General features: G+C 35.7%; 7 protein-coding genes across 12 annotated transcripts; 6 read left to right on the forward strand and 1 right to left on the reverse strand.

Moving 5' to 3' along the window:
* Positions 1-1,326: 1,326 nt before the first annotated feature.
* On the reverse strand, positions 1,327-5,942 carry LOC131013166 (protein HEADING DATE 3B-like). Of its 5 annotated transcripts, none has more exons than XM_057941213.1 (5): positions 5,742-5,942; positions 4,937-5,239; positions 3,104-3,900; positions 2,971-3,022; positions 1,327-2,548 (listed from the first exon to the last, which is right to left on the reverse strand). In XM_057941213.1, exons 1-5 carry the CDS (start codon positions 5,814-5,816, stop codon positions 1,634-1,636), a joined length of 2,142 nt encoding a protein of 713 aa, XP_057797196.1. In that variant the 5' UTR covers positions 5,817-5,942; the 3' UTR covers positions 1,327-1,633. The 5 variants fall into 5 exon arrangements, with proteins under 5 accessions (XP_057797196.1, XP_057797195.1, XP_057797198.1 ...); XM_057941212.1 differs by having other exon boundaries at positions 1,327-2,554; positions 5,742-5,941; XM_057941215.1 differs by having other exon boundaries at positions 1,327-2,554; positions 4,041-5,941.
* A 4,457-nt stretch (positions 5,943-10,399) lies between these two features.
* LOC131013168 (glycosyltransferase BC10-like) lies at positions 10,400-13,121 on the forward strand. The gene is made up of 2 exons (XM_057941217.1): positions 10,400-11,871; positions 12,302-13,121. Exons 1-2 carry the CDS (start codon positions 11,338-11,340, stop codon positions 12,947-12,949), a joined length of 1,182 nt encoding a protein of 393 aa, XP_057797200.1. The 5' UTR covers positions 10,400-11,337; the 3' UTR covers positions 12,950-13,121.
* A 4,647-nt stretch (positions 13,122-17,768) lies between these two features.
* LOC131013169 (putative F-box/LRR-repeat protein At3g18150) lies at positions 17,769-20,575 on the forward strand. The gene is made up of 3 exons (XM_057941219.1): positions 17,769-19,213; positions 19,305-19,478; positions 20,186-20,575. Exons 1-3 carry the CDS (start codon positions 17,876-17,878, stop codon positions 20,390-20,392), a joined length of 1,719 nt encoding a protein of 572 aa, XP_057797202.1. The 5' UTR covers positions 17,769-17,875; the 3' UTR covers positions 20,393-20,575.
* A 139-nt stretch (positions 20,576-20,714) lies between these two features.
* LOC131013170 (jacalin-related lectin 19-like) lies at positions 20,715-21,756 on the forward strand. Its single transcript, XM_057941220.1, has 3 exons — positions 20,715-20,938; positions 21,016-21,237; positions 21,304-21,756. The coding sequence occupies exons 1-3, from the start codon at positions 20,867-20,869 to the stop codon at positions 21,649-21,651; spliced, it is 642 nt and encodes a 213-aa protein (XP_057797203.1). The 5' UTR covers positions 20,715-20,866; the 3' UTR covers positions 21,652-21,756.
* Positions 21,757-26,974: 5,218 nt separating this feature from the next.
* Positions 26,975-28,918, forward strand: LOC131013171 (60S ribosomal protein L28-1-like). Its single transcript, XM_057941221.1, has 4 exons — positions 26,975-27,125; positions 27,359-27,524; positions 27,983-28,143; positions 28,562-28,918. Exons 2-4 carry the CDS (start codon positions 27,377-27,379, stop codon positions 28,682-28,684), a joined length of 432 nt encoding a protein of 143 aa, XP_057797204.1. The 5' UTR covers positions 26,975-27,125; positions 27,359-27,376; the 3' UTR covers positions 28,685-28,918.
* Positions 28,919-30,768: 1,850 nt separating this feature from the next.
* LOC131013172 (serine/threonine protein phosphatase 2A 55 kDa regulatory subunit B beta isoform-like) lies at positions 30,769-37,848 on the forward strand. Of its 2 annotated transcripts, none has more exons than XM_057941222.1 (14): positions 30,769-31,296; positions 32,930-33,033; positions 33,121-33,219; positions 33,432-33,551; positions 33,965-34,174; positions 34,535-34,626; positions 35,172-35,290; positions 35,584-35,707; positions 35,922-36,045; positions 36,479-36,547; positions 36,630-36,721; positions 36,800-36,877; positions 36,960-37,030; positions 37,117-37,848. In XM_057941222.1, the coding sequence occupies exons 1-14, from the start codon at positions 31,179-31,181 to the stop codon at positions 37,251-37,253; spliced, it is 1,557 nt and encodes a 518-aa protein (XP_057797205.1). In that variant the 5' UTR covers positions 30,769-31,178; the 3' UTR covers positions 37,254-37,848. The 2 variants fall into 2 exon arrangements, with proteins under 2 accessions (XP_057797205.1, XP_057797206.1); XM_057941223.1 differs by having other exon boundaries at positions 30,788-31,296; positions 33,965-34,171.
* Positions 37,849-52,721: 14,873 nt separating this feature from the next.
* LOC131013173 (dof zinc finger protein DOF3.1-like) lies at positions 52,722-54,394 on the forward strand. The gene has a single exon (XM_057941224.1). It carries the CDS (start codon positions 53,368-53,370, stop codon positions 54,085-54,087), a length of 720 nt encoding a protein of 239 aa, XP_057797207.1. The 5' UTR covers positions 52,722-53,367; the 3' UTR covers positions 54,088-54,394.
* Positions 54,395-59,323: the final 4,929 nt, after the last annotated feature.

Here is a 59,323-nt window from a genome sequence, read left to right on the forward strand (position 1 = left end):
ATAATTTTACGACAATAACGTTTCTCGTATAAATAAAATGATAAAATCACTTTTTATTGCTTGGTAAATCAAATTATCGAACGAAATTTGGGCCATCAATTACCTATCAATCAATGGTATTGATTTAATCTTTATTCTTACTCTAAGGGCTCTTTTTTGTAGAATCCAACCCTATATATATATATATATATATATATATATATATAGGGAATGGTTCAATGGAGACCACTCCCCTATATACAGAATGAAGACCAAATAAAGTCATTGATCTCACCAAAATCAATGAATCAGATTCATCCGAATTCTTCAAGTTTAGGAAATCCCGTAAATTTCTCATTTTCCAATTCTGGGAACCAACGAACATTATTATGAACTTACGAACATAATATGTTTATTTGTATGTTCATTTGTTTTTATACGAACATATCGACGAACATTAGTATGTTCATTTGTTTTTTATACGAATACATCGACGAACATTAGTATGTTCGTAAGTTCATAATAATGTTCGTTGGTTCCCAGAATTGGAAAATGAGGAATTTACGGGATTTCCTAAATTTGACGAATTCGGATTAATCTGATTCATTGATTTTGGTGAGATCAATGGCTCTGATTTGGTCTCTATTCTCCATATAGGGAAGTGGTCTCCATTGAAGCTGACCATATATATATATATCAGTAGTTTTGAAAATAAATTGGCAGTACGCGAGCGGGACCTCAACACCACACCATACAACTGTGGGAAAACTACACCGCATGCAGGCGGGATTACACCACCTAAAGTAGGAAAACATCATTGCAGTGAGATTGAACCCAAGACTTCTCACACAAAGGAGAGTCTTTGGGGCCTCAACTTGCCACTAAAGCAATGCCTCATTGACAAAATATAATGATTATTACTCTCTCCCTTCACAATTTAAAGCCTTACTTGCTTTTAAATTTTTGTCCACAAATTAAAGTCCGGCCCTATTATACTTTTTGTACTTTTTTATTCTTCTTATTTTCCTATATTTACTACCCTTTAGTTTTCTTAATCTCCGTGTCCACATCAAAATAGGGCATTAAATTATGGTCGGAGAGAGTATATGGTTGGTTTGTAAACGGAAGTTCGTTTTAATAGAAAAGGACTATCTTTTGTTAATCTCAATTATGGCTCATGAATATTCGCCAACCAGCTATCTTTTGTAATTCCACAATTCTTTTCTCCTACTCTTACTACAGCTCCAACAAAACCCTGTCAATGACAATATTTAACCAAAAAAAAAAACAAAAAAACACTTCAAAAACAACATTATATAATTGCATGAATAAAATAGAGAGAATTAATAACGTTACAATCTGAAATTTCTCATGCATTAATACATTTGATTTCTGTACGATCAAAATTGTATGAGGAAAATTATTGAAACCTCAAAAAGATACAAAAAAAAAATCATATTAGTTTGAATGAATGCTTCATCCATCTCCTATTCTACTCTCTCTCTCTCTCTCTCTCTCTCTCTCTCTGCATGTATATATACAGTTAAATAAACCAATTCGATCAAAACTAATGATTAAAAAGAAAAGTATTGACCAAAACTGAAGATCAACAAGATCATTTATGAATTGTGTATGCAGAAAAGGTGATGAGTAGTTACTCTTGTTTTCTCCTCTCTTCTTGTATCGACTGGAAAATCCGTGCTGCTGATGCCGATGCTGACATACGATTGTGCGGGACGGCCTTGATCGCCTGCACCCTCTGCTCGTTCCTCTGCAGCGAAGGCGTGATGGGGAAGAGTGAGAGCGCGTCTCCTTCCAATCTCTCGGGCGGACTACTCTCTGTGCTGCCCTGCATTTCACTTCCACTCGATCTATGCAGATTTCCACCACACTCCGAAACTATCGCGCTCTGGCTCGACACTTTGCACGGGATCTGATGTGGCATGAAGAAGTTGGAAGACGAGCTTTTATCAAGTTCGCCCGCCTGAGCTCCAGCTGATGGGATCAGAGGCATTGGATAGGGTTGCAAGTAGCTCTGGCTGAGCTCGGTGCTGCAAAAGCCTCCAGTTCCTTGCTCGTTGGGAGGGGGGACACCGCCATAAGTTGCCCCTCCCAATGAGCTTAAGCTTATTGGGGGGCAGTTTCCATAGACGGGAGCCATGAAACCAACGGATGGGAAACACGGACCAGGATATGGTTTGTATATCAGTCCCTCCGAGGGAGATCTCACCGGGACTAGCCATTGATTTCCCGTTGGAACCGGCAAGCACCACGGTGCTAGTTTAGGATCAATGGGGATGGATGTGGGATTTGGGAGAGGTTTCTGCTGAGCAAGAAGCCCTTTCTCGACATCGGTTGTAGGCAATGGAAGCAGTCCACATATGGCCTCAGATCCACAATCTGTGCCAAGATTGGACTTCGGAGGGTCGACTTTTGCTTTAGCAACAGCCGGGGATGGATCCAGTGGAGAGACGTAGAGCAACTTGTTGATCGGAGGAAACTTGATGGATGGCTTGCTGGGGTCGAAGGTGGTATCGTGAAAGATTTCTGGCGACCTCGCTATATGTCTCTGCACCTATCACACAGCAACGAAAGAAGATTATGATATATATAGTGTATTCTAATGGGTAAATATCACTTTTTAGCCCAAAGTATGCACGTTTCATCATAAATGTTTGACACTTTTGACAATGACAGATTAGTACCCAATAGATGGGTACTGAAAAGTCGTGTTGGCAACTGGAAATCTGCAGAAAACCATTATTTATTCGAGGACAATTTTCATGCAGATTTTTAGTTGCCATCATGATTTTTCAGTTCTGGAAAAGTGGGCACGACATCAATTTATTGGGTACTAACTAATGGAGTATGTCATTATCAAAAGAACCAGATGTTTCTTTAAAAACGCGCATACTCTCGGCTACAAAGAGATATTTACCCATTCTAACACGGCCTCCATAAGAAGCCAGCTTCAAAGGCCTACGAGCTTACAGTTATCAATCTATGCAGTTCAAACATCTGCAAAGAAAATATTTTCTGTTGACTGCGCGCAAAAATGATCTAAATTAGTATCCAGATCATCAGACGATAAAAGACCGATTTTTAAACAAGTTGAAATGCTTACTGGACCATTGTTTTCCTTGCTTTCAAGAACAGCCTCTGGCCAATAACTCTCACAACTTCATCAGTAGCTAAATCTAGACCTAGGAGAGAGTCCTCGGTGCAAGTATCCGAGGTTTCTTCCCTTTTGATGGCATCTCCTATTTTCAATGACAGAGGATCGTTGTCAATGTTTGCCCGTTGGTTGCAGTCTTCAGCTCGTGGAGAGGAATGAGCTGTATCATCCACCGCAGAGGTGCTTTTTCTCGAGGCAACGCCACATAATGCAGACATATCATCAGCAACAGTCTTGCTCTTGTGCAGATTCTTGAATGCTTGAGGGAAATCTAATCTGCTCGTCTCATCATCTCCCATGCTGGTTTTCTTTAGGTGATCACGTTGAAGGGCTGCAATGCTCGGGTGGGATATTCTATTCCCAACGTTATTCAGAGTTAATTTACTGTTTTCTTGATCTCCAGTTTTCGTTACCTTCGACAGTTTTGAACTAAAGGCATCGAGCTTCTCTTTTTTCACATGCAGCTGAGGATTGCCATAGTTGAGGATCTTCCCGGACTGAAGAAAAGACGAAACTCCAAAATCATTTTCATCAGTGCAACAGTTACTATAGCTGGAAAAGCCACATGGTGGTTGAACCGAGATACACTTGGCTTTCATCATTAGGCCGGACGAGGAACCTGGATTCTGATAATTTGATGTTCCTGACACCCCACCAGAACAATGAGAGTAGTACCACTCTGGAGAGTGAGGATATTCGTTCATTGCAGCTAATACAGGCCGTACTTTCCGTTTTACACCAGCAACCTACAACGATTCAAGAATTCAAGAATTTGAGAGGGCATATGAACTCTAATTTTAAAGTAACAAGACATTTCAGAGCCTATTTATTACACAAAATAGCAAGTATGCATAAAACGTGTGAAACAAACATCAAGAATACTCACACAAATTTTCATTTCTTTGTCACGATTGAGAAAACGGATCACTAGATACTCCCATCTTCGTGTTCCTAAGTTATATACTAGGAGCTTCTCGTTGCAGCTACTTAGAAAATGCCAAGGAAAAGCCTTCTGCGTGCTATTCTATTAAAAGTGGCCGAGAAATTCGACTAGTAGAAACAACATAAACTATCATGTTGATTTATCAAAGGTCTCGTACTTAACTATATACTCATCACCTCCATGTTTCTAGTTCACACGACAGAGATAACTAGTTAAAACGAACTCAACCTAATCTGAGAATGGATGGATAAATAAAATCATATTTATGTAGTCATGTGCAAGTGCAACTAGCTCAATGGGAGAGACCCAAACACAAAGAGCAAGAATTGAAACTCCAACTAATGACTCTTCCACACATGATTCATGACTGAGTCTTCTTGCCACAGCTAGTTAGGATGAACTCAACCTAATCTGAGAACAGATGGATCAAAAAATCCTTTTTCATGTAGTCATGTGCAGGTGAAACTAGCTCAGTGAGAGAAGCCCAAATATCTCAACACAACGAGCAACAATTAAAAAATCCAACTAATGACCGTCCTACACGTGATTCAAGTACAACATTGTCTAGCAAGTTAGCAACACAAGCTCTACTCCACACATAAATGCAAGCTCATAATTCGTGATAAAAATGCATTAACAAATATTTCCCCAACTCACATTGCACATTGCTCGAAGATGCTTGTGAAACGAAAGAGCAAGAATTGAAAATCCAACTAATGACTCTCCTTCAAACAATTCAAGCACAGCGTGGTCTAGCAACTCAAGGTCTCACACATAAACAACTCAAGGTCTCACACATAAAGGCTAGCTCACGCTTCAAATAAAAATGCACAACTCACATTGCTCGAAGATGCTTGTGAGACGAAGTTAGTACAGCCACTGCCAAGTGGAACAGGCAGCAACGGCCTAGGTCCGGACCTGAGCTCCGGACCTTGGGAATTCACACTATACTCTTCGAAAAGAGCCATCTTGTTCCTAGGAGGCGCCCTAGGCCCTCCTTTATCTCCATCACTAATATGAAGGCCAGGAAACAGAGGAACCATTTGCTTCCCTTCATCTTTTTCACCTTTCATTCCACTCTCCCTCAAACTAAATAACAAAATCCCACTTATTCCACACCATTGCAGATAAATTAACCTAAGCTGAAACCAAAAGTTCCATAAAAATTCCTCCAAAAAAAAACAAGAAAGCACAAATAAAATACTGAACCTACTCCAAGCAGCAGCAGCCCACCTCAAAACAACAATATATGAGTTCTTGAAATCAATAAAATTAAATGTATTCCACCCAAAAAAAAAAGAGAAAAATAATCCTTACATTACATAAAGATCGAACCTTTAGACAGACAGAGAGTGTTAACCTAAACACATCAAACTATGCATGAAAATGCAGCACACTCACTGCACGAAGAGAAAAAATCCAACTGATACAATAAACGACAAATTCCCACAAAATGCACGTGAATTAGATAATCAAATCAGCCAAATCAAATATAAAAAACACTGTGACTGAAATCCAGGTGCAAGAAACACAGGAAAAAGGGTATATAAGACGGAACATGATCTCATGAGAGGAGGAGGAGAGAGAGGTAAGGCACAGGTGGTGAGGATAGATAGATTAGAATCAGCGAAAGGAGAGGGTCACCTCATGACCTGAAAAAAAGATCGCATCACCTAAAAATTGGAAAGAGAGAGAGATAGATATCAATTGAAAGAACATATTTTTTGGGGTCAAATTTTCGATCTTTGAATGTTAAAAAAAAAAAAAAAAATCGATCTTTGGGCTGCAAAATAGAGTAAGAAATGGGAGGTGAGCTTGGTTTTATTTTTCGGACAACATTCTTTTTCCCTTTTTATCTACGTAAGTAATTATATTGAAGATATTTTGTCTGAACAACTCATCAATCCAAATATCTGTTGACCGTTTCACTCGGAAATCATACGAAATTAGTTTTTATTTTTCAAGAATACTTTCTTCATTCCAGCTATTTTGAGACTTTTTTTTAAACATTAAAATTAAAAAAAGTATTTTATGTGTATGTAAAAAAGTGAAAAGGTGAATAAGTTTGACAAATAAAAAAATATATCAAGATAAATGAAATGCCCAAAAAGAAAAATGTCTCAAGATAATTAGGATGGAGTGAGAATTTCGTAAACTTGTATTCAAGAATGGAACCATTGAGAAGTAGCCTCTATCTAATTCTATGATGCTATAGTTTTGTACTCCCTCCGTCCCACGAATCTTGACACGTTTTCCTTTTAGGGTCGTCCCACGAATTTTGACACGTTTCCTTTTGAGAGTACATTTTTCTCTCCAACTTTATCACCTTTATTATATTCTCTCTCCTACTTTATCACTTTTATTACCTTCTCTCTCATACTTTATCAATTTTATACTTTATTAATTACACACTTAAAACACTAATTTACAACTCCTTAATTCCCGTGTCGAACCCAAACGTGTCAAGACTCGCGGGACGGAGGGAGTAGTAAATTATTGTTACATTTTCATTTTGTGTAACTAATGCATATCGCATATCGATAAATATTGATAGTTTTGTTGTATATACGTGAAATATCACGTTGTTGGATAAGAGTCTCGAGCCTTAATATATTACTTGTTTCATTCACAAAAAAATTGTTATAATTTTCTTTTTATTTCGTCCATAAAAATTTGTTACTTTTATTTATAATAATAGAGTTCATACAATTTTACTCATATTTAGAGTGAAACCCTTACTTCATTAACAATTTAACTATTTTATTAAAATTTGTGTCATCAACAATGTGACAGTTCTTTTTGTGGGGAAAATAGTATGTTTTTTTACTTTTATACTCCTTAATTCTTAAGAGTATATGTTAATTATGACATTTTGACTAGATTAATTTATACTCCATCCGTCCCACATGGATAGGCTGATTGGGATTTTCACAAAGATTAAGAAAAATCATTGAAAATGAAAATATATAAGTAAATTTCTTAGTATGCCCATATTTATTATTTAATGATGTATTAAAGTGATAGTAAATTAAAGAATTAAATAGGGATATAATAGTAAATGAGTAAAAAAACATTACTTTTTATGGAAACAAGCCTATATAAATGAGACATTCAAAAAAAGGAAAACAAGCCTAAGCATATGAGACAGAGGGAGTATGTAGAGTTTATCATGAAAAACATATATAAGGGCATTTACTTTGCATTATTGATAAAAGGGGTAATAGTCGGAAAATTCATGAGAAATTTTCATTTTCTGGTTTATATCATGATCCATTAATTTGACTTTTAAATACATAAATTTATAATTGACTCGCAATTCTCCCACGGCAAGAACCTCCGGCCAAATTAAAGCTCATGTATCTCCTACATGGCAAATTCGAAACTGACGTGTCACTCTCTTAGACGAAACGACGTCGTTTTATTAAGGATTAAAAATAGGTTATATTTAATTAAGAATAAAATATAAATTAAAAAAAATCCAAAATCTAGAAACCTACACGTCACCTTTCCCCTTCCCCCTTTTCCTATTCCCCCACCGATCGTCCCCCTCCCCTTCGGCCATCCCGCCGCCGCCACTTCCCACATCGCCGTTGTAGGCACTTCTCCAGCACGATGGACCTTCCTCCTTCCCCCACCCTGCCTTCACCCAAAGTCGAGCCCTAGTCCCCTCTCGATCTCTGCCACCAACATGGTCAATTGTCGCCATCGGAAACCTCCCAAAACACGAGCTCGACAATTAATTAGCGAGAGAGAGATGCGGAGGTTCTCTGTAAGTGGTGGAGGGCGGCGGAGGGGGAGGTCGCCGGTGGGGAGGAGAGGGAGGCGGAGGAGATGAGCGAGAGAGAGAGGCGGAGGCTGCGGATTCAGTTTCGTCACCACCATCAACCAAAACAAAGCATAAATTTCGATAAATCCACAACCCAGACCCACCCTCCCACCTCGTGCAAAATAGTCTACGCCTCTCGCCTTGATTTCCACTGCCTAGATCTTCCGTCGCCTTCGTTGTTGAGCCCTAGATTCGCCGCCTTGATTTCCACCACCTAGATCTGCCGCCGCCTTTGTTGCTAAGCCCTCGACTTTGGGAGGGGAAAATGGAGGGTCTGCGGCGCTGCGGATTTAGGGCTCGACTTTGGGTGGGAAAAATAGAGGGTCCACAGAGGAGATGAGCGAGATAGAGAGAAGAGGCGGAGGCTCTGGGGCGGCGAAGCTACCGGCCGGAGCTGTGGCGGCGATCAAGGGAAGGGCGGCGGAGCCGAGAGATGAGAGAGAGTTGTGAATCTGTGAGAGATAGAGTGGTGACGTGTGAGAGAGAGAAAGTGGGTGTGTGAGAGAGATAGAGTGTGGAGTGTGTGTGACGTGTGATTCCGACTATCACATTAGCATTCCGGCATCCACGTCAGTATCAATTTGGGGGACTTGTAAATTATGGGAAAAATCATATTAAATTATGAATTGATAGATTTAGAAGTGAAATTAAGGGGTCATGATAAATATCAGAAAATGAAAATTTCTGATGTATTTTCTGGCTATTACCCCTTGATAAAATGAAACAAATTTTTAAGCATATTTGCGATCCTTTTTGACGTATTATTTCTCTAATATATATACCTCAATATGTTACTACTACATCTCATAGTTTTTTTAGAAGTACTATATCCCAATAACGTATAAAAATTAGATAATCAAATGTAATATATAGTATAGAACCGGGTACATGAAAGAATTATCATCAACATTTATAATGACAACTATAAAATTAAGCAATCAACATACATTATAAATAATAATACTAGTATTTGGTATATAAATCATACATTAATTACCAGCATATATAAAATGAGTGTACATCCCTTAAAAAAATGAGTGTACATTGAGATCATTTGATCATTATATATTAATTTATATCGTCAGTAATAGTTTCTTTTTTTTTTTTTGACTTGGGGGAGTTGGGGAGGGGGAACAGTGGAGTTTGAATCCGGGACATCACTGTTCACACATAGGAGATCGCACCCCTTGGTGTCGCCTTGGGGACATCATCAATAATAGTTGGTAATAGAAATAAACTCTTTCTGTCTCTCAAAAGTATAGGTATCCTTCCATTTTTCTCGCATACTAATATATGGGCAAAATACACATATTGGGTCAAATCAAATGTGTCATGGAAAATTAGAATCACAAAGAATCTACTACTATACTCTTATTTACTCATTTAAAGTCAAAAGATTGTTAATGTCAAGGAATATTATGTGGATCTAACTTAAAAATAAGTATGTTTAGTAGGGGTTTATTGAGGAAGCAAATTTTAATGCACAACTATTAAGGAAAATCAACTATAATTTTGGAGATGACAGACACATAACATGATTCTATTAATTTGGAAGGGATGAAATATTGTAGTAAGTCGAAAAAATATTTAAAAGGATTCACATATTACTTTACATACAAAGTAAGTGGATTTGGACACGAGAAATATGATATTTCCATTTTTCTTAAATTTTATTTGCTACTATCATTTAAACACACACACACAGAAATTGGTTGAGAATGTTAACTGTATTGGAAATTGAGAATACATGTGAATAAGTCAATAATTTTTACGAATAAATCAATGTAACGCATGAATAAGTATTTTTGTTTGAGTTTGAAATTTGAAGGAGACAAAATTTTCATATATATATATATATATAGGGTGTGGTTCTAGAGAGAACTACATTATTTGTGAGAACGGGAGAACCATCAAATCTAATGCAACCACTGTAAAAATTAATGCATTCGCTGTTAAAATTAATGCACTAAAAAAATTATAAAAAAAATGCTCCCTTCAGGATTCGAACCCAGGATCTGCATTCATTCAACAAGATGATGCATCCACCGTAGATCTTGATGATCGAATGACTGAAAATGATTCTCCGGTCTTCTTTTATTTATGGTTCTTTCTTGAACCTCTCCCTATATATATATATATATATATATATATATATATAAGGAGAGATTTAAGTACAAATTACTAAATAAAATAAGAGTGAAATCAATTTCAACCATTCTATCATTATTAGGATGTCATGAGTTCAAAGTTCAAACTTGTGTGCATTCAAGCCACATTATTGCAGTTTTGGTTTTTAATAGATATTTTATATTTTATACTCCTAGTCATCAATTAATACCTCTCTGAAAATATATCAAATTCATTAATGTCGATATTGATATAAAATATTACATAAAATCTCGATACGAGTGATTTGACCAGCCCGCGACAAAAATTCGGTTACAAGAAAAGTTGGTGAAATTACATAGCACACGATCTCCAGTTCCCTTAAATTAATTCGCCCATATTTTTCTCATTTTATTTTTCCCGACTTCCCTAAAATCAGCATATTATATTTTCCAAACCCAATCATGAATCTCCCTCTCACATCATCACTGCACCATCTCTCATCAATGTTGATTTTAATGCCCCAAGACTGCAGCATCATCGATCACAAGTGCTTCCAACGTTTTCTAAAGAATAAATTTAAAGCATTCATAAAACTCAGAATCAGTTTCATTCTTCTAACCCAAACGCTTTTTCTCATTTCTTGATTCTTGATGCATCAATAAATTTCAATTTTCTTCTTGTTTGTTTATGCACATTTATTCCATGATGGCGAATAAAACACCCCATTTGCCACCTTAATTCTCAATCATCCATTTTTTTTTTGTCTCTCTTTTTACCTCATTTTTTCTCGTACCCCAAATGCCTTCTGTTCTTGCATTTTTGGCAAGAAAATCAGCTGCAAGATCTTAGGTTTTGAATTCATTCCACCCCTCATGACATGTTTGATTGCAGCATTTTCCGAGGTTTTCCCATTTGGTAAGGAACTGGCCCATGTTCTTGGTTGTGATTATTCAATTATTGTTGTAAAGATTAAATTTTTACTGGTTTTCTTGAATGCCCATGTCCTGAAAAGTTACAATTCCTCTTTATTCTTGCCACATTCTTGTCTAGTGAATCATTCTTGGAGTTGTTAGCACACAAGAATTCTTGATTTTTTATTTTCTCCCACTCACACACATATATATACATACATGGTGATGTGAGACGCTGAAATGCTGCATCTTTTAACCTAGGAGTCCACAAATCTTCTTTATGTATATCTATTGCTGCTCTGTTCATGTCTGAATTGGGATCAAGGATACTGAAATAAACAACACTTTCCTAGATAGTTTGGGGATTTGAAGGGTTGTAGATTGAGTTAGAGAGATGCAATCTAGAGTGGGAAGTTTTAGCTCATTAGAGGAAGGCCAAATTCCTCTAAGGATTATGCACCAATACAGCAAACATCTGCCTCTTAGGCTGCTGCTTCTCTTCCTCTTGTTAGGGGTAGGCCTAGTGTTTCTGTATATCAGTATGTATACGTACCGGTATATCAGCATCCACAGCGTTGCTTCCTCGACTGCTGCCTCGAGGATTCAGACACACCACGGCTGTGTCCAAGGATCGAAGGGTTTGGAGAGCTGGATTAGGCCTCCCTCGAGCCTCTTGCACGAGATGAATGACACGGAGCTCTTTTGGCGGGCGACGTTGGTGCCTATGATCGAGAAGTACCCTTTCAAGAGGACTCCCAAGATTGCATTCATGTTCTTGACGAGGGGGCCTCTACCCCTTGCACCTCTGTGGGACAGGTTTTTCAAAGGGAACGAGAGGCTTTACTCGATCTACATTCACTCCTCGCCTTCCTATGAGCCCGAATTTGAGCCTTCTTCGGCCTTCTATGGCAGGCAGATACCAAGCCAGGTATTTAAATCACCATCTCTCTCTCTCTCTCTCATGAGGTTTCTGTTGGATGATATATGACTGTGTTTTCTTGTTTGTTTCAACTTCAAATGTTTGTGCATCTTTATTTACATTAAATTTTCCTTGATATTCATAGACTTCTAACGTGGAAATGAATTGTTTTGGGATCTCTCTTACATTGATTTACCTAGAATATCATGGATATTTTACCTTATTGCAAAATGGAGAGATGAGGCTCTTCTCTCACTTGTTTCTCTCTGTCTACATGCTATGTGTCCTTACAAACTGATCCACACAACTTCTCAATTTTGTAGCCAATTCCTCATATGTATGAATGAACCAGTTTGGATACAATGTTTTCTAAAATGTTACAAAACTTTTTCCATAAGCACAACAATGGCCTATGGTTTATGACTCTTGTTCTTGTAAGGTTGCTGAGTGGGGGAGGATGAACATGTGCGACGCGGAGAGGCGCCTCCTCGCTAATGCGCTGCTCGACATCTCCAACGAGTGGTTCGTGCTCGTCTCTGAGGCCTGCATCCCGCTTCAAAACTTCACCACCATCTACACCTACATCTCCCAATCCCACTTCAGCTTCCTTGGCGCATTCGATGAGGACGGTCCCTATGGCCGGGGGCGCTACAATGAGGGCATGGCCCCCGAGGTGAACCTCTCCGACTGGCGCAAGGGGTCCCAGTGGTTCGAGATCAGCAGGAAGCTGGCGGTCGAAGTCGTCCAGGACACCCTGTACTACCCCAAGTTTGAGCAGTTCTGCAGGCCTCACGGCTGTTATGGTGATGAGCACTACCTGCCCACCATGCTGACCCTCCGGTCGCCCCACCTCCTGGCCAACCGGACCCTCACGTGGGTCGACTGGTCGAGGGGCGGACCCCACCCGGCCTCGTTCGATGAGGGCGAGCTGACGGAGAGGTTCTTTAAGGAGGCTGTTGCTGGTGCTGAGGGATCATGCCTGTACAATAACCAGCCTACCAGTGTGTGTTTTCTGTTTGCAAGGAAGATTGCTCCTGCTGCCTTGGATCATTTGTTGGGGAATTCTTTGGAGTTTCTGGGATTTTGATGAAGGTTTTTTGTTTTTTGTTTTTTGAGAATTCATGAAACATGAGATGATTTTTGGATGTGTTCTTGATGTCAAGATTCCTTTGATGATGAAATTGGGGAGAATATAGCAGCGGCATTAATACCATGTTGGTTTAGATGTTGGTTTGTTAATGAAAGTTGAGCTTTGTTCATACTATTTTAAACTAAAATGATGGCATAAGTGTGCGTGTGTTGGCTAAGCCTAAGGCCATTTCCAACCATTTACACCAAACTCAAACTCATTTTACAGTATATGTCACATCCAATAGTATTTTTTCTCCAACCATTTACACCAAACTCAAACCCAAAAGAATATTCTTTTAATATTCTCTTTCCACTTTCTTTTTATACTTCTTCAATCATACCTATGTATTTTTTTTAATTATACATTTGCCCCAATTTTTTATTAATAATTTCATATTAAAATGAATACTATATGAAAATTAATTTTGTTATTATTATTATTACTATTAAATAAGCAAAAAAAGCTAAACTTTAAAATAAAATTAACATATTAAAATAATTTAGATACACAATAAATAAATTAACTACGAAATTAACATTTAAAGCTACGAAATTAACACAATAAATAAATTAACTACGAAAATTTAGATACACAACCAAACTCTATTATTATTGTTAATCATTTAAAGCTATGAAATTAACAAAACAAAATAAATTAACTTTCATTCCTCAAAACAAAAAGCTACGGTATTAACAAAACAAGTTAATTATTGAGAGCCCATTGTAGGAGCCCAATAAATTCAGATACACAATCCTAAATTATAATTAAATGCACGAAACTACAGAATTTAAAAAAAGTCGTCTTCATCGTTTCGAGAAAACACAGAGCGTCTTCGTCTTCTTCAATATTGCCTGCAACACTCGCAATTCGACGGATTCTCAATATCTAGCAAGAAGAGGAGTTAGTTTGCAATTCTTAAAATTCTATAAAGTGTTTTGGTGTAGTGAATAGTGTCACACCAAATTTGATGTAATACTATTCAAATGGTGGCCCCAAACCCATTTTGGGTTTGAGTTTAGTGTATCATTGGAGAAGTTTTGGTACACCAAAATGGGATTTGGTGTACCATTGGAGATGGTCTAAGACCAAAGATCTTGGTTTGAGTCCCATGTGGCGCAGCCTTTAAATTTATTTATTTAATACTGTTAAATTATATAAAAAAATGATGGTATAAGTTTATTGATTTAGTGATAGAATGGTTAATACCTAAAATTAAAAGTTTTAAAATTGTATTAATGTCACGGCGTTTAATTTAGAGGATTAGCCTTGATAGATAAAAATAGTAAGGTTAATCCCTTGTTTACTTTGATGGATTGCAATTAATTATTTCTATCATTCAAACTAGTTTTGCCTTATTTTTATTCCATGGAGAGGGTGTGATTAAATATATCCTATTCTTGAGGATAAAATACTCAATATCCTACATATAATCAATCATGGAAAGTATAAATTTATGCAGCCATATTGTGGACACCTACAAACTAGTATAATAAGGAAAATCTTGATTTATTTAATTTATTTTTTAATAAAAATAGAATTTAATTATTTTATTATATTCACTACATTGTATTTATTTTTATTTTTTTGTATTTTTTTATTTTAAATTTATTTTTAATAAAATAAAAAAGTTACCAAAAAATTGCAAAAAAAAAATAATTACAATATAGAGAATACGATAAAATAACTAAATTTTATTTTATTTTATTTTAAAAAATAAGTTAAATTATTTTTTATTTAAGTAAATTATGAGTGGTCATACTTTTTAGCATCACTCAATTTAGAATCCAAAACCAAAACATTGCTTTCATCATCTTTCGATAAATCCCCGCGATTTGTCAACAAGTTTTTAAAACATTGCTTTCATCGTCTCGTATAATTTATAGGGATGTCAATCGGGCCAGCCCATCGGGTTTTCGGGCTAGCCCTATCGGGTTCCGGGTTAATCGGGTGCGGGCTAATCGGGTTGGAGGTTTTTTCGGGTTGTAAATCTTCAACCCTAACCCTAAACATTCGGGTTTCGGGCTAGCCCATCGGGTTGGAGGTTTTAAAGGTGTAAAAATAAAATTATCATTTGTATTTTATTATTTTTCCTGTATCTATATATCTATGTATAAAATATATATAAATTATATAACAAAGCATGAAATACAAAAATATAAAATACTCCCTCCGTCCCGCCCAAGATGCTACATATTCCTTTTTGAACCGTCCCAATGAAGATGCTACATTTCTATATTTGGCAAAAATAAGGAATTTTAAACACTTAATTAACACTAATTAAGTATTTTTTTATTACCTTCTCTCTCCTACTTTATCACTTTATTACTTTCTCTCTCTCCTACTTTATCACTTTATTATTACACACCTAAAACATTAATCTACAACTCCTTAAATCCCGTGCCAAAAAGCAAATGTAGCGTCTTGGCGCGGGGTCGGAGGTAGAAGAATGGAAGAGTGGAGGCGCGGCTGAACTGATGTCTGAAGCAATTCAATTTCAAACCCTAAAATTTTAGTATTTTTAATTTTTTTTTTAAATCGAGTAACCCGACGGGCTGGCCCGCTTCAACCCGCCAGCCCGAACGGGCTAGCCCGATTAGCCCGATTTGTTATCCGGTTGTGATTTTTCAGCCCTAACCCTCTAATTTTGTCGGGTTATTCGGATCGGCCCACGGGTTTCGGGTTGGATTGACATCCCTAAATTTATGCTTCTTAAGACAATCTATACCCTTTTTACGAGCTACGACAAGAAATTCACTATTTTTCGTAGAGCTTTTGAATAAATACGAGATGAAGAACTAATCATAAATGCTTCGACCTTCAATTCAATATTCACATAAAATCTTTTACCACAGTTTTGAGTGCATATATGTGAATCACTATTACTCCCTCCGTCGCGATTAACTCAAGACAAAAAATTTGGGCATGAAATTTTAAAAATTAGTGTTTAATGTGTAAAATATGGTCGGTACGTGAAAAGATGAAAATATGAATAAAGTGAAAAACTTTTGTCATGTAAAAAAATACGAATCAAGTTAGTTGAGATGGAGGGGGTAATTTATTTTTGTTTATCTTCAATTTATTTTTTTAGTAATTTTAGTTTTAGGTGTTTAGCTAATGTTACCATATAATAATAATAATAATAATAATAATAATAATAATAATAATAATAATAATAATAATAATAATAATGAATTTAAATATTTTTTCAATATTTATTTATGATTCGAAAATTGCGATTGGCTATTTGATAGCCAGAGTTTCTTTTTTCAGTTTCAATTCAAGTCAATAAGTGTTCTTTAGAATAACAAATTGATTGTCGTATATGCAGAGAGGAGAGGACAAATTAATATTTATTCATTTACTATTGGTGCATTTTACTATATTTTTTATAGGGAAAATATAAAAAATTATTATACTATATTTATTGCGTAATATTTAGTATCTAAAATTTAAGTTTAAATATGTCATAAAAATATTATGAAGCATTTTTTTTCCTAGAAAAATTTACGGTGTTTAATAACAGTTGGAGTTGAGGCGGACAAAACCTAATGCTGTAATGCACTATAAGAAGATGTTAAATCGTAACATCAATCTTACCTTACGAAAGAAAAAATGTATTCAGAAATATTTTTGTGACAATCTCAAAATATTACTTCATATGTCCCATCATTTATGATTTTTTTTGGACTGTCTCATTATTTATGGTCTATTTCTATTTTTTGTAATGATTTTACATTACAAAGGTTCCACACACATTTACGCACTTTTATATTATAATTTTATTATACTAAATATTCGTGTCCAAAAAAGATAGACGTGAATAGCGGGAAGGAGAGAGTACTAATTATTAGTATTACTATTTCTTTATTATAATAACTTAGACTAACTTGTATTCAGAAATAGGTGCGGCCGGCCGCATAGCATGCTCCCGGGTCGCCCACGCTCCAAATCCGCACCCCTAACTCGCGCCCAAAATTATTATATTTGTTTATAATAATTGTTACTTTTAATAAGCATAAGATATGTATTTGTTCGCACAAATGTATACTTATGTTAATATAAGTAGTTAATATTAATATTGTGAATAAATGTAATATTTCAAAAACATTACCTTTCTTTATAATAAGCATAATTACAATAAATATATTATTTTTAAAACATTACATTTCTCCATATCAATTATTACATTTGTTTATAATAATTGTTACTTTTAATAAGCATAAGATATACATTTGTTTATAATAATTGTTACTTTTAATAAGCACAATGTATATTTTTTTTAGAATCGCACAAATGTATACTTATGTTAATATAAGTAGTTAACATCAATATTGTGAAGCAATATAATGTTTCAAAAACATTACTTTTTTTATAATAATAATTAGTAGTAGTTTTTATAATAATAATTACTTTTGATCATTACAACAATAATTATGATAAATAATATTTTTGAAACATTACCTTTCTCCATATCAATTACTACTTTTTATTGTAATAATGATTACTTTTAATAAACATAAACAATTATATTATTATTTGATCAAATAATTATTATCGTAAGGAAAATTAATTATTGATATGTATAATGCTTTATATTGAATGAAAGTAATACTTAAATTTACATAAGTATATATTTGTGCGAACAAATATATATTTTATACTTATTAAAAATAACAAATACTGTACATATTAAATAAATGTAATAATGTGGGCGGGCGACCCGGCCGCACCCAATACTCCAAACTCCAAAGTATGTTTATACTCGTCTTTAAATAAATAAATAAATAAATAAATAAAAAAGAAAAAGCCATCTCAGAGTTAGTTTGGTACTGCTCCCAAATTATCGGTGGAAATAAAAATTGAATCTTCAGAAAATCGACGATGTGGCGGCGTAGAATGCTTTTTCAATCGCGTCTTCCTAGGGTTCCCGACGCCATTACTCCACCAGAGCCCGGTCGTAGCGACGATCGCGAGTTGGGGAAGAAGAAGACGAGGAAGAAGCGAAGAAATACGGATTTGAATACTGATAAAATCAGAAAGATGCGAAAGATCGCCGGAGAAGACGAAGTATTGGATCGGATATCGGAGCTGCCGGACTCGATCATCCACCACATCCTCAATTTCCTCCGCTGCACCAAAGACGTGGCTCGAACCACGGTTCTCTCGAAGAATTGGAAGCGCGTGTTCGATTCGTACCAGTCATTTCACTTCGATCAGCGGTGGTTTCGGATGCGGAAAGAGGTAGGGTTTTTCGATTTAGAAACGGCGGGGAAGAAGAGATACGAGGAGTGGGATAATTTCAAGGGATATGTGGGGAATTCGCTGGCTACGAGGCTCGATCGCCTCCAATGCGTGGACAAGTTCAGATTGTTCGCGTATGGTGTCGATATTCAGTGCATCGCGGGATGGATTCGTGCCGCCATTGCTAAGAATGTGAAGGAGCTTGATGTTCATGTGGAGACTTGTAGGAATGATGCGCTACCCATTAATTTGACTCAGTCGAGTTCGATTACTTTCTTGAAGCTGACGGGCCATGCAATGTATAGTTTAGCTTCGATGAAGATGTGTAATTTGAGAGGGATTTCGATCAAAGAGGCCAGGTATTTTGATGTGAATTTGATGAAGAAACTCGAAGACAACTGCCCCTTGCTGGAGGATTTAAGGATCGTTGGCTGCCCACAGTTGTCACATTTACAGATTTCCTCCCTCGTTAAGCTTAAAAGGGTTGAGGTGCACGACTGCGAATGGGCCAAACGCATTGAAATCGCGGCCCTAAATCTTGAAACGTTTTGGTTTCATGCCAAGGAGAATCAGAAGTGCAGAATCGATCTCAAATGCACGCAAAATCTGAGGAATTTGACATTGAAGGGCAGTGGCATGAGGGACTTTGCCTTCGAAGAATGCATTTCTATGTCTCCGTTGCTCGAGAAATTGGAGCTTCGCAAATGCACCAGAATAGAGAAGCTTAGGATTTGCAGCCATACATTGAAGAGCTTGGCCTTGATCCAGTGTTCCAAGTTAAAGGAAGTTGATGTTAATGCTCCTTATCTCCACTTTTTCGAATATGATGGCCCTGTGATGTTTTTCCCCTTCCTCAATGCTCCGCGTTTATCTCAAGTGAAGTTCTCTTACAGGCCGCCATATAAGAAGAGGTGGGAGCACTTCTTTTGGAACTTGGATGGATCCAAATGGTTTAAATTGATGGTATACACGAAGGAGGTACCGCATTTTCTTGATTGTTTTAAGCACAAGGAGTTCTTGAGTAATGCCTTGTTTGTCATGAAATTATGTGTTACATTTGTGTTTGCAGACTATGAAGATTTTTGAAGAACCAAGTGAGGCGAATCTTATTCAAGTTAATGCTCGCAGGATAGAATTGATTGCATCAACGTCAAAAGTTGTGAAGAATGTTGATAATTGGTTGAGGGAAAACCATGGAAAGAGTCTTGTTGTAGTATCCTCGTCCGAGGGTGAGCTACTAGAGGTAAACAATTAAATTACGCAATACATTATAGTTAGTTGTATGTGTAGTTTATAGATATGTAGTTTTATAGTATCAAGCAACCGAGCCCTTAGTTTTTTCTTTGATTCGTGTATATGAGCAAATGATAATCTTCTCTAGGTGCATGTCTCCTTTTACTTTTGTTGGTTTTCTTATTTTTAGTTAATATGCAAATGAATGATCTTTTCAAGTGTATATAATAGAAAGATAAGAGAGAGAAAATAGTATATACTATAATATACCAAGATACAACATTGAAATTAAATGTATGATTGGTAGTTGAAGTTAATAAGGAGAGCTACCCCTCAAGTTGGTGCATAGATGTATTGGAATTTGGAATGGCTGCTAGTTGAACTGTTGAATTATGGAGCCTGAAAAGTACTAAACCTCCCCTTTTGTTAGTAAGGGTGTTGTAGTCATTTTGAGCAGATTCATGGTTTAAGGCTATTGTTTCTTAGAAATAGCAGTCTTATTTCTTGTAATTGTATCCGGATATAACAGTGTGAAATCCCTTAGCATGACGTAGTCTTGTAGAGATGAATTGGGCAACCAATGCTCGTGTGTTTTTCTTGCTTTCGTAACATGATAAAGGAAAGGGGATCGTGGAATTACCTTTCCTATAGAACTGTGCTCCTGCAAACGATGATCTTCTGTAGTATGCGAGCTCATTGTTTTGCTCGTTGTTGCAGTTGATAAACACGCTGATAATCGACAGAGAAGATAACCCGAGCTGCTGCAGATTCTACTCGAACAAATGTTGGAGACATTACATTGAAGATGTTAAAGTTACAACCATGGATGCTGTAGAGAAGACATCTTATGACTTCACATGGACGCCTAAGATAAAGAAGCCGAGTGCTACAATGATTGATATTTTTGGCTGTGCTGATGAATAAGACACAAGAATTGTGTTCGTCAGTAGAAAAATAGAATTTGGAGTCTGATTTTATTCTCTACTTTTTTCTTATACTAAAAGTATTCCTGGCTGTGTCACGGTCACTGCACATAAATTTACCCGGTTCCCCAATTTTTACCATGAAGTTTCATGGTAACTCTGAATCAGTTACTCATGCAGAAAATAGGTGTTGTGATACTGCATTTTTAGGTGCCAAAATCAAAATGTAAACACGAGCATAAGACGATAAATAGAAGGAATATATCCTTATTAGCTCGACACAGTATGTTATCGTAAAATTGATGCTCATCCAATCATCTCGGCACATATTCAAAGCAATGAGATGGAATTTAAACCGCTAATATTTGAACCTCTAAACTAGAAAAGGCAAACTTTATTCCTCTTGCTTGTAATGGAATTAGATACTAGAGCAAAAGTAAAACATTCTTCTTGTATATATATATAGTGATTAGTGATGATGTGTTTCAGCATTGCAATCAGCAAATTTGCTCTCACTTTTCTTGCAGGCCCTCCTAGGTTAAACATGGTACGCTATTTTCATGCTTGTCCTACTAATCCTTGACGAAACATATGGGAATTTATGGTGTGATCTTGATGTTGTAGCAAGGGGAAAAGGACGAGACGGGGGAGGGGAAGGAGATCGTCGTGGGCCCGTGGGGAGGAAATGGAGGGAGTAACTGGGATGACGGGAGCTTCAAAGGAGTGAGGGAGATCAAGCTCATGTACGGCCGTTGCATCGATTCAATACGCATGGTGTACGACAGGAACGGAAGGCCAGTTCCCGCTGAGAAGCGTGGAGGTGGCGGAGGCAGCAAAACTGCAGAGGTAAACCAGCAAAGTTTAAAATGTGATGTAATTGCAACATAGTATTAAATTGGATTGGATGGACAGGTGAAGCTGCAGTTTCCAGAGGAGTATCTGACGGGCGTATCGGGGCACTATGCCCCGGTGGTGCACGGTGGCAGCCCGGTGATCCGGTCCCTGACGTTGAGGAGCAACCGGAGAACATTTGGGCCGTTCGGAGTGGAAGAAGGAACGCCGTTCTCTCTCTCGATGGAAGGAGGACAGATTGTGGGATTCAAAGGGAAGTGTGGGTGGTATGTTGATGCAATTGGTTTCCACATAGCTAAGGTGAAGCCCACCAACAAAGGCGTGCAGAAAGCGCAGCCTAGTTTCTTCAAAAGGCTCACCAGCTCGGTCACCTTCGCAGATCAGACCAGGGCTAAACCTTCCGCTTAGTTATTATGTTCCGCATTCACTCTACTTACCTGCCATCTATTCAAACTATGTAATGCTAATGGACTTTGCATAAACGATCTAAACAAACACCTATGGATTCACAAACATGATTATCTATTTTTTTTTTTAATTGTTACTATTACCCAAAGAAAGAAAAAACACACTCACACTCAAACCCTCTAGATGCCCCCGAGTCCCGACTTATTGGTTGGAGGAGAAGCGTCTTACCAACAGAATTAAAATCATTACAATCATCCATCCATAGGCTTAAATTTACATGTTTGATGCAATCTAGATTTGTAGAACCTGTGCAAAGATTAATATGATTTAAAACATAAGACTATTGTCCAATGAAATCCGATTTCAGACCATAAGACTACTGTCCAAAACAAACGATTTCAGACATAAACATTAGGCATTCAAATCTGATAAAGAAATTTGTCATTGAACCTGCATAGAAGCTCAACTTTTTCAGATTTTGCACCTTTCTAATCGTCAACATATTCATCAAATATGGAAAGATAAAACATTGTTTTCACAAAAATTCAACTAAATTTTCAATGACTCCTTTTCCATGTATTCCATGTGAACATGCTCCAAATATTTTTAATTTTCATATTATACACTTAGAAGCAGTATTTAATTTTCTTTCATGTTTCATTTTCAAGAGAATTCATTAGTTCCAATTTTCCTTTTACATCTTCGTTTTATGAATATGGGATAGCATTTGTAACCACCTGAACCCAGACTTGACGGTTGTTTTCACAGACCAACACATGCATATCTTTTCTAGTATGCGTATATTGGCAAAGCGGTAGTTTGTGGTTAATATCTAAGTCCAAATATCTAGGGTTCAAACGCCCTTTTTTAGCTTCTGGGAAATTTTTGGTAAAATTAGGCAGCTAAATTCTGTGCTGAACCCATGATTTACCTACGTGTACAGTGGTAGAGAGAGATTCTTGTTTCTTTTTATCTTTAAATAATGGTTGCATTTGTTTTGCCAAATGAACTACAGGAAGGTTGTAGAGGTACTTTTTACCCCCTTTAAATTAGACTGTATTTGGCAGTGTATATATTTTTAGAATTAGTTTAGCCTTTGATTAGTCATCCGATGATTGATTGTTTGTAGACTGGTTTTGAGATTATGGAAGAGATTATCTTGAAAATTATTTAGTCAAATTTCAAGTTTTGTTTGTTTTGTAATCATTTTATTTTATTTTACTTGGTCACATATTTTGCTGAATTGTTGTTTTAGTACTCTCTTTGTTGGCCATAATTTCACTAGAGATGGGAAAATATAGGGCCTTTTGGTATTATTTCGTACTAATACATTATGTTTGCAACATTTTGAGAATGAAAAATGTTTTTCAAAAGTTCTTGAAGAGGTATATGTTAAGATTGGTTTTGTACTTGTACTTACAGGCCATGGATTGAAGGGCAAAAAAGAAACATTCAACAATAATTTTGACGATTTTTATTTTGGTCTAAAAAGTTTAGATATGTTTTTAAGATTTTGGTATAAAATAGCCATTGGTGTTTAAATCATACGAAAATAAAATCTTACTAGTATTATTTTATTTTAAAAAATATAGCAAGTTGTTTTTTTTATTGAAAACTACTCCACAAAGTAGATGGATAATAGAGATCTCAACTAATTAAAGACTGAAAATTTCAGTCTTCAAACTATCCAAAACCGTTTGGACAAGTATAATTTTTTTTGAGGGAAAATAAGAGCATATTATAAACTCATATCCGAAGCAACAATATCAAGAAGCCAACTTGAAAAGTCGGCCTTCCAGATAATTACATCAGAAGCAGACAAAGAAAAACGGGCAAGCTCGTGAACTGCACGATTAGCTTCACGACGAGCGTGAAAGAAATCAAGAACAAAGGACTGACGTGCATGAGTAAATGCCTCATAGAGATCATCAGAAAGTGAGTCCGACCCGTGATAGTTATCTTGAAGAACATGTAGAGCGAGAAGAGAATCTGAAAACATAACCACCGGCCCCGAGTCGATCTCCAAGCAGAAACCCGCCGCCAACAACAAAGCATGAAGTTCACCCATTAACACCGTAGCTGAGAAACCGATTCTCTGACACCCCGTGGCAACGATAGAACCTCCACAATTTCGAAGGATGAAGCCCACTCTGACACGGCTGCCCGCCTCCTGAAACGCGACATCCACATTGATGAGGAGTAATATATGTAAAGTAGGGAAATGATGCGAACCAGAGGAATCACCCTCACCAGAGAAGTCATCAGAGTCAGAGAAGTCACCCTCGCCAGAGATGTCACCCACGCCAGAGAATTCATTAGAAAACGCAGGAGAGCCCCGCGTAAAGACGAAATTACTATTTTATCCTTCGATCATGCAAGGCGCATGCGTTACAGGCGAATTTACCATTTTGCCCCTCTATGTAGTTTATAAATAGGCTCTGCACTCGTGCATTGTAACTACGCTACCTCTTGTTTTTGAATACAACAGCTATTTTCTCTCTCGCACCAAGTTCTCCGATCGTTTATTTTACTCTTTCCGATCATCTCTACTAGGTATAGTTTACGATTTCAGCTTTGTAGTTTAGGTGTTGGTTTCGTGAAACACCAACTGCCGCCGTCTGTGGGAAAGCTACTGAGTTAAGATGTGAGGTTATGGTCGCCGGCGTACGCAGATCTGAAATTCCAATCGGATTTGCGTGCGTCGGTACTATTTACGCTGATAATTCGGGCACCCAGACGATTTTAGTTAGTTTATTGCGTTTGTCGGGCTAATATGCTGTTAATCTATTGCGATCTATGTCTATTTATGTGTTCGATGCATGGGAAAAGGTGGTGAGAGTCACGAACAGTGAATTGTGGGGGAATCTACGTTTATTTACCGTTCAATCGGTTCAATTGTTAACGAATGAGAGGTTTCTTCATAAAATGGGGGTTTTATTTATAAATCTGACGATTGTGTTGGGGAATTGTGGAATATTGTTCTGTTTTTGCTTATATTGGGCTTTTGCTGGTGATTTGTGGGTTTTTGCTTCGGTAGAATGTTAGTTAATACTCTATTTTATTAGTGATTTAGTTTGTGTTGCTGATCGGTGGGAATTTTTCGTTTATGGGTGATGCTTATCAATGTTTTCCACGTTTTCTATGGTTAATTGCCGTTTTGTCACTAGATTATGGAATGATGCTCTGTTCCTGTCATTTTGGGTTTTTGTGGCGGATCTATGGGTTTTGCACCAATAATATGTCGGTTGTTACTGTGTTGCCGATTATCCTGATTCGGTGTCGTAGATTTACGGGCCTCGCACAGATAATATGCCGATTAGTACTATGTCCCTGCTACAATTAGGCTTATGTTATTGATTTACGGGTGATTTTCATTCCAGAAGAATAGTTATTGATTTGTGTTGCACCATCTTCGACTAGTCTTCGTTTTATGCTCGGATTAACGCACTATGCTGCTAATTTGGCTGATTGCCATGATAATTTTGTTGGTTATAGGTTTTGTGGTTGTTATAGGGCATGATTGTATTAATCTTGGGTTGTGATGTTCGTTTCCTTACATAACTCCTATTTATCTATCATTTCTAACGTATTGCGCTGACAAGCCCTTTGATGGTTGTTTTGGTTTTCTTGGTGCTCTGTTTTTTCCGTCGGATCTTAATGCGGGTTCACCGGGGAAAACTCCATTATGCGGGTTCTGTTTTTTCAATCTATGCCCGGAGGCGGATCTTAATCTTGGGTTGTGATGTTCTGTTTTTTTCAAAGAACCCCCGGAGGCGGCGGGTACCAGTGACGGGAACCCTCCTTTGGCAGCAGCCGATGCTCAATGAAAACTCGGGCTCGGACTTGTTGACAAACCTCCAAAAACCGCTGCCCTTCGATCAAATTGAGAGAATATGTGGCCTTACGCTTACCATGTTTGAGGTCACATAAAAAAGTCCAAGTCATTCCAAGAAGGAAAAGCCAAAGTTCCAGACCTTTCTGCCCCCGCTTATGTGTCACAGCTCGGCAAATGTCCATCAGAGTTAGACGTTGCAGAGGTTTAATTTCTTCCCAAAAAGCCGTCTGCTTCCAGTACTCTTTAATTCTCGAACACCAAAGAAGCCATGACAGGTAGTTCCCCAATCCCTGTTACACCAAAAACAAATAGCCTGTGTAGGCAAGGTTCACATTCATAGCAATCAAATCGTGCAAGGCTCTCCAAGCAAAATGGAGCACCTTAGGTGGGAGATCGAGAGCCCAAAAAAACTTCCACCATTTCTCTGACCCCGAGCTTGACGAATTCTCATGAGAGCTGTAAAAATGGGTAGCACAAAGATAACCCGATTTAACACCATACTTTCCTTTCTCGTCAACCCCCCAAAAACAGGTGTCTTCCTTATCTTCTTTGGGTAAATCAATCGAGCATATGGCGTCTATAATGAAAGGTGGAAAGGAGGCTGCCAGCTTGTCCTTATTCCACTTCCCAACTGAACCGATGAACTCCGACACTGTCGTCGGAGCAGTAGAACTGAAGATCCCGGCAGTGGGCCAAGCTCTCCTACCCGGAATCCAACGATCAGAAAAAGCATTGATCTTATCACCTCTTCCAACTTTCCAACGTAAGTCATTATCAATAAGCTCACGCCCCCAACAAATAGATCTCCACACATAAGAACAATTAGGTGAAAGAGAAGCGTCCATTATATCACAATTTTTGAAATACCTCAGTTTTAGAACACGGGCCAAGAGAGACGCCAAATTTTTAATCAATCGCCAAACTTGTTTGGCCAACAAGGCTTAATTAAAAGGGATAAGTTGACAGAAACCAAGCCCTCATGACGCTTTGGGCTGGCAGAGATGAGACCATTTCGCCCAATGAAGCTTTCGAGCATCAGCCGTATCACCCCACCAAAACCGAGCACACTCTCGTTCAATATCCGAGCATTCAGTGATCCATTCCCACGTACACAATGTCCTGTTTTCGCATTCCGGTTTGGACAAGTAAATTAGTCCTGTGGCTTTTAATATTTCAAAATTACAATGTTGGATTTTTGTAATATGATTATGAAAGGTGTAGTTGTGGGGAAAAAACACAAATTATATGATTAAAACAAACAATATAAAATAAATATATCGGAATAGTTATATATATTTTCTTAAGAAAAACACTTTAAATCATTTTAGCCACATCAGACAAACAGAATATTATATTTCAACTGCACGAAAATTTACCAGTAGAAGTAAAAGAATTAAGTAAATTACCTCTCAGAAGAAAATAAAATAAGATAAGAATAATTAAATCAATCAATTAATTATAAATAATAAATATTGTGAAATATTGATATGGTAGGGCAGTTTTGTAACTTCACACCACCATTGCTAGGGTTTATAACTTCCCAATATATAGCGCTAAAAATCACTCCTTTCGTCAGCTACCTTCACTCTCGAGGCCGTCAGAGCAAAACCCTAGATTCTTCAACTCTTCTCCCTCTACGGTAAGCCTTCAATCTCAATAGAGAAATAATGCAATTGGCTTTATGCATTCGAATTATGCGTGTTTTATTGGTTTAGTATGTATTTTTCTCCCCTTTTACGAGGGTTATTCTAGTTTGTGTTTTCTTTTGAAAGGCTTGCTCATTGAAATTGTTTGGTATATTTCTTCTTGTGATTTAGGCGTTGTGTGTCTGAAATGGTTAATCGTTTTTAATTTTGTTGTTGTGGGATTTAGGGTTTGCGCGTTTGAGAAATGGCGACGGTGCCGGGGCAGCTCATATGGGAGATCGTGAAGAAAAACAACTCCTTTTTGGTGAAGGAGTTCGGAAATGGAACTGCTAGCGTGAAGTTCAGCAAGGAGCCCAACAATCTCTACAACATCCACTCCTTCAAGCACTCAGGTTGGCATCTCTTTGATCCTCTATATCTCACCTCTCCGTGTGTGTTTGCGTTTTTATTCGAAGTTTTAATCATTTGGGGATTTTTCATATTTTTAGTATGTGATTCGGTGGATTTTTAATGTGATTTCATATTTAATTATTCTGCAATCTGAAGAATTTTATTCTCTTTCATAAAATTTCTTCCCTCGATGCAGCTGTTTTAGGAATAGAAAGCTTGCAATGATTTGGAACTTCAACTATTTCAATAGTTACTAGTAGAGGATCTTGGTGGTGGCAGTACATTTTGCCAATAGTTTGTGGTGATTCTATTTGTTTTGCAAGTAAAAGTGACCTTAAACGAACTATGCTCACAATGAGTTGTTTTGAGTAATTTAGAATTCTTGTTTCAGTTTCACTTGAGATTGATTTTCATTGCATGGTTTGTGTTTAAATATATTGCTTATTGTTATTATGAATAGGATTGGCAAACAAGAAAACTGTGACCATTCAACCTGGAAAGGATCAGACCGTGGTCCTTGCAACCACAAAGACAAAGAAGCAGAACAAGCCCTCCAGCCTGCTCAACAAGTCTGTCATGAAGAAGGAGTTTCACCGTATGGCCAAGGCTGTTTCAAACCAGGTAAAGTTTTTTATGGTTTATTCATCTCATTTACACTACAGTTTTAACATTATAATTAGTGTACTAGTGCAGTAATAATGTGAATTAATTTATTGATTCTTGACGACATCATTGTGTATAATTCATGGTTTTGGTCAGTCTTGTTAATGATTGAAAAATCAGTGTAAACTTTAGGCATGTTAATCTACGCTTGGAGTTGCTCCTTGGGTTGAATGGCAGTCAATCTATTACCATCATTATCACGTAATTGGAAAAAACTTATTCAAGATATTGGTCCTTTGCTAGAAATGGCAACTCATCTTAAACTATCATTATTTATATTTTTGGTGGTGGGGGTTATGTCTTTAGGGCCCTATGTTTGTTGCTTCTTTTCCCTCTTTAGGTTAGATACTGAGTCCTGCTTTGTCTTTGAATGCAGGTGTGTGATAACTACTACAGACCTGACTTGAAGAAGGCAGCTCTTGCAAGATTGAGTGTTGTTCACAGAAGCCTCAAGGTTTCCAAATCGGGTTCCAAGAAGAGGAACAGGCAATCATCTTAGATCGTCTGAACAGTCTTAAGTAGCAGATGTTTGGGCTTGATTGCCTTTCCAAGCACCTGTATGCGTAATAGAATACCAAAGATTTTGCTGCTTTCCCGTTTCTCATTAGCTGTTGATTTGGACACACGAGTAGACAGCAGTTGGCATCATCATCGCCTTTTGTTTACATATGTTCCTTGTGAGTACTGAGACTTAGTTTTATCAAATGCGATCCTGTTTGAGAATTTTTTTTAAGCTCCAGTCATTTGCAAGTCTATTTTTATGTCTTGTCAATTTCTCTGAGTTTCAATTTTCTCTTGAGGTCTCGCTTTCCTGTTTTATCCCTTGTTTTTTATTCTTTTTAGGCATGCATATGGCTTAAGGCTTTTTTGGACTTGTTGAGCTACAATAAAAGTTGTTAAGGCATTTGACTATTTCTGACTAGTGGGATTTGACGGAATTGATGATCAAATAAGTTTAGAATTAATCAGTTAGTCGAAAAAAATAGCAGATTAGTTTTATTTATTTAATTTTGTCTATATCTTATTTATTTGGAAAGGAAATGCTATTTCAACGAATTTGAGACGTGGGTAGCTCGTGAGATATGATTCCATAAGTTGTGTTCTTACTTCTCATTCTGTTTCCTACATTTGCTAATTGCTATATGGTTGACAAAATGTCAGTACCTGCGCGATTAGTTAAACCCTTGCCATTTGTGAAAGGTCTCAGTTTGTAGTATTGGGCTAGATTGCCAGTCTTAGCCCAAATTAAATGGTGTTTTACGTGGTTCAATAATTTTATATAGTTATTAGAAGACGCATTTGCGTGTAGCGATTTTATTTTGTCACGACCTTTAGTTGTATGCTTACCCGTTACATAATAATAATAATAATAATAATCTGTTTGTCTACTTGAGTCTGAATAAATAATAATAATAATAATAATAATAATAATAATAATAATAATAATAATAATAATAATAATAATCTGTATGTCTACTTGAGTCTGAATAAATTATCTCTTTCCGTGCTATTCAATCAACCCCCAATTTAACATAACGAGCTCAGAACTTGTTACTGGGCCAAGCAAAGCCCACTCCTAGCTTGTTATTGCACCATACATTACCCAAATCTGATTTTAAATCACCGGAGACAGAATCTATTAAACTATGAGAAACGGCACGTTGCTTCTGTCCAAAAATATACAATTCCCGAAGCAATTAACTATAATTTGTCCCTCAAAACCTGCACAGAGAAACCTCAATAAACTGCCAATAATCTTCGTCACACTGTTATAGTCTCATTTTTTATTTTAAAATATTTCATAAAAATAAACTTATTTTATATTTTGAATTTAAAAATATATTTAAAATATTTAATTATTGTGGATCATATTATTTCTTTTTTACTATTTTATTTCTCAAAAGTAAGTTTCTTAATTTTTGTGTCCAAAAGAATTGAACCTATTTCAATGGGACAAAGGAAGTACTATATATACTATACTAATATAATATATAAAATATTTATTTACATATACACCAAACAGCAAATTACCAACTTACCCAAATTCATCTGACCTCTTAAGATAGAAACAAGCTCCAAAAGTAAAGGTGAACAAGACAAAGGCCCCTTTTGTCATTTAAAGCAACATAATTTTTCATATTTTACGTCGTTACATATATTTAAAAATTCTCCTAATTATTTGTATTCGTTTTTAAAATAGTTACCAAAATTTAAAATTCCACGCGACAAATATTGGCTATATATTAAAAAAAATTCTATTGTACAACTAAAGGGTGATATTAGCATAAAATATTGAAAGGGAAATAAAGATAGAGAAAGAGGGGGATGTAGCTCAATTGGTAACAAAAATAAAATAAAAAATAAAGATAGAGAAATAAAAATGAGTTTTAACTGTATTAAATATATTATTTAATTCTTTTTTTAGGGGAAATATATTTTTTAATTCTAATTCAAATATATATATATATATATATATTAATTATTCTAAAAAAATAATTTTTTAATTTGAGGAAAAGTATATTAGAGGAAAAGTATTTTTTAATTCTAATTCAAATATATTTTTTTTCATTGTATATTATTAGAGCTTTAAGAGGGAGAGAGAGAGAGAAGACAGAGAGAGGCCTTCCCTGAAGTTAAAATAATAGAAACCCAATAAATCGAAAAGAAAAAATAAGTTCCCAAATTTCTCCCCACAGTCTATACATACATACATACACATCCAATATATCTATACATCTAGAGAGAGAGGAAATCTGAATCCTCCATTTTTATTGTACTAATCGATGCTGCATATAAACATACTCTGAGAAATGGCCGAATCTGAATCCAAATTTTCGCTGTTGCTGCTCCGATCTTCCTCAATCTCTGAGCTCTAAATCGCGTTTTGTGATTTCTCAATGAAGTAAAAATCGGAAGGAGAAAAGATTTCAGCTGTTGTTTGTTATTTCGATTTTGTTGATTGTGTTCTGATTTTTCCGATTGTGGGGGGAAGAATGGACAGTGGTGATGGTGGGGAGGTGGCATCAGCTGCGGCCGGTCCACCTACGCCGCTGGAATGGAAATTCTCTCAGGTCTTTGGCGAGCGAGCGGCTGGGGAAGAAGTACAGGAAGGTAAAAAGATGATAATTTGATGGATACGAGAGCAATTTATTTGCTTTGGGGTCGGATCTTGTGGTTAGGGTTTTGGTTTATGTGAATTTGATCTGTCTTTGGCTCGTTTAGTTGCTTGATTTAGCAGGAAATTTTGGCAATTGGTTGGGTTTGAGTGATTGATCTGTGTGCCAGAGTGATAATTTACTGCTCGAGGAGAATTAGTGTTCAAGTGAGGTGAATTGAGTTCAGTGTTAGTATGCTTGTTTTTCTTACTTACATGCACTTGATTGTTTTCGAAGAAAGATCTATGCTGTGGGTTTAGAACTTTAGATCGTTGCAATCTTGTTTAATGTCCCTTTTTTAACTGGAAGCTCCGCCAAAGATCCAACTCAATGGCCCAAAGTATCAATTTTTATGGGGTATTGAAGCGAGACACACGTTAGTTATAAGTAAATCCACATAAATGTCCTTCTGGGGGTTGGATATGTGCTGCCAACTGTTCTAGTGGTGCTGGGCTTTTGTTTAGTTGAATAATTTGATGCTACCATATTGGACAGGAGTCCTGTGCAACATTCCTTCTTTTCTTTATTTTGTGCAGTTCAAGCCATAAATTGGTGTCAACGCATGAAATTATCTCTGACGTTGTGATATCCATAATATTCTGTGGGTTGAAATGATCAAGCCTTACAAGTTTTAGGCCAAAAGTACTAGTGTTGACCTCTTTGGATTAATTTGAAATTCTGCATATATGCTTCGCATGCACTGGCTGTAACCATATTACATGGTGGCATATTAAGTTAGGACAAATACCAAAAGAAAAATGCATTGTTTAAAGTTGTTCCCAAGTAAAACAGAACTTTATCTCTTTTTGTTGGTTGCTTCATTTATTGACTGTTATGGAGTTAGGTTCTTGTCTGTGTAGCAACATGCAACGTACACATCAAATGATGCCTGACTAGTACTCTGGTTTGTGAGGTGCAGTTCGATGTGAACGAAAGGACTAGAGAATGAGTTGGCTGAATGATAACTTTGCAATGCTAACTTTTGTCAGAACTCAGATTATCCGATGCAGATCAGTTATCTGAGATTTGAAACATGAATCATCTGGGTTTAAGAGGACTCAATGTGATAAAATTGCAAGCATGATGGTTTGGAAGTCTTCTAGAGGGCTTATTAGGTTGTCAAATATGTTAATCCTGCATCAGTGATACTGCTTGTCTTTTTGCTTTTGGTATTTTTAAACTTGTGTCGAATTTCAAGCTGTGATGCGATATTGAACTCTGAAATGTTTGGGAACTCAAATTGCAGTGCATGTCTTCTCTGCCTTCAGTTATTTATATTTATTTGTACATTTGTGTCTTAACTTATAGTACAGCATGCTAAGCATTAAATTTGAGATGTACTCCGCCAATTTTATAAGCAAATATGTCTATCAGCTGCTTAAACTTGCCCCAATTATTTACTAGTATTTCTTCTCTTATGGCTGTGTGCTACATTACCAAGAGATGCAAATAGGACAAATAATTATCTGTATTATGAAAAATGAATTTGCTCGTGAAGATATATGGTGTTTGGATATGTGCTTTTTATTCTTGTGTTTTGTCTCTATCTGAAGGCTTTGTCTTGAACACCTAATTGTTTCTTCTTGCAGTGGATATCATCTCTGCCATTGAGTTTGATAAAAGTGGTGACCATCTGGCTACTGGTGATCGTGGTGGAAGGGTGGTTTTATTTGAACGGACCGATGCAAAAGAGGTGAGGCTGCAGTACTTAAAAGATTCTATATGTTGATTCTGCATTGCTCTACTTAATTTTCGTTTTTCCTTTCATAAATCTTATTAGCACGGTGGAAATCGAAGAGATTTAGAGAGGATGGACTACCAAGTCTCTCGACACCCAGAGTTCCGTTACAAAACCGAATTTCAGAGTCATGAACCTGAGGTATCTATTTTATTTTTCAAAATAGTTTCCTTTTCAAATTATGGGTCTTGAACTCTTGTCTTTGTAGTGAGTTTTCTGTTTTTAGATGGGTAGGTTGCACATTAATATCCCTTTCTTGCTTCCTTTTTTCTTTGGATTTTTTCCTGAAAGGGAAAAGGGGTAAAAGGATGTCTTAATTGTTATAACTTATGCATGCATATCTTTCTCTTCAGTTTGACTATCTCAAGAGTTTGGAGATTGAGGAGAAAATCAACAAGATCAGGTGGTGCCAGACAGCCAATGGTGCTGTCTTTCTCCTGTCTACTAATGACAAAACCATTAAGTTTTGGAAGGTGGGTACTAGAATTAATGCTTTCAATTATATGAAATTTTTTGTCAATATTTAACGGAGCCTTTGTTCTCTGAATTCCCTATATACATAGAGATTGGTTTGGATTTTTGTTTGATTTTTCTTGGTGTTGTGTCTAATTTGTTTATTAAAACTTCAGGAAAAAGGAGAGAAAATTTGGATATCTTTCTATGGGAATTGAATATAAGTAGAAGCTATCAGACCTTGAACAATAATCTTGGTGTTTAAATATTGAAGATTCCTTCCCCCTACCCTGGGACCTCTCAACTTTCTTCTCTCATGCTAGTACTGTATCTTTGATGAATTGATTGTATGTAAGCCTTGAGAATTCTTCTACTGAAATAGACATTAGTAATTTATATTTATTGGATAATTCTAATTTCTTTATCCTAACAGGTCCAAGAGAAGAAGGTGAAGAAAATTTCTGAAATAAATGTTGACTCGTGTAAAGCTGCTGGAAATGGTGGTATTGCAAGCTCTAGTGTCTCTTCTAGTTCGAAACAGTTTCTTGCTAATGGCGACTGTTCAGATCGTTCTTACAATCCTCTGGGCAATGACTTGTCCTTTCCACCTGGGGGACTCCCCTCTCTACGATTACCAGTGGTAGTTGTACTTAACTCATCTAAAGTTCTACCAGCGGCATTAAGGATTCCTTTGAATTTTTTTAATTTGGATGTGTTTGGTTGGACAGTTCTAAGAATTTTTTAGAGAATGATGGTGTCAATTGGTTTCTGTTTTAAACATATACAATTATGTCTCCTTGTTATGTGCTTGATCTGGTATTATGGTCTGCTTGTGAATCATTTTATAACGACCTTTTCAAATCAGACCACTGCTGATTGTTGAAGCCTTATTGATACAAAATATTTCAAGGGTGCACTTATTAATCATAGTACTATGCGATATTCACAGATCACCCACCTCCTTATGCTGACTGAGTCTTCCTATGACCTTTGACAATTGTAGGTCACAAGCAGTGAGACTAGTCTTGTTGCAAGGTGCAGGAGAGTATATGCTCATGCACATGATTACCATATCAATTCTATCTCGAATAACAGGTTAAAAGCTTTTTTTTCTTTTTCTTGCTAGCCTATCAACTTTTCTCTGATGATGTCTCTTTCCAGAAATCTGACAATGTTCACAGTTTTCCTGTAATTGTTCTTTGGCGTGCTCTACTTTAGTTTAGAAGGAGGATAGTTAGGACAATATCATGTATAGAAATTAGAAACATTACTCTGAGAGAGTGAGAGAAAGAGAGGCCTTTTCTAAGAGATATCAGTATGGTAGAAAATTGGTCATATAGCAGCTTTGAGAAAATTCAGAAACACAAAGCTCCACATCTTACTTAAAATACTTATAGATAGTAAATTCGACCAATGCAACTGATTTCGAAATTTGTTACCTCTGTCGAAAGTGCACTGTTCAAGACCTCCAATTCGCCACATGATTACACATTTGCACAATTGCACTGTCACGTGAACCTTTAATTTTCTGTGGATGCTAAACCTTTTTTTGACTTTGTGGACTCATTGTATATTCATTTTTCTCTGATTCTTTATGTTGTTATAATCTACAAGTTGTTTGTACTTGTAATTCCTTGCAGTGATGGTGAAACATTTATATCAGCTGATGATCTCCGAATAAATCTTTGGAACTTGGAAATAAGCAATCAAAGTTTCAATATAGTTGATGTGAAACCTGCAAATATGGAGGATCTGACTGGTAAGATATTATCTCTATTCTTTTCCCTTTTCTTTATCTCTACAAAGGCTTGTAATTTAGCTCAAGTTAGAGCAGGCCGGAAAAAGGCTAACACTGTCAATTTCGCAGCTCTTGCATATTTTCGTTTAGGCTCACTTTTTAAAGTGACTAATATTTTAAATCCAAAGAAGTCAATTATCAGGATTTTTTTTGGGGGGGGGGAGTTTGTTACATCTCATGCAATTTATATGTTGACTAATCATAAACTCTTGTAGCGAAATGTTTTGATTGGTTCTTTTTGTTACTTATTGCAGAGGTGATAACATCAGCAGAATTTCATCCTACTCATTGCAACATGTTAGCATATAGTAGTTCAAAAGGTTCAATTCGTCTTATTGATTTGCGACAATCTGCACTGTGCGACTCACATTCTAAAATGTAAGTTCTTTGATAACCATTCGTGTTTTGGGCACCCCCTGATTTGGTCCTATTATTTGTATCGCCTTTGATACTGAAACACAATAAATTAAATGTTGCATGGATATGAGACTTCTAGTTCTTCATTGTTTCCAGAAAACTATTGCTTAGCTCCATCATCTTTGTAAGAATTTTCACTTCTTATGGATGAGGTATTAATTTTCATTCATAACAGATTTGAGGAGCAGGAGGCACCAGGCTCGAGATCATTTTTCACTGAGATTATTGCTTCAATTTCAGATGTTAAGTTTGCGAGGGATGGCAGATATTTACTGAGTCGTGACTACATGTCCCTTAAGGTTCTGGCTTTTGTACATTTGTGCACTTGTTTGCTGCAAATGCTTAAACTAGTCTCAATATTTATGATTTCTGTTTTGACTCATCTGCTTACTGCAGATCAATTTAGGAAGTTATGGTAAATGATTTATGCTTCACGTGCTACGTCAATATTATAGTTAATTGTGTTTAATGTTGTTACGACTAAAATTTTGCTCTTTGCTAAACTGGAGTGGATCATTGGATGCTATTTGCTTGTTTAAATTTAATCTGGAAGGTGGAATTGCATGAACTCAAGCTTTGCTTAAATAATGTTCTTTCATTATTTCATCAATTTGCCAATGAAAGTTCTTGTGTCTGCGATGTTGTTATTAAGATACATAGCTGTTGCAACACTTCAATGATTTCCAACAGTTCCCAGTTGATCTTTCACTGATCGATATAATTTGGTTTCAGTTATGGGATGTTAACATGGATTCTGGTCCAGTGGCAACTTTCCAGGTTCACGAGTATTTAAGACCAAAGGTGACTACTTCTTCAGGACTGTTTCCAGAAATATTCATACAAATGTTTCGAGTTGATTAAATCCTACTTTGACAATTCCCAGCTCTGTGACTTGTATGAAAACGATTCCATCTTTGATAAATTTGAATGCTGCCTGAGTGGTGATGGTCTTCGAGTGGCTACTGGTTCATACAGGTGTGTTTAGTTTTCTTTAGTTCTATCATAGTTTATTTGTTCTCTCTCTCTCTCTCACTGAAGAGTGAAAAATGTCAGCAATCTATTTCGTATATTTGGCTGTGCTCCGGGAAGCACTGAGGCAACTACTCTAGAAGCAAGCAAAAACCCAATGAGGTATTCTAATCTTTTGACTGTGCAGTCTTTAATTCTGTTGGAAAAACTTATTATTGCTAAACACTGCTCAATGGCCTTTCAGAAGGCAGGTCCAGACCCCTGCTAGGCCTTCCAGATCCCTGACCAGTAGCATCAGCCGTGTTGTGAGGCGAGGTATGACATTTTCTCGTCTCTTATAACCTGCACATATCACTTTATTTTTTGGGTTCCCAACTCAAGAATGTTGTCATATGTCATAGGTGCTGAAAATCCGGGAGCTGATGCCAATGGGAACTCATTTGATTTCACTACTAAGCTGCTCCACCTAGCATGGCACCCATCAGAAAACTCCATTGCTTGTGCTGCCGCAAATAGCCTGTACATGTACTATGCATAAGAAGTCTGAAATTGGTGCTCGGTAAACATTTTTGGGTTGCTACTGGAGAAATGCTTCTTTCAGCAACATGTGGCTCTCACCAATTCTACCTTGAAGTGCTTCATAAACGTTTACCACTGACTGAGAATGTCGGGTTCCAGAAATGGAAGTGGTGTATTTTGCAAGCAGCAGAGCAACATGTCTATGTTCCCCATCTTCACCCTTTGCTGCGTCGCCCACCATATTCGTTTTATTTTTTTTTACCCTCACGCAAAACGGATGGATGCGTTTCTGTTGTTATTTGTGCCAGGTAGCTAATTGGGAAGGAATGTGGTTGTAGCTCTCCTACAAAACAGAAACTAAAGATGCCGTATATTGTCTCTAGTTCTAAGGTAAATGTAGTTTCTCACTCCAAAAATCTTGATGCTGCTAACTTGCAGGACATTAAGTTTTATTAACTTCCATGGGTAGCTTAATACTTTTCACATCAATCTATCGTAGGATGGTTTTAGTCCTTTTCTTCAGCTATAGAATTTTTCATTGGATGTTTTCGCTTGTAAAAGTATTGAATCTTGGCTTATATTAATTTGTAAAATATTTCCCATTGCAACTAAAATGCTCTTCTGTTTAGAGGCTAGGCTCTTTCATGCTTTTGAAACCTAGTGATCATGTTTTGAATGACGAAATCCAAGTAGTTCATGAATAGCTAAATGCATGTGTGATTATCATTTGGTATGTTGCCTCTTAATATTGTTCACAGATTGTTGATTTAGTATTTGTGGAACCTTACAAGCTTTGTAGTTTAGTGATACTCGTCATCTTCGTATGAATGGATGACTCGGGTTCGACTACCTGAGTGGTGGATGGTTTTCTGAAAATGTTATGTGAGCATGATGTGAGGGTTGGCATGATGTTAGGTGGTAATGGCTTATGACTAAGCTATACTTTTTATGGGAAAATATCTATACTCATTTTTGGCTTTTGGTTGTTTTTCTCTGCATACAAAGTATTGTATATACTATCAAAAAGTGAGAGAAACACGGGAAATTCATGAGAAGTCCAATCCACCATGCATTTTGATTTGCCATTTTTATGTTTATTCATATTTTTGGATTGCTAGAAGCGTGATTAGATATTTAGGTTTAGGTTTATTGCTCAAATATTGTAGCTTGGTGTCTAGTCGCACCTTTTCAATAGAGGGGAGTCTAATGTGACATGTCACTTACATCTGTTTTTCAAATAAAATCCATCGCAACAAAATTATAGATATGCCATTGGATATGGATATCTTCTAACAAATTTTCAACATATTTATATTGAAATGGGTTTATCTACTTAGAAGCCTTTATTTTGAGTAATAGGATATATAAATAAAAATAATTTAAGCTAATTTATATTTATTTTGATGATTTGATTAATTTTAAACTTGTTTGATCATCATATTTTTTAAATATTCAATCATATATTTTATCGTTCCAGCTTATCACTCAAAGTAAAGGCCCTTGGTAATTTTTTCTTGAGAAGATTTCTTGTTGCTTACAACTCTTACAAATTACAACTCACCACACGTGAACATTCGTTTTTTGTTTCATATTTGCGAAGTCTTATGCATTTTACTTGATACTTTCTCCGTCCACAAAAGAACTTCCTATCTTTCCTTACGTCCATAAAATAACTTCCTACCTATTTTTGGACTATACCCCACCACTTATAATCCTCTTACTTTTCACAACTCTCAATATTAATTATAACACCTTTTCACCATTCCCAATACATTCAACTACCTTTTATTCACTCTTAATACACTCAACAATATTTTTTCTTAAAACTCGTGCCACTCCCTCCTAGGAAGTTCTTTCATGGACGGAGGGAGTATTATATAATTGGTATAATTAAACGCGTATACTGTAATTAGCTTATGTATAGTCTATGACCCTATATCGATCAAATTTGAGAGAAAGCTATCTCGATCAAATTTAATATGAAATAAATGGATGGTGGGAATAGTGAATTCTTAATATGGGCATAAGGTGGTCGGTTTCTATCAGCAATTTCATTATAGTTTGTGCAATTTCAACGCAAATGTTTCCAGACATGTTGACACCTTTCATTCAATCAATCACTCAAAAGAATGCTTTCAAATTTATTCACATCTTTTTTTCTTTTTTTTTTGGAAGAACCATTTTATATTTGTGGTATAACACTAATCTTGCGTCTCCCGGTATATAAATTTATACAAATTTACAAACTTATTATTGTACGGGAAATCAAAGTTTTTATACTATGGGGACGTTTACTTTGCATGATTGATAAAATGGATGATTGAATATTTTTTTCCTCAAGAGTATGATTACTCCAATCCCACCCTTTTAATGAGATAAGAATCAAGCAAAACTAGCTTGGAGGATAAAAATAATCAAGGGCCTTGGGAAATCCCAAAGTTGCAATTCATGAAAGTAAACAAGGGATTGACTTTACTATTTTTATCAATCAAGGCTTATCCACCAAAGTAAACATCCCCTACATTTGTTCCATACAAGCGTCTTGTTAGTTTTGGATACAGTTATTTAGATTATTAAGTGTTGTGATATAGAGTAAAAAAAGAAATAAATCTAAAAGACTTTAATTTTTTTAGCTTAATATATTTCACAAAAAGAAATAGAAAAAGAAAATAAGGAGTGCATTTAAAATGGAAGCGAGGGAGTATGATTTGTGTCCAAACTTGTCATTAATATGGGATTCTCCGTTTGTATCAGAACAGAGATTTCTAACATTTTATTTAGTTTTAGAAAAAGAAAAGAAAGCAGAAGATGATGTAAATTAAGTCAAGACACTAGTGGTGAAGATCGATGGGGCCCACGAGATGATGAAAATTAAGTCGTTCATTTAGTCAAACAAATTTATATATGCATTTGATCTTCCCGCGTATCTAAGAATTTCAACGCATCATGATGTGGACTAATCTAAAAAGTATCTTGTAAGATTTTGTGTGGAAAATTATGATACAATACTACGTATACATAGCAGCTCAAGAGAAGGTCATGCCCACATTTTTACAGAATCACTAGATTCAGGTTACTCTGGCTACAAATACCAAGGATATTTATGATTTTTTAGAAATATAATATTTAGAAAAGCTCTTTTTTTATCATGGTGATTAGAGAAACATTTTTGTTATCCAAAATAACATTGGCCCTGTATGAATATGGATGACAATAGGCAACTACACATAATTATCCAATACTAGTAATACCTTAGTATGTTACCAATCCATTCCACAGCCATCCCCCCACGCATAATAATGATAAATTCTAGATATTAAAAGGTTGAATTCATACTTAGTTTGAAGAAAGAAGTTATGAATACTTTCTATTGGAACAAACGGAATATAAGTTATATAGATGTGAGTATTTTAAATTCTCACCTTAAAAGTACTTGAATTTAACGGTTAAAACTACTTATTTGATATTGCATATTTAAAAATACATATTTTTATGAAAATATGTTCGAACTTATCCAATTTTAAGTGAAGAGACAAAGAAAGCCTTTGAAGTTGGTAAAATTTGTGTGAAAATTAGTGACACTGAGTACTTGAAATATTTATTGTCGGCCGACAAATTAAGTAGTCGTCGGTTAATTAATTTTGAGCTAAAAGAATTCAAGCAGTTACTATATCAGAGTGTCTCTAATTTTTATGTAAATTTTATTAAATTTAAAAATATTTTTTGTCCATTCTCTTAAAATTTACTAGTTTTAACATATTTTTATAAAAATGAATTATTTTACATATGCACTATCAAATATAAATAGTTTTACTTGTTAACATGTAACTTTTCGTATTTAGCTAAAACACTAATAATGAGTATACAGGTTCCTAGATGGTATGGATACGCGCATAAAAGTTAACCCTACCTTACCTAACATTTAGTCATCGCTATTGCCATGGGAGGCCTTAGCCTTCTCTTGATTTTTTCTAATGGAGTGTTTATTTTTTATAATTGATAAGATATAGAATTGAATGTATAATTATTCTTAAAATTTCTTTAATCTTATTTTTATAATGAAATGTGAATTAAATAAAATTAATTTAAATAATAACAATTATGAAGGTCCTAAGAATATCCCAAGTTACAATTCAACTTATAAATAATAGAATATCTTATATTGTTTTTATTAATCTAGGTTTCATAAAAAAAGGTTTCATAAAATTGTAAAGGTTTTTTTTAACCGATGTGATTTTCATAAAATTTAACGTTAATGCATGAGGTAAGTAGACGATGAAGCGCAGTCTGTTGGTAAGACGCTTCTCCTTCAACTAGTAGGCCGGGGGTTCGAGTCACCTAGAAGGATAGAGTGTGAGTGTGTTTTTCATTTCTTTTGGTGTAATAATTTTTTTTAAAACAAAAATAAATAAATAAATGATGAGGTAAGTTTTACGTAAACGTATTAAATCTTATATGTATTTTAGGCTTTCTAAAATGCTTCCTTAATATTTTGTATAATTGTTAAAGTTCTTTACTTGTGACATATTTAAGAACTTATATTTGTTTGTATTTTAAAATGGAGTATCTTTAACCTTTTAGTGGACGTGGTTCGGTGCCTCACTTTATGTGGTACGTATTTGTTAATTAGATTTCGTTAGATTTCAATTTAAATATATTGTGGTGGGGATACGATGAAAATATTTTAGAGTGAACACATTATCGTCAGATTGCACCACACAAATTTCGTACATATATATAAAATATTTTAGCCAGCACAAACTTCTTGCTCTTTGGAAAGAGCAAGATAACCATTATCAAATAGATAAAATTCATTATCTCATAATAGCACAAAAATCATATAAAATGACCTCACGAAGCAAAAGCATAAATATCGTAGATGTCACCATTAGAAAATCTTGAGAAGTTCGAAATATACGTGACTCTTTACTTCCATGAATATAACAATATAGTTTTTAATACTCTTTGGCATATAGCGTGATGCAATTGATTGAATTGAAACTACCTATATAATATGTTTTGTTTCACTTGCTGAAATAGAAATTTTATTAAAAAGAAAAGTAAAAAAGAGAGACCAGATACAAAGGAAACAAGCAAAAACACCCGCAAGAAACCCCGGGTAACCAAAAAAGAAACCAAGACTAAGAGAACATTTTAAGAGGGTCGTCCTCGTCTAAAACCTCGTCCTCTTCATCGTCCAGCAAATCGGCCCATTTTTTCTTCATTTTTGAAGAGGCCACAACCGACATAGAGTGGGCTGCATCGGTAGAGTTAGAGGAGTTGATCACAAAGTTTTGCATTATCTGTCCTCCAGACTGAGCATACTTCACTTTATTCAGGAACTCCACAGGCGAAGAAGTGTCAAGACCTGGGCCATGCATATCATCACTGCGTGCTGAGTTTTGGAAATCCGAAGACATGCCATTGATTATGATACGACGGAGCCTGTGCTTGATAGAAGAATCAGAAACTCTTCCCTTCTTGGTGATAGCCCCTTTTGGACGCCCTCGTGTACGAGAAATGGGTCATGTCGTCCCAGTCAAAGTTAGCACAGCGTTATTGTCAATCATAACAGCAAGCGGCTGAACAACTAGAGGTGCAGTAGTCCTCTCGTGTTCCTGCTCAACTATCTCAATTTGGCTCTTTTCGTAATCTGGCCCAGGCTGTTCCATATCCTTTGTACCCTGACTGTCCTGAGGGATGCAAGCATCTGAAGCTCAGCCTCCATCAGAAGGCGGCTTGTCCATGTTATCATTACCAACAAGTCTCTGTTCATCTTGCAACTCTAGAGAAACCAACACAGCAAAGGGATTGGATGAGGTAGGATCTGAAGAAGAGTTCAGTTTCTGTCCAACCTCAGCAAAAGCTTGTCCAGCCCTTGCTGGAGATTCCTGATTTCCGGTGTAGGGACGAGGGTCAACCCTGTGGTCATCTACCTTGAACTGACCACGTTCCCGGCCCTGATGTTCCGTAAAGCCCTTCTCGATCGTGGTCGTTTTACTCTTTCTGCATTGGTTAGCAGTATGTCCCACAACATTGCAAACGGAGCAGTAAGAAGGCAAATTCTCATATCGAAACTTGACAGTAAAATCAATGTCGCCACACTTAATATCTAAAGCCTCAGGAATATCAGCCGAAACATCTAACTCAACAAGAATTCTAGCAAAGTGACCCACATGAGCCTGTGCAGACTGACCATCAATCAAGATAGGCGTTCCCACTTCTCGTGCGACCCCGGAAAGAACCTCTGGGTGCCAATATTCATGCGGCAAGTTAAAGATTCTAATCCATACCTGAACCAGGGAAGAAGGCGCTTTGTAGGGGTCAAAATTCGGCACCCAGGCCTGGAGATGAAGAATACCTGAGCGTAGACGCCAAGTCATTTTATTGAAAGCCGCTGTCTTATCCTCGTCGGTTGTGAAATTAAAAGTGAAGAAACCTTTTCCGAGAGGATGAATCGACCAACCGGCAGACGGTTTCCAAAGCTGCTGAAGTTCCTCCCGAAGATCCGCTGCAAACCGAGGTGAATCACCTTTGCGGAGGATCAGTCTGCCGTGAACCGCATGGGCGAAACGCCGGACTTGTCGTTGGTGGAAAGAAGGGTCCAAAACAAGGCAACGCTTGAGATCCACCAACTCAGGCCGGAGGATTGAATAGTCATGAGCAGGGACGTCCCTAGGTTTGGAAACTTGCTCGGTCAGACTGCCATCCCTAGCCTTCAGCTTATCTGCAAAAGAGGCATTCGGCTGAGGAGGAGGCGACACCTTCGGAGCAGACGTAGGGGCTATCGTAGGGTTTGTTAGAGCAGCAACACCCGAACTTCGATCCAGAGAAGCGGTGTCGGAGTGCTCTCCTACAACGAAGGAGGAACGTGGAGTATTTTGGAGAAAATTTGTAGAGACGACCGGCAGATTGAGCGCACCTCTGTCGCCCGGTGAACTGAGTCCACCGAAAGCCAAAGACAGCGGCGGGAACCAACCAATGCTCGAGGGGCCATTGTCGCCGTTTGACGCCATCGGACTGACGGAAGATCAGCGGCGTGAGGTCGCCGCGGTCGCCGTTTGCAGCCGTTTCCCTCCTGCAATTAATTCTGCGCCTCCGCCAAGGCTCGCAGCCACCACAATGTGAATCGACCACTCGAGGTCGGGGGCGAGGATCTGCTCCGCGTCGCGGCTGTTCAGCCTCAAAAGGGCTATCTTGCTTCGAGAGAGCTCTGCGCGGGAGGAAGCCACTCAGCGTCGATCTTCTCGCTGATGAGTCGACCTGCTCGATGATAGCCTTCTCGATTTCCAGAAACGTGCAGACAGCAGCCGGAACGTGCCGGAATCGTGCTGGTGCTTCTCGGAGGAGAAGGAGTCCGGTGGCTGGGAGCGCGAGGCTCAGATCCGCGGCCACTTTTCTGTGGCGGGTGAAAGGGGATCTGTCGAGAAGTTTGAGAGCGAGAGCCGGAGAAAAGATGAGCGAGAATCTGATCCCCACAATACAATTGAGATGGCAGGGCAGGGCGGGAGTGGAGGCGGCGACGATGAAGATCGGACGGGAAGCGCGTGGTGGGGAGTCCCGTCGCGTTGGGTCATCGCTCGAGCAGATCGAGCTGCTGTTCGAGGATCGGAATGAGCTGCACGATGCCGAGGTTCAGCTTGGAGACGCCGGACGTCTGGTGCATAAGGGGTGAGACGCGTATCTCCGGCGATTCTGCCGAGGAGAATTTCAAGTCAAAGTTTACTGTTCAAAACCACGACATTATGACGTCACTTGATGACATGTACACTGAAGGAGCTATTATAGCATAGGTGCACACAAGATAATTCATGTTTTGTTTCACTTAATTCAAAAGAAAAAAAAAAGAATAAGAAAAAATAATTCTTAGGGCCCGTTTGATTTTCAGTATTGGATTAATCAGGATATAAATTATCCTGATAATTTAGTGTGGATTAGTCATGATTTCTAATCTCAGATGAGTGTTTGATATCATTGGTAATTAATCCCAAAAAGTGTTTGGTATCCATTGAAATAGGTTGGATTAACATATCAAATACCTAAATTAGTAGCGTATGGAGGGGGTGGAATAATTAGTGTGTGTTAATTCCATGGGGGAGGTGGGATAATTAGTGTGGGTTAATCCCACAAAATAAGCTAGGGTCTTGGGATAAACCTGGAGTTGACCATATTAGTAACACATAATATCAAACACTACATAAATCCATATTAATGTAGTATTGCAGTAGCATGAAATAGTCATACCGCACTACGATGAATCTGTTATAGGGCTTGGGCCCATTTAAATAGACCCACAAGATCAACTCATTTACCTGCCCGCAAAAATGGACAATCGAGATGTAACAAGTCGGCTACCACCTCGGCTCGGCTTCGGAGCCTCAAATCATGGGTCTTTATATTTGTAAATTACTAATTGCGTGATTACCATTATAATAGCTGGCCAAAAAAGAAATAAAAAGATTCAGTTCCATTAAATTTGGCCTTTTTTTTTTGACATGCTTATTTAAAGCAGTAATATTATAATATAAAATTATAATTTATATATTTAATATAAATTATTCAAAAATAAAATAGAATAAATATAATAAGACATTTCGAAAATGAATACAAATCAACTCTAATGATATAGTGGAATAAATAAAACCCATACTAAAATCTAGCAATTTTTTCTTAAACGGGTGAAAGTGCCTTAATTACTAAGAATAGTACGAAAATAATGAATTTTAGCATTTCGAGTGTGTTCGGAAATGCATGCAATTCAATATATGTGTTTTTTTTTAAACAATTCAATACATGTGTTAGTTAGTTATCATAAATAACACAACGTTATTCAATTTTAATTTGTAATTTTCAAATTAAAATGATGAAATTACAACCCTCACTACAAAAAAAAAAAAAAAAAAAATTGAACTGCGACGGAATTAACGACGGAATCAAATTCTGTCATAAAATTACAACGAATTAACGACACACTAACGACGACTTACATTTTCAACAATTAACGACGGAATTTGCATCGAATTTGCTACGAAAATATTTTAACGACGGAATTAGCGACGAAATATCTGTCATAAACCTTTGCTACGTAATTATTCCATAGTTAAAATTGATTATTTAAATAATTAATAATTAGCGACAAATTTTTTCGAAAAATATACTTTAGACGACGCACATAGCTATGAAAAAATTGGAGGTGAGGCTGGAGTTGTGAATTGGATATTTTTAAAATTATGTAAAAAAATACAATTCCGATTAATGTTGCGTTAGGTGATTGGTATGGAATGAAATAAGGGTGGAATGAAATAGAAGTATGAATTAAATGAGGGTGGGAAATGAATGACAAGTCTTAATAAATCCTATATGTTCTTGGTATGCACAAGGAATACCAAAGAAATGAAATTGTGATTCTTTGTTTAATTCAATTCGTATAATTGCTAACTAGAAATAAAGTTTAGGAATGAGATGAAATTATTTTATTTTATTAATATCAATCCATGTATATGATTGTGTAATGTGTTTCATCAATTTCAATCCATATATTGGACTATTGATTATAAAAGGTTGATAATATTTTATTTTTTCTAAAAATATTTTTTTATTCAAAAAAATATTTTTTATATTTTGAGTAAATAATAATAATAATAATAATAATAATAATAATAATAATAATAATAATAATAATAATAATAATAATAATAATAATAATGCATGTTTCATAAAAAATTGACATAGCATAAATTTAGAAGGATTAACAATGGAATGGAATGAGTTGATAGGTGGAAGGAATGGTGATTCCCATATATGTAGAAGTGGTGATTCCAAATGGAATAATGATTCCTACCAAAAAAATATATCAAGCACATGAATCAAATGAATGTAGGAATCATCATTCCATCATACCAATCACCTCCTAAAATCTCTAATAATTAACTCATGAGGAATGCTATGCCACCCTCATGTAGTATACAATAGCATAGTTTATTTTATATTTTCATTTTGATTCTAATACCTTCGAATTTATTATTAACGCTATTAATTTTATAAATTACATAAAATAAATTATTCAGTTTTTTTATTTATTTAAAGTTATAGAAAAAATTAGCAAATCAAATGTTAATTTTTATGTAATTTATACAAATTAATGTGTCAATAACAAATTTTGAGATATTAGGTTTAAAGTAAATGTATAAAATAGAAAGAAAAAAAATGTTAGCGTGGACTGAACGAGAGTGACGCCCACAAATAATGCTTACAGGAAGTATAATTTTTTTTTTTCCTGAAGTAGCATGACATTTATTATATACTTAGATATAGATAGATATATTGTTGGTGGGGTAGGTTTCAGTGAGATTGCTTTCGTGAGATCGTTAAATTAATGAATAAAATATATATAGTTTTAAATAAGGCATTATATAGTGTTGAATAACAATATTAAAAAAATTAGTAATATTTTCACTCTCTCCAGAATTCGAACGCAATTAAAAATTTCCCCCCTTCAAATAAATATCAATCATAGAATACATTAAATCAACACTTACAAATTAATTTAAAATCTCACTATATATAGGGGATCTCATTGGAAATACTTAATTCCCTATTATTGGTTATTGTGATGTACTTATGTAATTGTTCGTTTATTGTTATATGGACTAATTGTGCCCCATCCATTCCTAAATAAAATCATAAAATCACACAACTTTTTAGTGCTATTTGTATCTACATAGTGTAGTTTTGAATGTCGTACTTTGGGAGGCCCTGTGTATTGACATCATTTGATATTTTCAGTTTTTCTTCTAACATCAATATTATGGCCAATTTGATAGCAGCCTAAAATTGTTGGAATTTTAATGATAGGAGTTTGATATAGAGGGTGCTTAGCATAGCTTATAAGCTCCTTTTAAGTGTTTGATAAAATAAATTTCTAAAGAACTTATAAATTATAAAAATAAGCTTCAAGAGTTTATAAGCTTCCCAAAAAATAAGTTTATTTATCCCAATTTACTCCCTCCGTCTCACTATAAGTGGGACTTTTTCTATTTTGGATATTCCATCATAAGTGAAACTCTTTTTGGGTAAAAATTTTATCCTTTAAACACCTTTACACTTTTTCGTCTACACACAAAACACACCTTTCTTAATTTCCGTGCTGAAAAAAAATGTCTCACTTATAGTGGGATAGTGGGACGGAGGTAGTATTTTTCTCTAAATAAAAAATATCTATCTAGCTCATAAGTTCAATAATCCAAACACTTTGACAATTTATAAACTCTTAAAAAACTACATTTTATAAGTTATTGAAACATCTTAGAAGCTCTTTAAAATAATCTCATCGTATCACATATGGGCAAGACGAGTAAGATGAAGTTAATGGCAATCAATGCCAACTCCTATTTTTTGGAGCTCATTAATCGGAATTGGGGTTTGGTAAAGTTGAAAGAAAAAAAAAGTTAAAATTCTGGTGAAGGCTGATAATGTTCGTCTCCACCGTGTTGAAGCTCATTTCGTCTTTTGGCGGTGGCGGCGCTGTCTGCGCCATGAGGCCAATGCACCCATCTAGCACATAATGTTGGGCATTTTGGTGTCTAATGAAGCTATATGAGTAGAATGCACAGTGAAGATCCACCACAACAAGATCGGACAACTCCCAAAGCTAAGAATCTTCGCCAGACAACATGGTCGTCGACCAAGGAGAGAGAGCTAGGGTCACTGTTGACTATCTTCCGTCATACATTTATCTTTTTTTTTTTTTTAGTTGGATTATATTCTCAACGGCAAAATTGTGTATAATTGAGATTATGTCAAATTTAAATTGAAATTGAAGTAGAAGATAAGGAAGGGTTAAGTTCTTTTGAGGAAACTACTCCCTCCGTCCTACGAGGCATGACCCAGTTCTTTTCGGCACGAAAATTAAGAAATTGGTATTTTGTGTGTTAGGTGTGGTGGGTGAAAAAGTGAATAAATGGTAAGTTTTTGATCATTTTTAAAAACAGGTTAAGCTTCGTGAGACAACTCAAAAAAGAAATTGGGTCATGCTTCGTGGGACAGATGGAGTAGAATATTTGGATTATTAAAAGGAAGAAAAGAACCTCGGATAAATTATTGCGGAACCACTAATTATAGATGTTAAGGTTTATTGAGATCAAATGATCACCTTTTGACATAAAATTGACCTCTTGTCTCTTCGTTTACACTTAAATAATCTTAACCCTTAAGCCATATCAAAAGATTATTCTATTGGACCCCTTAGATTTAAATAATCTTAAACTGTTTGGATTGATAGTTCCACTAATCCGATCACACTACCTAATGTTTATGTTTCAATTTCAAACTTTTATTTATATGTTGTATGCATAGGTTTTTATATGATTTATGCTGTGTTGCAGCATCTGGAGTGCCGTTTGTAGATATGATTAAATATCATGCTAATTATTGTTACGTGTGCTACTATTACACCAAATATGAAAAAAAAGTTTTAAAAAAATAAATAATAAGACCCCTCTAATGAATAATTATCGATCATATGTAAGATACTTGTATATAATAAAAAAATTATTGGACAACCAAATTTAATTTAATTTGTAAGACATTCATCTTCAATTAATACATTAAGAATCTGAGTCACATAAAGATATTTGTGTTTTGTGAGTATTGATGTGTTAACAACAAAAAAAATGTTCTATTCTTTAAGTTGTATGTTAAAAATATCATATTTTATAAACTTAAGTATTTTATGTCCAAATTAAGTGAAGAACCTATTTTATCCTTTGATATTGATGACTTTGCTTGGTTTTTTGTGAAAGTCTTACATATTTGACTGATTTGACAGTTATCACTCCAAGAGTACATGTGATCGGTGGGTGGCTTGATTATCTGACCGCCCTATCAAATCGTTGACTGATAGGCTGATAGCTATCAAATCGATCAAATGTGTAAGACTTTCACAAAAAAACTAAGCAAATCATCAACATCAAGGGTATTTATAGAATATGGCATATAAAGCTTATATTTATAAAATACATTTTTCATATATTCCTTTGGTCCATGAAAGAACTTCCTAGGAGGGAGTGACACGAGTTTTTTAAAAAAAGGTTATTAAGTGTATTAAGAGTAAAGAAAAAGTTGTTGAGTGTATTGAGAGTGGTGAAAATGTGTTATAATTAATATTAGGAATTGTTAAAAAAAATGAAAAGTAAGTAATTATAGGTGGTGGGGTATAGTCCAAAAATAGATATGAAGTTTTTTTTGTGGACATTCCAAAAAAAAAGATAGGAAGTTCTTTAGTGGACGGAGGGAGTATAATTTAAGGAATGAGGTATTTTAAATTTTCACTCATCGCTCCATCTCATTGATAATGACTCATTTTTTTTGGCACGATAATTAAAAAGAAAGTGTATTAGAGTGTAAAGTAATGCTATTTTTGGATAGATCATTATCAATGAAACATGTAAAAAAGAAATGAGTCATTATAATGGAACGAATATAGTACTACTATAATATTTAAAATCTATAAAAATAATCTTGAAATTTTAGAAAACATTGTAAATAAAGCATGAGACAAAAACGAGCTGGATCAACAAGGGATCATTTTATCAAATATCACAAAAATGTCACAAGACAAATTTTTTGATAGTCCATCTCGTCTTTTGGAAGGGCAAAATTTTGTCCCCTACTACATTAATATTCATATGATAACAAAATATGATCTTTTTATTATTTTAATTCGTTCATAATAAATATAACATTTTTATTTTAATACATATTCTCTGTACACGAATGAATTTTTTAGAAGAGCATGACATATATATTGAGAAAAAGGTTATTGAATGTATTGAGAGTGGAAAAAAGATTGTTGAGTATATTGAGAATGATGAAAAAATAATTTAATTAGTACTACTTACTATTGTGAGATGAAAAAGTGAAAAAATAAAAAATAAAAATAAATAAAATATTTATAATTAGTGGGGTATAATCCAAAAATAATAGAATTTTTTTTTTGTAAACGTCTCAAAGTAAGAAATTTTTTCGTAGACGAATAAATACTTTTATATTGTCAACCTCACACTTAACTATACCACACTTTTAGTGAATGGGTGGTGGAGTAATTTTTTCCCCCTCTACATTTCAAGATGGAACGTGTATTTTTTTTTTTTAATTTGTTAAACTCTTAATACTCCCTCCGTCCATGAAAGAACTTCCTAGGAGGGAGTGGCACAAGTTTTAAGAAAAAATATTGTTTAGTGTATTGAGAGTGGATAAAAGGTAGTTGAGTGTATTGAGAGTGGTGAAAAAGTGTTATAATTAATATTGAGAATTGTGAAAAGTGAAAAGTGAAAAGTAAGAAGATTATAAGTGGTGGGATATAGTCCAAAAATATGTAGGAAGTTCTTTTGTGGACATCCCAAAAATGAAAGATATGAAGTTCTTTCGTGGACGGAGGGAGTAGTATTTAGGTTTGGATAGGGGTGTAAATTCGGGTATACCTTCACCCAACCCGATACCCTCCTAATTTTCAAAAAGGGTCGGGTGCGGATATGGATTTACATAAAATTGCGGGTATCAGGTACCCGCATATCCGAATTTATTTTTAATTAATTAATTAATTTTTATAATTATTCATTTTATTTTAATTTTGAATTTCTAATTCTGTGAAATTATTAGCTATGCGTATAATTTGTGAAACTATGACTAATTTGAGAATTAAGAGCACCCAATTTATTAGATTCAATAAAATATTAATATATTTGTTTTGTTATTTACGTATCTAATCAGAATTTTGGATTAAAAAATTCATCAAAGTTTTACATTTTAAAGACTTCTGGACAAAATACTCGCGGGTAATGCGGGTATTCGCAAATTGTGGGACTAAATACTCTCCAACGGAACAATATACCCTCAAAATTAACTTTTAAAAAATTGCAGAAAATGCGGGTAGCTGAATACCCACAACGGGTTGTACTGCGAGTATTCGGGTACCCGCACATGATAGCTGGGACATGTGAGGATATGCATTTTGGGTGATTTTGTGAGTTGAATACTCATAATTTGCGGGTAAAGTATCCGACCCGAAATTACAACCGTGAGCATGACACTGCGACTATATGAATATATCAGCTCGATCTCAAAAAATATATATATATATATATCAGCGTGAGTGTGTGTCTGTGACTACATGAATGTGATGAGTGTATACATCTAACTTGAGTCTTTAGGTGAAGTATCTTAAGTTTGAATCACCTTCTGAATTGTGTCTGTCTATCAAAACCTGATTTTTGTACTAAAATAAAATTTATTCAATACAAAACTTGAACAGTATTTTTGTCACCCAAAAAAAGTGTTTATTTATACTTGAAATGGTAGATTAATCTTTAAAAAGAGGAAAACCATGGCCTAAAATAATCAATCAACAGAATTTATGCTGGTACAGCACATTCCACAACAGAGAATCTAATCAATGTTAAGTTTTATTCTAATGAATAATTAACAAATAAACCAGCCCTCTCTAACTAGGGGCTAGTCATGTCACGTCAAGCCTTAGCCAGAAATTCCAACTTGAGAGAGACTGCTGTAGTGATTGTCAATTCATCTGTGTGCGCTCTGTGTGTGTGAGAGGTGAGAGAAAGAAACCTCCATTCATTCCCCCTCTCTCTCTCCTCATGGTTGTGTGCATCGTGTATGTATATATCATGATGTCGGATCGTCTCTCTCACGCGGACTCGCAGAGATCTTTCACATCACCACCATAAGAGAGGAAGAGTGCCAAGAAATACATCAAAATTTCACCTCTCTCTCTCTCCTATATGATTTCTCCAAATTTTGTTTCTATTTATGCAAAACTGACGGGTCGACTTCTTTGATCTTCTTGTTCTTTATGACTGCTACAAATTTTTATGTGTGACTGCTAAAAAAAAAATCAAAAAATATCCTTAGGTTTTTTGTCATCTCTCCCAATCATCCAAGAAGGCAAGAACACACACTCGCTCTCTAGGCTATTCGCCACTTCACGTAAAACCCCCAATTCTTGAAACCCTTATAGCAGATCTTCAATTTCCCATCATCTCAGAACCAGCCTAAATCAGAAAATCGCGGAGCTTGGTGCAAAAAAAAAAAAAAAATCGAATCTTCGTCCACAGAAAATGCAAAATCCGTCACTGTATTCACAGATTCAAGCACAAGCGCAGCAGCAGCCTCAATTTCCGGATCAGGAGCAGCTGAAATGCCCTCGCTGCGATTCCGCAAACACCAAATTCTGCTACTACAACAACTACAATCTCTCCCAGCCGCGCCATTTCTGCCGGAGCTGCAAGCGCTACTGGACCAAAGGCGGCGCCTTGCGAAATATCCCCGTCGGCGGCGGCTCACGGAAGAACTCCAAGAGGAGCTCCTCCACCTCCTCCTCCGCCGATTCCGCTGCCTCCAAACGTCCCGCCGTGGCCGCATCCCCGCCGCCGTCGGCTTCCAAAGACGAAAAAAACAGCGATCGGGACAAGGCAAGGGAGGTGTTCGACACATTGCCGCTGAGAGAAGAGAATTTCAGTGGGCAGTTTGAAAGCTTGAGCTTCAGCTCTTTGCTGGGGTCAGGTGGGGACCAGTACGTCGGTTTGCTCGACGGGTTGGGACCCAACGGTCCGGACTTGGAGATAAACGGGCATTTCGACGAAACGGGTTCTGGTCCCAATGTGAATCCGGCTTTGGACGGTGAAGGCGATGAATTCTTGAATTTGCAGGGTGGGGTCGGCGGTGGCGGCGAAGGTGAAGGTGGTGGTTGTGATGGCGGCGGTTGGGGCGGCGGCGGCGGCGGTGGCGGTGATTGGCCGGATCTTTCAATCTACACACCTAGCTCAAATTTTCAGTAGCATTGAGGTGAGATTCAATTAGGAAACAAAACAGAATCTGCGGAGGAGTTTTATCTGCTAATTCTTTAGTTTTTTTTTAAAGAGTTTGGTTGCTTGTTTTTTTTTTCCTAATTTTCTTACATAGTAGTGGTTGAGATCTTTGAGCAATCTAATTATACTCCTAGTATTTAAGCAATATGAAAATACGTGAGTAATGGTGTAAAAGTAGTAGGTTTATGCCTCTAATTGCTGGTTTTTGTGTGGTTTGAAACTTTGGTATCAGCATTAATGGTGGAGGTATTAATATCATTCTTAGAATCTTGGATCACCTCTCTCTCTCTCTGGAAAGAATTGTATTTTAGTGTCGGTTGTATGAGAGTTTTCAAGATTTTTATTTTCAGAATTCTTTGTATCTAGTATATATTGCATTGTTGACTAAGGGCGTGTTTGATATGGGTTTAAAAGCATGATAAGTTAAATTAATATGGATTTATCCAGTGTTTGATATTATGTGTTACTAATATGGTCAACTCCAGGTTTATCCCAAGACCCTAGCTTATTTTGTGGGATTAACCTACACTAATTATCCCACCTCCCCCATGGGATTAACCACACTAATTATTCCATCCCCTCCATAGGCTACTAATTTAGGTATTTGATATGTTAATCCAACTTATTTCAATAGATACCAAACACTTTTTGGGATTAATTACCAATGATATCAAACACCCATCTGAAATTAGAAATCATGACTAATCCACACTAAATTATCAGGATAATTTATATCCTGATTAATCCAATACTGAAAATCAAATGGGCCCTAAGTGGTCACGATTTTAATATATGCGATTTGTGTTGCATAACATTTTGAAAATTAGCCCGAACTTACATGAAACATGCAAATTGGTGCATAGTTTTTCTTGGGAGCGATTATATTTCTGCATCCAAATTTTGCTCAAATTTTTGGAAATGGGATACACTTTTTACCTTTTAGAGCATCTTTAACTTGAGCGCCTTCCTCTATAGAGCTCTTAATTTTTTTTATCTTATTTTTAATATATTTTTTAATTAAATTAAATACTCCCTCCATCCACGAAATGAGTACCCATATTTCCTTTTTGGTCCGTCCACCAAATGAGTACCCATTTCCTTTTTTGGTAAGTGTACCCCACACATCCCACTCACAATAAAAGTGGGTCCCTTATTCCACTCACACACACTTAATCAATTTCTTAAAACCTGTGCCACCCCCAAATGGGTACTCATTTCGTGGACGGAGGGAGTATTAAATTTAGCAACATAAATTTTATATACGACGTATCATTGCCCATGAGAATGAAGTCGGCGATGACCTATTTGATTTGAAAGAATATTAACTTGACTTTTACTATGTTCTTCATGGTCTTGAGTCTCTCGACTGCTCTTTTTTGTTCATTCGGGGACTTTACTCTACATTCTTTTTTCCTTTTTCTTTGTCTCTCTTAGCTGCTTTTTGGCTTTGGGGCCTCGTTGAGATGCACGACTCGCTAGAAGTCGTCGTGTAGCGACCTTTGATCCCTTTGAATGTTTGGTGGAGTGAACACCATCGTCTATAGAAGTAAATTTTTGAGATTCGCAGAGCACATGCCAAGCATGAGGGATATTTGAATTGACCCCATGTTCGGAGGCATACAATTTTTGCGCTTGACCAATGATTTGATAATCGCTCATGTCGAAACTCCAATTTGCTTGGCATTTGTCGTAGATGGTCTCGCAAACCTTGAGGTCCTTTTGGACGCGTTGGAAGTACGATTTAATTTGTTTCACATCATGTGGAATGGTGTTGGGAGGCCGTTGCTCATTGTACTTCGTGATGATGCCTCTCCAATACACGAGAGCATTTTGATCAGCTCTCTTCATGGCGTTGAACGTAGCCTCGGCCCACAATGGGCATATGAGCGTCATCTCTATCGGAGTGTAACAGCTTCTATGTTTCCTCGTCGTCGGCCTGACATGTATCTTCGCCACATCATCGTCTTGAACAAAATTAGTGTTCAAGTTAATTCCCTCAAGATCCGTCGTAGGCAATGCATTTGATTCTCAAGAGAATACCAAGAAAACTCCACCAAACGAATATGGATTGCTTGGAGATGGGGTCAGATTTTGGGGTGATTCACCAATTTTACCAATCACTCTCCATTTTTCTAGTACAATAAAATTAAATGAAGATAAATTGAAATAGAATAAAGAAGATGAATAAGAAATTAGTGTGAAAATTGAAGTGGAGGGTTGTAGTATTTGTAGAAGAAAAATGCAATAAAAAAGGAAAATATGAATAAATGATAATTTTTTTGTTAAATAAGAAAATATTTCAAGATAAGTGGGACAACTAAAAAAGGAAATATGTTTTAAGATAGGTGGGACGGAAGGAGTATAAATTTTAAAATTTTATTGAATTTATTGCGAGGGGTTCGTGTATGATATACTTATTAAAATCTAAAATAATATTGTATTTCGTGAATGAACACCAAAAAACCGTTTATGAAAAGATGGAGTAATATGTATGCATAAGAAGATTATTTGTGTAACGCCCTAATTTTCATAAACTTTGTAATTTTAAAAACTAATAGATAAAATAAAACTTCTTGACTATCAAAATTTAAACTAATTTATAAAAAAATCAATTTGCCAAAATTAAAGAAATAACATAAAAAAAATGATAAATTAAAACTTAACAAGTTCAACTTAAATTTTCTATGCAAAATCTTTATCTCTAGTCATTCTTGACTTCCATGGTCACCTCGACTCCAGAACTGCAAAACTGAAAATATTAGGGATGAGCATATTGAAAATATACTCAGTGAGGAACCATGCACATATTCACATACGCTTAAACATGCAAATAATTCACATTGTCATACGACTCATACACATATACTGATAATCTGATTGGCGAACTGAGAGCCCCTGAACATGTATTTCAACATGGCTAATATTCTGAACATGTATTTCTACATGGCTGAACATCTGAACATGTATTACTGCATGGCTGAGCAAGTATAATCAAACATGAAATAAGAGCATATAAAAACATACATAAATATAACAACAAGCATATAATTTCTCACCTTAAGTTTACTTTGGAAAAACTTGACGTAAACGACGTACCCTACATATTCCCGTACAAAACTCCTCTTTGTGAAAACAAACAAGAAAAAAAAAGAAAAAAAAAGTAAATATGATCCCTCCAAGTCTATGTCTGTACCATATTTATATATACGGTCTTTGGGAAGCTATACTAAGTATAACTCTTGCTTTGATTAAATCTCTTATTGGGATAAACACCACAAATTAAAATATCAAGCTTAAAACTTTCAGTGTGAATAGGGAACATAAAATAAGTGGACGATGATTTTAAAGAATTCTAATATTAATAGGAAAAAAAAAAAAAAAAAAACTTGTAATCATTTGCCATATTGTAATCCAATTCTCGCATGTAAAATAAATAGTTACCTCAAAAGCAAAACTAATTAATTAGATTAATTTAAAACTCATTCTCGCATATAAAATAAATCTACTATTTATTAATTAATTTAAATTAATATCACTAATATGCTCATATTTTAGATAAGTAGTGCAAATATATATATATTTATACAAAAAGCTCACACATTAAAAAAATGAGAAAAAAAAATGTCTGATCAAAACCTTAAATGACATTCTATGTATAAAAGTTGCAGTTTGTGTTAATTAATATCCTAAATTGAATACAAATATCCTAATAATAATTGTTATCAACAAATAAATCCTTTAGCTGCTGGAAATTATATTTAAAACATACAAGGAACAAAAGACCTATATATATATATATATATATATATATATACTAGAAAACATAATTATCACTGTGTTATAATTATTAACTACATGTGACAATTAAAAGTCAAATTAATCCCTTAAGAATATAAGCATGTGCTTAAAACATATCTACACGTATATTATGATTATCACGAGAATTTTTTATTATAATATCAAGGCCTATAAATAAATAAAAAATAGACTTTATAAATATAAAAGAAAATGTATGTAAAATACTAATTTGGCTTCTATAATAATCTAAATATTTGGGGTGTTACAAAACTTACAATTTGCAATTGTTTTGCTACTGCTTTTGTTATGCCGGTTTTGTCTTTTATTTCTTCTTTTGAAAATACAACAATAAGGTTTTATTAGATAGAGTTGAAGTAATTTTCGTAGACTCACATCTAAAATCCAGACAAATTAATAAATAGAAATCTACATCATTTGAAAGGAATGTCTGTCTTCCAAATATATGTATGCAATATTAAAAAAGAAAAAGAAAAAAGGAACACCTTTGGTGTAATTGTGATGACTGATGAAGGTGTTAATGTTGAAATTTAATAAATAAATAAATAGCTATAAAATTATAATTAGTTATGGTAATTTGATGGGATTTGTTGAGATTAAATAATAGATAAGCAATTTATGTTTCGAGTATTGAAATTTAATGTATTTATTAATTTATTTTATAATTAGAATGAATGAGCTATTGATGCTTAAAGATAACTACTTAGAAACATAAAAAAATGAAGCCTCCAACTATTTAATTATCCACGATCGCCCACTAAAACAACCTCCCCTTCACCCCGTCGACGCCCAATAGTGCCTAAGAGAGACAAGGGTAACTGAAGAAAGAGAATGTTATCACTTATCAGGGGTGAAGATTAATTATCCATCCAATTTGTTAGGATTCATTTTCTCAGTGAAACAGAGATTTATTACCATACCATCAATTCATCATGGATTATCCATATTAATAATATGGGATACCAAACAGGGTGTTATAGATCACATTGTTTATCTATCATGCATTACCGCTCCTATCAAACACTACCTTATTATTATAAATAAATGTAATACTTCATCTGTCCCCAAAAAGTTTGTCCCAATATACTTACCTTTTAGTTTTGTACATAACCTCACCATCAACTTTACAATTACAATCCTTTAAACATTATTTTTACATATGATTTCATCATCAATCAATCTTTTACTAATTTTTATTTAAATTAGTGTCATTTTTTTTGGGTAAATTTTGAGGAATGGATGAAACAGTAATTATTACTCCATCTGTTATAATATTAACGTCCCAAAAAATTGATGCATGTAAATTAAGAAAATGTAGATATAGTAAATGATGAGAGAAATAGAGAGAGTAGTGAAAAAGTAAACGATAAATAAAATAAACGAGTAGAAA

The sequence above is a fragment of the Salvia miltiorrhiza genome, chromosome 2, assembly GCF_028751815.1.
Source record: "Salvia miltiorrhiza cultivar Shanhuang (shh) chromosome 2, IMPLAD_Smil_shh, whole genome shotgun sequence".
NCBI lineage: Eukaryota > Viridiplantae > Streptophyta > Magnoliopsida > Lamiales > Lamiaceae > Salvia > Salvia miltiorrhiza.

Excerpts from the sequence above, each read along its gene's own strand:
- LOC131013166 (XM_057941212.1), bottom strand. The coding sequence starts at position 5,816 with ATGTTCTTTCAATTGATATCTATCTCTCTCTCTTTCCAATTTTTAGGT. Across the intron at positions 5,240-5,741 it reads TCTTTTTTTCAGGTCATGAG|CTTAGGTTAATTTATCTGCA; the intron begins GTGACCCTCTCC and ends TTTTGGTTTCAG. Across the intron at positions 3,023-3,103 it reads GCAAGGAAAACAATGGTCCA|TCAACAGAAAATATTTTCTT; the intron begins GTAAGCATTTCA and ends TTTTGCGCGCAG.
- LOC131013168 (XM_057941217.1), top strand. The coding sequence starts at position 11,338 with ATGCAATCTAGAGTGGGAAGTTTTAGCTCATTAGAGGAAGGCCAAATT. Across the intron at positions 11,872-12,301 it reads GCAGGCAGATACCAAGCCAG|GTTGCTGAGTGGGGGAGGAT; the intron begins GTATTTAAATCA and ends TGTTCTTGTAAG.
- LOC131013169 (XM_057941219.1), top strand. The coding sequence starts at position 17,876 with ATGTGGCGGCGTAGAATGCTTTTTCAATCGCGTCTTCCTAGGGTTCCC. Across the intron at positions 19,214-19,304 it reads TGATGGTATACACGAAGGAG|ACTATGAAGATTTTTGAAGA; the intron begins GTACCGCATTTT and ends TTGTGTTTGCAG. Across the intron at positions 19,479-20,185 it reads CCGAGGGTGAGCTACTAGAG|TTGATAAACACGCTGATAAT; the intron begins GTAAACAATTAA and ends TCGTTGTTGCAG.
- LOC131013170 (XM_057941220.1), top strand. The coding sequence starts at position 20,867 with ATGATGTGTTTCAGCATTGCAATCAGCAAATTTGCTCTCACTTTTCTT. Across the intron at positions 20,939-21,015 it reads GCCCTCCTAGGTTAAACATG|CAAGGGGAAAAGGACGAGAC; the intron begins GTACGCTATTTT and ends TTGATGTTGTAG. Across the intron at positions 21,238-21,303 it reads GAGGCAGCAAAACTGCAGAG|GTGAAGCTGCAGTTTCCAGA; the intron begins GTAAACCAGCAA and ends TTGGATGGACAG.
- LOC131013171 (XM_057941221.1), top strand. The coding sequence starts at position 27,377 with ATGGCGACGGTGCCGGGGCAGCTCATATGGGAGATCGTGAAGAAAAAC. Across the intron at positions 27,525-27,982 it reads CCACTCCTTCAAGCACTCAG|GATTGGCAAACAAGAAAACT; the intron begins GTTGGCATCTCT and ends TATTATGAATAG. Across the intron at positions 28,144-28,561 it reads CCAAGGCTGTTTCAAACCAG|GTGTGTGATAACTACTACAG; the intron begins GTAAAGTTTTTT and ends CTTTGAATGCAG.
- LOC131013172 (XM_057941222.1), top strand. The coding sequence starts at position 31,179 with ATGGACAGTGGTGATGGTGGGGAGGTGGCATCAGCTGCGGCCGGTCCA. Across the intron at positions 33,034-33,120 it reads AACGGACCGATGCAAAAGAG|CACGGTGGAAATCGAAGAGA; the intron begins GTGAGGCTGCAG and ends AAATCTTATTAG. Across the intron at positions 34,627-35,171 it reads AATTCTATCTCGAATAACAG|TGATGGTGAAACATTTATAT; the intron begins GTTAAAAGCTTT and ends AATTCCTTGCAG.
- LOC131013173 (XM_057941224.1), top strand. The coding sequence starts at position 53,368 with ATGCAAAATCCGTCACTGTATTCACAGATTCAAGCACAAGCGCAGCAG.